Here is a 57,844-nt window from a genome sequence, read left to right on the forward strand (position 1 = left end):
TTTGAGGATGATTGAGGAGAATTGACTACTGTGCTGCAGAGTCCCCAAATGCCAGAATGCAAAGATTTTTCTCCTGAGGTTGTTCAGTTTCCATAGACAAGAACACTCTGGTTTTTGTCTAATGGGTAGATAGATATCTGGCTGTTGTGAATTGTACACAAGGGGGTTGGTTATCAGTTTGATATCCAGCCTTCCAATTAATCTGTTTTTAATCCCACATCTCACTCCCACTATATATGGTAACTAGCATTGTTAAGACCCAAGACACTCCATACTTCTGCAGAGAAACATCAGTTCCTTCCTTGGTGGTATCACTTCCATGCATATGCCAAGTTAGGGCTTCCTCTGTCATGATTCATCAATCAACATTCCTTCATTTATTTCCCATCTTCCTGAAATTTGTTGAGATCTCTTTTGCTGATGGACCTGCTCATTGTGTTTTTATACTCTTTTTATTCCTTTGCTGTCATTTTAGCAAGGTCTCAGGTGGGAGTGAAGATAAACATGTGGTAAGTCTGCCATCTTGATCTGGAAATCTACTAGTCCACTTATAACTGTTTAATTTTTCTGATAATTATTTTTATCTCTCTAAATAATATGCAGATTTTCTATTTATAAATTTATTGATCACTTTTTTTTTAGATATATTTTTATTGATTTCAGAGAGCAAGGGAGGGGGAGAGATAGAAACATCAATGATGAGAATCATTGGTCGGCTGCCTCCTGCACGCCCCCTACTTGGGATCGAGCCTGCAACCTGGGCATGTGCCCTGACTGGGAATTGAACCGTGGCCTCCTGGTTCATAGGTCAATGGCCGGGCTGGATTCAGGGTTTTGTCTCATGGTTTCTGTTCCTCGTGGCTCCTACTGCTTCATTTGGTCTATTGCTGTCTTGATATTTCATCGCTTCTGCTACCTTGTATCTCATGACACAAATGTCAGGTTTCTGAAGTTTCCTCCTTGCTTTTGCTGTTTAGTTTCTGGCACCACTTCTGCTGCACAAAAATCTAGTAGGCCATTGGCCAATCTAGAAATTAGCTGTCCTTGAGACAGATATTATCCCAACCTAACCATCAGTGGCCAGGATTGTGAGGTCACATGGTACAGAGCATAGCAACTTATGCTTAAGAAATGCTGTAAAAGGAACTGTGGGCACGGCAGGTTTGCTGGGGGTTTCCAGAAGGGGACAGTGTAATTGACAAGCTTTTTGTTTGGCCCATCCAGTATATTGATCTTTAAGGCCAATAAGTACCACCTTCAAGGCTCTAGCGGTGATGGGGGAAGGGAACTTAGATTCCAGTTCTGGCCCCAACACATCCTAGCAGTAGGACCTTGAGGAAGTTTCTTCCCCTCCAAGGGCCTCAGGAGAGGGTTGGACAAAGTCTGTAAGTTCCCTTACAGGTCCGACATCTGGGCATCTCTCTAGATTCCTGTATCAGGGGTGTAAGTCGTACCTGGGGAAGTCCTCAAAAACATCTCTTGAGGTAGGAAAGAGTCAAGAGTCCTGGCTTGGAAGAGCCTCACTGTACACAGGCAGTGCTTAGCCAAGATTTATTGAACTGGATAAATCGTAGTTGGGGAGAGGGGGTGACCACACAGCACACAGAAAACGTTTGACTAACTTGAGGGAGGAATTTCACTTACTGAGTAGTCTGGATTCAGATAAATAAGAATTACTGGGCTAGGGTAGGAATCTTGGCTATTAATGGATGTTCACTCTATCGTTTCAGTCACCCTCCACATCCAATAATCAAGTCACCAAGTCTGGTTCATCATCCCTTAACAGCTCACACCTTATCACTTCCAAACCATTCCCACTGCCCTTGTCTTTGAGTAGGCTGCCTGGTATTTTCAAGTTTCCTAACTAATTTCCTTGTCTCCTCTCCCTCACACATGCATTCATTCTTTCAAAAACTATCTACCGGGTGCCTGTTTTGGGTCAGTAACCTCAGGCCCATCCTTGTGCTCACAGCTTCTTCAGAGACAAAATAAGCAAATATCATCCACTGTGGAACTGAACAACAGGGAAACTGTGGCCATGGGAAGCTACAGCATGAGCATCCAATGGGATCCATTTCACACGGACTGGCCAGAAAGGGGTTTGCTGGTTCCCATCTGACCCAGAGTCTCCCAGCTTAAAGCCACTCCACAGCCCCTCCCCCCCTGCCTTAGGCTACAGTTCTAACCTGGCTGCACCCTAAAGTCATGTGCTGACCTTCATCTGCACTCAGGATTCTGAGGTGCCACCCCAGTTAGTGAAACTGAACTTTACAGGCTGGGTGCAGGATGCCCCAGGTGTTTCTGGTGTGCAGCCACTTTGGGAACCACACTGTCCCAGGAGATAAATCTGGACTCTGTAGCCAGGCTCTGAGGCTTCAAATCTGGTTCTTGCTTACCTCTCCAGCTTCATTTCCTGCCGCTCCTCCCCAACCCAGGAAACCTCATGCTTCAGTATTTCTGAATGGCTTTGCTGTTTCTTGCCTTCAGGTCTTTGTGCATACCATTCTCACTACCTGGGAATTCCTTCCACTTCCTCAACTGGCTAATTCCTACCAGTCCCTCAGGACTCAGCTCAGATATTATCTCCTAGATTAGAGGATGCCTTCCCTGATTCTCTAAGCTACATGCCCCTCCTTTTTCTGTGCTTCTGTCAGAACACTGATCACACTGACACTGGATGGTTAACGGCTGCTTCATGAATTGCCTCCCCAACTAGAGTGAGCTCCTCAGCAAAGACTGGACTCATGTTTGTGTGCTTGGTGTGCAACACCAGGATTCCCAGAGTGAACTGCCCAATTGAAAGTAGACACTGTGGCCCTAGCTGGTTTCGCTCAGTGGATAGAGCATCAGCCTGCGGACTGAAGGGTCCCGGGTTTGATTCCGCTCAAGGGCACATGCCCGGGTTGCAGGCTCAATCCCCAGTAGGAGGTGTGCAGGAGGCAGCTGATCAATGATTCTCATCATTGATGTTTCTAGCTCTCTCTTCCTCTCATAAAAAAAAATAATAATTTTTTTTTTCAAGTAGACACTGTCGTGGAGTACTCGCCAACTCCCCAGACCAAGGCTGCAGGGTCCAGAGTATAAGGGACACAACCTAGTGTCCTCCAATGAGCCCTAAGGATGCTCCTCAGATCCAGCTTCCTCTTGAAAACAGCTCTGCTGTCTGCTCTCCTCTGAGCACAGCCTTCACTGAGCACATTACCTTGTGATGATAGGAGGTGGTGAGGCACAACAGGAAGGCTCTAGGCAAGCACAGAGAAGAATCAAGTTGAAGTCTAGACTCTGACACTGAAACACTGAGATCTCAGACAAGTTATCTCTTCTCTGATCCTCAGAATGTAAGAACCTTTTAGCAATTTTGTTCCTGTGTTCCAGGCCCATAGCCCAAGGCATAGCATGTAATCCTTTCCACCCTGTGAGGTAGGAATGTTATCTAGATCAGCAATTTCCCCGGCTTGTCTCAAGAATTTTTAAAGCATGCAATGAATTCTTAAAACATGCAATAATCTGACTAGTCAGGGGCACTGACCTCTTTTCCCTTAGGTTGTCAAATAAAAAAATGACAACAGCCAACACAATAGCCATCCGACGTGAATGATACCTTTTTCATTTAGTCAGCTCAGCAAAAAAAAAAAAAAATCTGTTTTTTTGTGTGTCACCAAATTGTTGTATTATGTGCCACAAGATGAAAAAGGTTGAGCCCGGTCAGCGTGGCTCAGTGGTTGAGTGTTGACCTATGAACCAGATCACAGTTTGATTCTCTGTCAGGGCACATGCCTGGGTTTCGGGCTCGATCCCATAAGGAGAGTGCAGGAAGCGGCTGAACATTCTTTCTCATCACTGATGTTTCTATCTTTCTCTCTCTCTCTCTCCCCCCCTTCCTCTCTGAAATCAGTAAAAAATATACTTTTTTTAAAAAAGAAAAAGGGTTGAAAACCGCTGATCTAGATTATTACCCACACCCTACTGAAGATTTCCAGGGGCAGGACCAGAGCACAGAGCTCTAGTCTTCGGCTGTGGAGGTGCAGCAGGGAGCTACTGCTTTTGATTATAAGCCCTTCTGTGCAACCTTATTTTCCAACCTGTGTACATATTGCTTTGACTTTTAAAAAGGAAGAAGCTTCACAAGTGAGTCAAGTACAAATCTAAGGTGAATAAGCACCCTCAGTGGAGAAACCCCAAGACAGAATTGGAGGGCCCGAGTTCAAACTCTGTTATCTGGGTCACTTACCCTTCCTGGGCCTGTTTCCCCTTCTGTAAATGGGGAGAACAGCAATCGCTACCTTTAAAGGCTTGTGATAATGTGTCAGCCAGTACTTCAAATATATTTCCCTTCATCCTCCCTGCACGGCTGCAAGGTAGGCTTCTATGAGCTCCTTTCCTACAGGAGGAAACTGAGGCCCATGCAGGTGAAGGAATAGGCTCAAGCTGCCACAGCTGGGATTTGAACCTGGGTGACCCCCAAACCATGCTTATAATTATGCCAGTACTTCCCAAACTACGGCACACTGGTGGTATGGGACTTCTTTGATTGAACACAGACAAATTTGTTTTGATTATACCTTTTAATATGCATTAAAAAACAACATAACAACACATAAAACCCGTGATTTCATGATATCACTACTTAGGATGAAAACTGAAGTTCATGATGTTAAACCTAAGACAAACTGAAGAAAAATATTGAGTAAGTGGTACAGGAGGGCAATTTGGAAGTATCTATTAAAAACAAAAATATAAATAGCCTATGACTTTTTCAATTCAACTTCTAGGCATTGATCACAGGTAAATTTTCACACACACAAACACAAACACACACACACACACACACACACACACACACACACACACACACAATGCTCCTATGTATTTTGTAATATCAAAACCATAAAATAGTCTTATGACGGCGATCTATACAGTGATTACAAAGGATGGCATGAATCTATTAGCAACATGCACTGATCTCAAAAGCATTAGGCCAAGAAAGCAAATTGCAGGAAATGTCCATATATATTGTCTGCATTAAACACAATAACACTTCCAACGAATTAGTATATGTAAAAATCTTAAAGTCTAGATAGAAAGATGTACAACAAACGAACAGCAGTTAAGGGAGGGAGGGAAAATGGCGGCGAGCGAGGCTACCTTTATTTGTAATCATCTAATTTCTTAAAAAGAGTGGATTCGCGGATGACTTGAGCAATTAGAACTGACTTAACTTTTCAAAAACAACTATGCAGTATGCAGATCAGGACAGGGTGATGGTCTGGTGGTGTGTGTGAACAAATGCAGACTGACCTCGTGGCAGCGGGCTGTGCCCAGCACGGTCCCTGCAGCTAATGCATCTAGTTCCCAAAACGAACATCAATGTGTTTGGCTAGGGTGTGGCCCAGGCCACCTCTCCCTACTTCCTCACAATCAGGTTGGGGCCCAGGCACCCAGTTATTATATACGATTGAAGCTACAGATTTCCTTAGCCGTCCACGTACCAGGTAACCCCTCCCCCATCAGTGCCCAGGACTTTCCTAGTAACCAGGACATTCAGCATCTCCCAGATTTGGAGGCTCCTTCTGTTCCTAACAACTGGGATCAGAAGCCCTCAGGGATCCAGATATGAGAAGGCTGTATTCTGAGGGTTCAGCACCTAGTGGGCTCCAGGCAGGGGTAAGGCCTCCAGTGAGAAGCTTGACATCATTAAAACCTATGTGAGGTAGGTAATACTGTTAGCCCTATTTTACAGATGAGGAAACAGTGAGGCACAGAAAGGTCAAATGACTTGCCCAATGTCACACGAGTGAGTGACTAAAAAAATGGGACTAGGGCTCTCCCTCCTGGAAGCACACCTGCACTTCTTCCTCCCCACCCCCCAAGCGCATTACCATTACCTTCCTCGCTCCCAAGCGCCTAGAGCCCTTCTGTTACCTCTACTGTTGTTTCCTACACCCATTTCTTCTAGGAATTACTTTTTCTACCTCTGAATTTTAAAAAACGGGACTAGAACCTGCAACTGTCTGTCCCTAGAGCCCGGGCTTTGCTCCTAGTGCCCAGGCCCTGTTCCTAGTGCCTGACCAAATCCTACCGATTTATTAATGCCCAGTTCCAATCCGACCTTCTCCAGGAAGCCTGGAGGTGGTGGTCTCCTCAAATTCAAAGTGCCTATACATGATTCAGCTAACCACAGGAACTCCTGAACCCAACGCATCTCCTTAGGAGGGATCACATGACTCAGCTCTGCATTCCTATCAGAGAGCCTGACAAACAGCATGCTCAATGTGTTTGATAAATACACAAATAAATGAAAACACAAATGAGGGGATGCAGGCAGTCTCATGTGACTGCCTGATTCCTTCCTATGAGGTCCTGAATACCTTTGCCCAGTTCTGGGGGGCGGTCATACAAAGCTCTCTTGGAGTCAAATTCAACCTAGGTTCCTTATTATTATTATTTTTTTAAATCCTCACTGGAGAAATGAGGATATTTTTTCTGGTTGATTTTTAAAGAGTGGAAGGGAGGGGGGAGTGTGGGAGAGAGAAACATCAATGTGAGAGATACATTGATTGGTTGCCTCCCACACACACCCGGACCAGGGGCGGGGATCAAGCCTGCAACCCAGATACATGCCCTTGACCGGGAATCAAACCGAGGACCCTTTAGTGTGCAGGCTGATGCTCCAACCACTGAGCCACGCCAGCCAGGGCCAACCTAGGTTCCTTCTAAAATGAGTCTCCAATATCATATCATTATTTTGCAAATACAACCACATGTACACACACATACCCACACACAAGCAAAATGCAAGGGGTCCCACAGACCCATGATTATGGGCCGATGGAAGGCGAGGTTTGGGGGGAGGGGATAGACAATGGCCCTGTTTAGCTCAGCACCTCCTTACAGAGGCCAGGATGCTCCCTGTAGCTCAGGAGTTTTTGCTCCAGACTTAACATCACCTCTGTTCCTCTTTGTGCTCAATAGCAGCGCCTAAATCCCATGACAATAGCAAACAGGAAGAGGAGGTAAGGGAAGGTTGGAAGCCAAATATCCAGAGATTGGCAGATGGGCAGCTTAGGGATCCAGATAGGGTGGGAGGGCAGAACTGCTACTGCTCATTGGGATTGGGGTTGGCATCTGGGTACTTGGTGAGGTCAAAGGTCAAGACTTTGCTGATCACACAGTCCCCTTGCTGAAGGAGGAGAGAGAGAAAGAAAAATGAAATTGTAAGGAGAGAATTAAGAGGGGTCTAAGCATCCCAGAACTGGGGGCCTCAAGCCTTCTCTCTACATACCTGCCCAAAGCCCAAGCAGTGGTTCTCTCTGGGTGTGAGAGGCCATGCTCAGTCCCATGTGCCTCTCCCTGCCCACCTCTGCATGCTGCTGCTGTTTTTGTCTGGCTGCCTATGCCTGGCCTTTCCATTTGTCCCCAAATGCAATGGCCCTGCCCAGCTGGGCTGGGTAAGCCTCCAGGGCAGAGTTCCAACCAGCCCAGATGGCCGTTCAGGACTTGAGTCTCTGTGCTTCCCCGCCCGGCACTCCTTCGCTGTGGCCTTCCCGTCCTGCCCCGGGGAGTCAGGCAGGGAGTGGGGCTGGCTCCAGGTCCCCCCTACCTCAGGGTAGACTCCAATGAGGCTCTCGGCCTTGGTGTAGAACTCCTCCTTGAGAGAGATGACAATGGCCTGGAAGTTGCAGGTTGACTGCTCCTTGATGTAGTTGGCCACCTGTGGAAGGGACCACCAACACACAGTAGGGTTGAAGCCTTAATAATACCTTGTGTTTTCCAGTCAGTACCAGAAGCAGAGGCGGGGGTACAGGGAGATGAGATACTAAGAAGAGGCCACTGACTAGCAGGGCATGAATGACCCTGGGCCCAGCCTCCCCACACAGAAAGCAAACAGCAGGAAAAGTTAGGGCACATTCAGGAGCTGCCCCCTGAAACCCAGCCCCAGCCTAGGGATGCCCCTCTTTCCTTGCACCCACCTTGCCAATGTTGGTGTTATCCAGGGCGGCATCAATCTCATCCAGGACGAAGAAGGGGGCCGGCTTGTAGCTGGAGGAGGGGACAGGACCAATAGGTAAGCGACATGGATGGGGTGGGGGTGGGGCAGAACAGCCCCAGGGCCCATCACTCAGGCCAGATTCCCCTCCACTTCTTCAGAGATGAAAACCCAGGCCTTCATGTTCCTCGAGCCCCTAAGGCCAACAGACCAACTGAGCCCAGACCCAGTGAGCCCTCCGTAGCAACCAGCCCTGTGCTCCTGGATCCTGTAGAATCAGCAGACAAAGCCCTCCCCAGAGCCTCCAGGCTGGCTGGGGAGGTGAAGCTGCCCTAGGCTCTGGCCATACTCACCAGGCCGTCTAGAAGTCTGCCCTGCCCACCTTCAGTTTACTCTCATGTCTCCCTGCCTGCACACATGCTACAAAGTCCGCCTGCAATGCCTCCTCCCTCCCTGGCCAATTTCTACTCATTCTTTTATATATTGATTGCAGAGAGGAGGGGAGAGGGAGAGGGAGAGGGAGAGGGAGGAGAGGAAGAAGGGAGGAGAGGAAGAAGGGAGGAGAGGAGAGAGGGGAGAGGGAGAGGGGAGAAACATCAATGATGAGAGAGAATCACTGATCAGCTGCCTCCTATATGCCCCGCATTGGGGATTGAGCCCGCAACCCGAGCATGTGCCCGGACCAGGAATTGAACTGTGACCTCCTGGTTCATAGGTTGACACTCAACCACAGAGCCACACTGGCAGGGCTCTACTCATTCTTTACATTTCCTGCTCATGTGTTACCTACTTTACCTCCAAAAGCTTTCGCTGGCCAGCCCTAATCCTTCTCTACAGTAGGTGGTGCCCCTCCTCTGTGCATCCACAGCACACACCCTCACCTGGTTACAAAACCAAGCTCACTGCCTGCTTACACATCTGGCTTCCACTAAACCACAAGCTCCTTGAGGACAAAGACCATGTCTGACACATCTGTGACATTAATAGCCCCAGAGGGTCTGGTACAGAGCGGCCCTCAAGAAATGCTCACTGAATGACACTGTACAATCCAGCACTAGGTTGTGGGGGTCATATTCAAGTACAAGTGGCATTCAGGAGGGGAAGGTCAAGGTATGCTTCTCAGGTCAAAACAGGCTTCCCAGAGGAACAGGAGGAGAATGAGACACGAAGGGGTGATAGGTGACGGTCAAACTGTATTTGCATGGAAAAGACCGATTAGCCAGCAATCTTGTGAGAAACACCCTGGTGGGAGGACTGAATACATGCGGGGCTGGTGAGGGCATGCTGCTGGGATGAGGATGGTGGGGAAAATGGGCCTAGGAAACAAAGGCCAGGTGTGGTAGTAGATAGGGAAACAGGGGCGCAATTCCAATTCCACCAGGACACCGTCACCCCTGCAGATCTCTGCAGATCCTTGGGTCCCAGAGTCTCCAGTGACCTAAGTTCAGTCTCTCCACCAATTGTGCTGGCGGACACAGCCTTACCTATGAATGGCAAAGAGCAGGGCCAAAGCTGCCACAGTTTTCTCTCCGCCTGACAAGTTGTCCATGGGCCGGAAGCGTTTGCCAGGAGCCACGCAGTTGTAGTTAATGCCGTCCAAATAGGGCTCCTCAGGGTTTTCAGGGCCCAGGAATGCCTAGGGCGGAGGCAGATGGGTGAGGACTTGGGTCTGGACGGGGATCGGACAGGAAGCCTTGAGGGAAGGGCAACTGATGATGACAGGGGCTGGTTGGGTAAGGAGCTCCAGCCTACCTGGGCACTGCTGTTGCGGGACAGGGCCTTATAGATCTCATCAATGTTGGTGGCCACAGATTCAAAACAAGCATTGAAGCGGTCAAAGCGCTCCTTCTTGATCTGTTCGAATGCCTGCTTGGCCTTCTTGGCTCGCTTTCGGGCTGCCTCAAACTCTGCCACAAGGGAAAGACAGGTGACTCCTCAGTGCCCAGGCTCTGCAAGGCTGAGGACCATGTTGTCTGACAAGAATGACCTGCAAATGACAATCTACAGAGCAGCGATACCCCACAGAGGGAAATGAATGCCTGGGGAGAGTCCCAGGAAGAGGGTCCCACCACCAGCTGTATCTGGTGGACGGGCCACGTGGTGCAAAGGAAGAAACATGGGTTTGAAGCCACATAAACATGGATTCTTCCCTGGGCTCTACCAGCAACCAGCTGTGTAACCATCGCAGGTAATTCGCCCTCTCTGAACCGCAGCAGTTTTCCACTATAAAACAGGCATGATAACCCCTACTGTTTAGGCCTCTTGGGAGTTTCAAGTAAGAAAGCATGTAAAAACGGGAGGGAGCTCTTGGGATGTATAACAGGCCCTTGCCACACCTCCAGTCTCCTGTCTTCATCTCGGGCCCAAGTAAAACGGGGAAATCCTACCATCCGAGGTCTCCTGGAACTTGTCTCGGACACTTTCCAGCTTTTCCATGGCCTTCATGTTGGGGGCGGCGATACGCTGCAGCACGCTCTGCTGCTCATTCAGCTTCTGCTGCAGTGTGTTCATCTCCTGCTTGATCTCCTCCTCAGCCTGAGCATCCTGTAAACCCCAGGCTCAATGACATCAAGGAGGGCCAGGGTCCATAGCCCAGGTCCCCAGAGATGCTTGAACACATGGGGACCTGCTCCTGAGTACAGTTCAGGTTCTTCCCCAGCTCGGTTCCTCCCACAGTAACCATCCCGCCACCCCCGGAAACCACAGGCTGATGCCGCTTTCTCATCTCTAGCCCTTCCCCCCAGCCCTGTCAACTTCTCCGTCTCTCAGGAGCAGCTGGTGGGGCCCCTCTCTGGCTCTCAGCCCAGGCCATGAGCCAGCACCATCCCAGGGTGACCTAGAGACTCCCACACAGGCTGGCCGGGACTGTACAATAAATAACCAGATCACTACATCTGAGCAAATTCCACTTGCATTTGGTTTTAGGTTTTATGGATATTGCGATGCATGTCTGGGCTTGTGCCTTTCTGCCACTTTTAGTCAATAAATATTTACTGAATGCCTTTCCAGTGCCAGGCACCAGGGCCCTGACATCCTGTGAGCCTTGGTTCCTGTGCTCACAGAGCTGGCAGACTAACAGGGGAATGCATACAAGTACATGATCAGGACACTATGTGGTGATACCAAGATTCCAATCGACAGACATGTGGGGTCAGCACACAAGGTCACCTAACTCAGACTCTGCAGCTAGGGAAGGCTTCTAGGAATATGTTTAAGCTCAGGCCTGCAGGCTGAATGGTGAGGCCGGAGAGAGAATAGGCTTCTAGGCAGACGGGGGCATCATATGCAAAAACAGGGGTTTGCTCATAGTTCCTTCAAGGAATTTGAAGCAATTCAAAAGAATAGTCAACCTTAAAAATGTCACTGGGTGGAGATGGGCAGGGGGGAGGGGGGAATGGGGGAGATCTGTAATAGTGTCGACAACAATAAAAAAATTCAAAGCCCCTCCACCCCACAAAAAGGGCAATTCAACATTGCAAAAGTGGCAACTGTGTATATGTATGTTCACGCGCCTGCACGCTGCGAAAAGAGTCAAGGCTAGAGGCAGACGAGGAAGCCTGATGATGAAGGGCCTTTCAGTATTTAAGAGGTTTGGACTTTATCCAAAAGACGTGACGCTCCACCGAATGCCTTTAAGCACAGGAATGACATGACTATATATATAAATATATTTTAGAAAAGCCCTTGTGAAGATTTTTAAATACTGGTGTAAAGTGGTCTCTAGGATATGTGAAACACAAAAGGTACTCAATGCAATGCTACCTTTCATCTGAGAGAAGGAATATGAATATATTTGCATACAAATGTATTTGTCTTTCAAAAGTACAGCAGCAAAAAAAAAAAGGATAATCCAAGAGCTAATTAAAATGGTTACAGAGAGGATGAGAGGTGACGGGGACAGGAAAGGAAGCTAAACTTCTCTTCATGTGCCTTATACTATACTTTTTGTTTTAGAACCATATGAAGACTACATAATTATAAGAGAATTCAACCAAAATGTGGAAAACACTGGGTAAAAAAATTGTTGGGTAGGGTGACTAGATAGAGAAGGTGAAGGAATTAGCTAAAGAACATATACGAATACCCCATGGACACAGACAGTAGTTTGGTGAAGGCCAAGGGAGGGAGAGGCAGGGGTGGGTGGAAGTGGGTAAAGGGGAGGAGTAAGGGGGGACAGCTGCAATAATGTCAACATTAAAATTTCTCAACAAAAAAATACATTAAAAACAATTGTTGGGGAACAAGATGTTCACAAGATGCCAAAAAATCACCCTAAAGTTTTCTAACTGTGTACAAAGGTAAAAGTGTATGTTTAGTGTTGAGAGATCTGGCCATGATACCTTAACTGAGGGCCAAACTTAGCATCATGAATATGGGACATCCTGACAGTATGTGCCTCCTGGCATAACGCAATCCAAAGCACAAAGCATCACCAATGAAATGTTCTTGCCAAAAAATTACTTAACCCAAATCCGTCAAGCCTCCAGAAGAGATCAAACTCCCAACTCACAGGAAGAACAAGTTAAGCAACAATGAAAACAAACTGACATATCTATAATGTACCCCTAACACATCCATTCTTTGAGACAACACATAGAAAAAAAATAAAAGGCAACACACAGACTCTTCAAAAGATCAGTTATGGCCAAAACCGGTTTGGCTCAGTGGACAGAGCGTCGGCCTGCAGACTGAAGGGTCCCAGGTTCGATTCCGGTCAAGGGCATGTGCCTGGGTTGCGCGCACATCCCCAGTAGGAGATGTGCAGGAGGCAGCTGATCGATGTTTCTCTCTCATCGATGTTTCTAACTCTCTATCTCTCTCCCTTCCTCTCTGTAAAAAAATCAATAAAATATATTTTTTTTAAAAAAAAAGATCAGTTATGAAAAAAAAATAAAAAGGTGAGGGGAATATTCCACATTAATGGAAATTAAAGAGACAGAAGAACCAAAAGCAACATATGATTGGATCATAGTTTGGTGTGTTTAAGCTTTTATAAAAGACACTTTTGAAACACCTAGAGAAATCTGAATATGGGCAGGATATGAAATATGAAATTACTATTACTCTTCTTAGGTGTAATATGGAATTGTGGTTATGGAGGAAGATCCCTTGTTCTCAGGATGCTGAACCATTTAGAGTTGAAGTCTGCAGCTTCCTTCAAACAGTTCAGCAAAAACAGAAAAAGTGTGTAGTGTAGAGGGAAGGGAATCGAGCTGAGAGAGAAAGCACACTGAAAAATATTCATTGGTGAATTTAAGGTGAAAGGCATATGGATGATCACTATACTATCCTCTCAATTATTCTATAGGTTTGAACATTTTCAAAATTAAAGTTGGGAAAAATTAATCACAATGCAAAAAAAGAGCAATCCTTAAAAACTAAAAACTAGCCCTAACTGGTTTAGCTCAGTGGATAGAGCGTCATCCTGCGGACTGAAGGGTCCCAGGTTCGATTCTGGTCAAGGGCATGTACCTTGGTTGCGGGAACATCCCCAGTAGGGGGGTGTGCAGGAGGCAGCTGATCAATGTTTTGCTCTCATCCATGTTTCTAACTCTCTATCCCTCACCCTTCCACTCTGTAAAAATTAATAAAATAAATAAAACAAAAACAAAAACTAAAAACTAAACAAAAATACCTGACTATATATTAAGTTGGTTAAAGAGAGAATTCTTTCAAATTACTTTAAAACAGAAACACATGCCCAATGACCTATTAGCTTAACAACAAAAAAGAACCTCAAGGAAATCTTAGACAGCATTCAAAAATTAAATTGTTGCTAATAGTATCTTATTGTGATTTCCAAACTATTACAGAATAGAGTAAATATGTTACTATGTTAGTGTAGCTAGGAACCAAGATTTTTAGCAAGAGTAAATGGAGACTCAAACATAAAATCAATGATGTTGAACTGTAAGAATTATGATTTAAATTGGAAGTATGAATATAAACTCATGATACATGTTCCTTCAAAAGAAAAAAATACATTTCGTACCTCAGTCTACCAAAAAGTTCTAGAAGCACCAAGCAACCCAGCAGTTATAAGCACTCCAGTGTCCCGACAGTAGTCACTATATAATAGCATTTTCCGACTAAAAGAAGATAAGAGCTTTTCAGAGAAATGGCTAATTCAGGACACGGGGTAGGAAATGTAGAGGACGAGTCTGGAAGTACCAGGAAGCAAGGAAAATATCAAAGACTACAAGAGCTGTGTCAAAATGATTCAGAAGCCAACTTGAATGAGTTCCCGCTGGCAAAGATGCGACAACTTGATCAATAAGAATAACCACCACCAGAGTACAACATACCAAATGTGTTTAAACCTCAAAGTTCATAATGATAAGAAAACAATTTAGTGGACGTATCTTGAGATTGCCAAAGAAAGAACTCATTAGCTTATAAATGGTAATAAAGGGAAAGAATCAAGCATATATATCCTGCCTTTCCTACATGAACTGTACCTCAGGGTAACCAAACAACTAATGAGAAAAAAACTCTCTTTACAGTATTCTAGCTAATAAAGAAGAAACTGTGACCTCCTGTTTCATAGGTCGCCACTCAAGCACTGGGCACAAGAGGGAGGCAACCAATCAATGCGTCTCTCTCACATGGATGTTTCCTTCTCTCTCTGCCTCCCTCCCACCTCCCATCCACTCTCTAAAAATCAATGGAAAAAATGTAATCCACTCCCTCAGGTGGATTAAAAAGAAAATGGATAGGGCTAACAATGTCTGAACCCAGTGATCATGATTGTTTTCTTTTTTCAAACATACACAAAAATGCAGAGAATATAATGAACTCCCATGTACCTATTACCCAGCTTCAATAATCATCAACTCAGAGCAAATACTCTGCCATCTATGCCTAATTCCTTTCTATGTTCAATTATTTTAAAACAAATCTGAGACATAGCATTTCATCCATAAATACTTCAACTTGATCCCCAAAGCAGGGTTTCTGAGTCTCCACACTGCTGACATTTGGGGCCAGATGCATTGTGTCCGTAGGGGCTGTCCTAGGTATTGCAGGATGTTTCACAGCATCCCTAGATGCCAGTAGTAACCTCCGCCCCAGTTGTGACAAGTGGGTGTGAGGAATATCTTCAGACATTACCAAATGTCCCCTAGGGATGCAAAATCCACCCCACCTCCATTTTGAACCACTGTTATAAAAGACAGGACGGTTAAAAATAAAATCCAATACCATTAACTCACCTAAAAATATTAAGCAGCAATTCCTGAGCTTCAAAAATTATCTGGTCTGTGTTCAAATCGTTCTGATGGTTTCATAAAAAAATTTTTTATAGCCCTGGCTGGTATGTTCAGTGGTTAGAGCGTTGTCCCTAGCACCAAAGGGTCTCAGGTTCAATTCCTGGTCAAGGGTGCATACCTGGGTTGTAGGTTCAATCCCCAGACCTGATGGTGTGTGCAGGAGGCATCTAATTGGTGTGTCTCTCACATCAATGTTTCTTTCTCTCCCTTTCCCCCTCCTACCCTCCCTCCTTTCCACTCTCTAAAAATATCCTCAGATGAGGATTAACAAAAACAAACAAACAAAAAAAATTTTTTTTTTACAGGTTTTCAAAGCAAGTTCCAAGTAAGGTACACACATTGCAACTGGCTGACATGTCTCTTAAATCTCATTTAATCTATAAATTCCCCTTTCTCTCTTTTCTTTGCAATGGACTTAACGGAGAGCCACATAGTCCAATGGGTTGATTTGTCTGCTATAGTCGATAAAAGTTCCCCCTCTGTATTTATTTTCTTTCTTCCCATATATATGGAAAAGAACAGGTCTTTTGTCCTTTACTTTCCAGTATGGATTTGGCTGAACGCATGCCTGAGGTTTTATTTAACATGTTCCTCTGGCACCCATGTTTCTTATAATTGGTGGTTATAAAAGCTTGATCAGATCCTTGAGTTTTTGGCAAGAATATTTCATAAGAACGTTGAACAATGATCAATCTTATGACAAAGACAGCACTGACATTCAGTGTCCACTGATGCGACACGAAAGGAAGTTCACAAGCAGAGTACCACCTATGATGTATTCTTGTCAAAAATAAAAGATGAACCTGAATCCAGTTAAACCCTAGACTTAACTACCAGTTTATAGAAATACAGAGGATGGAACAACATGTTAAATAACATGATGGGACATACTCAGCCAAATTTGGAATGTAGAAAATTGTGCAGGTCCAATGACCCAGTTTCTTCCATAAATAGGAAGAAAAAAAATGTTATAGACTAGAAGAAACCAATTCTAACATATGGACCTCACTTGAATCCTGATTTAAACACACAAAAGAAAAAGATATTTATGGGATGTTCATGGAACTCTAAACATTTACTAAGTATTAGATGATATTAAAGAGTTGTGGTTATGTCTTTTTAAAGAGTCCTTCTATGAATGGAATATCTGGCATTTGATTTAAATAAAATAGGCCAACGGGGAGATGGAAGGGTATAAAAAACAAGATTGACCATATGTTGCTAATTGCTGAAGCTGAGTGATAGGTACCTAGGGGTTCATTACAGCATTCTCTGTATATTTGAGAACATCCACAATAAAAAGTTTTTAAAAAACCAATTCCCCCTGCTATAATGATGGATTGGAAAGCATCAGAAGCTATTTAGGAAGCTCCTGTAGTCCATGTGAGAGGTGAAAGTGGCCTGTGCTAGTAGGAACAGGAAAAAAAGAGGACTTAATAGCTATTTAGGAGATAGAATGGATAGGGCTTGGTAATTCACTGAATAGGCCAAGTGAGAGAGGGAATCTGGCATGAGGCTCAGATTTCTGGTTTGAACCTGTGGCTGGCTCTGAGGAGAAGGGGCAGATTTGCGGAGGAGGGCTGGCATCTGAGATACCTGTGGGACCTAGCATAAAGATGGTAGCTGAAAGAAAGATCCAGGATGAGAAAAAGCCAAATGAGAAGAGCGCCTGGGACAGAGGGCTGAGGAACCTCTGAGCTCTGTCTGTGCAGGAGCCTGTTCTTTGTGTGTGCATCAGGGCTGAGACATACACACACGGAAGGGGAAGATGAGCAGCTGGCAGGGATGGGCGCAACTTGAGGTCAGGGAGGAAGATGTGCCGGTGTATCCGTGCATATAGGGGGCGACCCTGGATCATAACTCGACCCTTCCTCTCTTGCCAGCTTGTCCCTCTTTCTGGCCCTGGTCTCCAGAGGGTCCCCAGATGAGCTGACCTACTCTTTGGACAGTGGGAAAATGTCCCCCAACCCCCGAGGCCGATCCTCACCTTCAGATCCTCACACAGGTCACCGTAGTCAATTTCGATGAGGGCCTCTCGTGCATAGATACTGGAAGTTCGCTGAGAACCACTCACAGAATCCTCCCCCTGGGAGCTACCCTGCAATGACAACAGGGAGTGGAATGGAGCAGACTGGCCAGGAGAGGGACCCTCTAGAAGGGGCTGGGGCTCCTTGGCACCTTCAATGACTGAGAAAGCCCCTTGTGGCAGGACAGCAGCTTTGAAGGCAGAAAGATCTGAGTTCAAAATTGGGCTCTATCGCAGCCTAAGGGTGTGATCTTCCTTCACAGAACCACTGGGCTTCTGTTCAAATCATTCTGTGGGATCTGAGCTCTCTCATCTCTAATGTGGAGCAATGCCTGCCTGGCAGAGATGTGGTTTAGATTAGAAGTAATCATGTCACATGATACCTTGAGCCCTGGTGCATTTCTGGTGTTCACAATATTTTGCTGAATTAAAGTGAAATGCTATTTTGGAAAAGGGGATGTAGGAGGACATGTGGGACTGAGATACCTGTCCAAGTAGAAGACAAGACCTACGCAAACCTCCTCAGTTAACGTTCCCACCCCTTGCTACCAATCCTCACTTCCAGTGGATAAAATGACTTGGCCCTTTTATCAGCTAGTGGCCCTCCCTTTCCTTTAAGCTTCGTCACCTCTGCATTGCTGATGTCTCTTACCCAACCCTCTCCTGGCCAACCTCCCTCACTGCAGCTAAGCGATCATCCGGCAGGTCCTCCACCTTCCATCTTCCTTACCTCTTGGCTAATGTCCCTCAATTGCTGCTCCTACCAATATCCATCACCTGCTGGAGCTAACAGCTCAATTCCTAAGGTTAATGAAAGATTTCATGTTCTCCTGGCTTACCTCCCTCACCACCAACTGACATACAGCTCTACCCCCAATGCAACTTCCCTGTCACACCACGCCACTACCTTTCACCTCGTCTGTCTCCACAGCCTCCCCTGCCATCCTTCCTTATGTCCCATGATCTTTCTCTCTCTCTCTCCTCCCAGGCCACTTTCACATTTTCTTCCCATCCCTGGTTAATGTTGCTCACAGCCCACTCCCAACACCAACCCTGATACTCACCTCTTCCTGACTAATATCATCCATGGTGCCCTTGGACAGTGGCAACTTGATGTCTTGCATCTTGCAGGCCTGTAGCAGGTTGTGGCGGTCACTGCGCTTCTGTTCAAGCTTGGTCTCAATGGCTGTCACCTCCTTTTGTAAATGGGTCATTTCCCTAAGAAGATCCAGGGAAAAAGGTGAGACCCAAATCCAGCAGGTTGCCTGCCATACCTACTTGCCCCAACCCCAGGCCTGAACCCACTCACTTGTTGGCGCCCCCCAGTTTCTTACGAATCTCCTCCATCTCGTGATTCTTGTCATTCACCTCTGACTTCTTGGCCAGGTGCTGATTCTTTAGATCTTGCAGCTGGGCCATGGTCTCATCTATGATCTTCATGTGTCTTTGTTCCTCCTGGTCCCAGCAGGGGGAACAGGACAAGAGGTGAAGGCTTTCCTTATCTCTCCTAGGATCTTCTCCTTCTGTCCCCACCCTTTTCACCAGTTTGTTGGAGCCTCTCTTCAATGAGTTCTGCTTTCACAAACCCTTCTCACCTCTCAAGCTTCTTTTATCTTATTCTAAATTATCTGGTTGCCCATTTTACCAGTTGCCTACTGTACAGAAGTTCAAAATACAGAAAAAGTATTTAGCGGGGATGACAAAAATCACTCATAATCCTACCAGCTAGAGATAACCAATCAATATTTTAGCCTGTTTCCTCCCAGCATTACTTACAGGACAGATCCACAAAGTTAAGGCTAGATTGTAATTAAAACTCGATATTTTTGATTTGTTATACTTGAGCATCTTTTCCACATCAAAACTACTGTTGTGAGCTATATAATAACATCAATGTTTTTTTTAAACCCACACAAACAATATGGTGGATTTTTTCTATGAGTACACATACATGAATGTTGAAGTATTCAAGTCAATCAATACCTACAGGTTTGGAAAATATACATTCCATGGAGTTAGCCCCGGGAAGAGTAAGAGGACTGGGAATGAGTGGTCAGTCACAGGGGACTATAGTCTGATTATTTAAAAGGGGAGTGTTTTGTTTTCATTTTGATCTTAAAGTCACATAGAGAGGACGTATTGACAACTTACTCTCAAATGGCTCATAAAAAGAATATGCACAGCCCAGACAGCATGGCTCAGTGGTTGAGCATCAACCTATGAACCAGGAGGTCATGGTTCGATTCCGGTCAGGGCACATGCCCAGGTTGCAGACTCAATCCCCAGTGTGGGGCGTGCAGGAGGCAGCCAATCAATGATTCTCTCTCATCATGGATGTTTCTCTCTCTCTCTCTCCCTCTCCCTTCCTCTCTGAAATAAATAAAAATAAATATATATATATATTTTTTTAAAAAGAATATGCATCCACAGAGAGAGTCTGCAAAAGCAAATATGGCAACATGTTAATGACTCTTGGTGATGGGTACCATGGGAGTTCTTTTCATGCTCTCTTTCCTTACCTTCTTGAGCTTTTCTATCTCATTTTCATCCTTTTTCACCGTTTGCTCCCACATGTGTACTTTATCCTGGTCCTCTTTCAGTTGGTTCTTTTCAAAGTCCAACTGGATGCCCAAGCGAGTCTTCTGATTCTCAAACTCCAAACTGTGGGGAGAAAGGAGAACTAGGCCCAGGTCGTAGGGATCCAGGGTCACTGCTAAATTTCAGTCACCACCCAGCTCATCCATCCACATCCACATAAAACTGTTCCCTGAAGTTGGAGAATTAAGTTTCTCAGCCAAGCTTTCTGGAAATGGCACAAGCCAGCGGAAACTGGGCCAAAATCCATTAGTCTCCCTTTAAACACTGGAGGACTCCAGACCCTCCACCCGCAACTTCCTAGATGGAAGCACAAAAAGGTCCACCTCAACCCACCAGCTATAATTCCTATTTATTAAGCTTCTGTGTACTTTACATACATTACCTCTAATCCTCTAATCAACAGCTCCACAACTAGGCATTATTATCCTCATTTTACAAATAAGGAGACTTGGGCCAAGAGGTAAAAGACCTTTGCCCAAGGCCACATAGCTAGTAAATGGCAAACGTGAGATGGAAACCCAGGTCTAGCACCAAACCCAGGCTCCTTCTCCTATGGCACTGGTGCAGTCCAGTGTGGTGGGATAAGAGGAGTGGTATCCCAACTCTGTCATTTACTAGTAGTATACTCTCGGGCAAGTTAGTTATCCTCTCCATGCCTCTGTTTCCTCTTCTGTAAAATGGAAATAATAATAGTACTTACCTCGGAGTTACTGGGAGTTAATATGTATGTCCTTAGAACCATACCTGGCACCCAGTTAAGTACTCAGTAAATTGTAGTTACCATCATTACTGCCAGGTATTCGACTCATATTGACTCGTTCCAACTACGGTCCGTACATGCACACCCCCCACGCCAAGATTCCAGAACTTCTAAGGGGTAGTAGAACTTGGGTAGCAAAAAACCATGGAGAAAATACTAGATTCCTGCTATTGCCCTCCTCACCATCTCTTCAGAACTCAAAGAATATGTAACCAGCATACAGATACTTCCAGCGGCCCCACACCCCCAATGTGGTGTCATAGATGCTGCCAGATGTCATGCTGGCAGTTTAAACCTATTAGTCACTATAATCCAAATGAAATGTAATTGACTCTATAATTTTGAGCTATGCAATTTTAAGTCCAATCTCCTAAGCATGACTCATAAAGCCCTCTGTGATCTGGCCCCCGCTGACCTCTCCACCATCCCCGCCTTCCACCTGACCCCGTTTCTATGCTGCAGACATTCAGAACTCTTTAGTTTCCAGAACAAGGCATGATTCCTCACACCTCTGAGCATGCTGTTCTCACTGCCTGGGACTTTGCTGCCCGGCTGGCTAAATCCTACTCACTCTACAGGTCTCCATTTCATCATTCCTTGTTCTGTAAAACCTTTCCCGAAGGCTGTGATCAGGTTCTTAGTTTCTATTACACTTTGTTGGATTCCTCCCTGTATAGCTGTTGAGCTAATCACATCCCACAGTTCGGAACGCATTTATGATTGCTGTCTGTGCAAGACCCTTCCTTTGTCTCCTCTGGTTCACTCCCTGATTTTCACTCCCCTTTTCTTCTTTACAGTGAGCATGCACTCCGAAGCGACAGATATATATACACACATACACAAACATATGTACATAGCCTTAAAATGCATACCCTTATAAAATGTCATTTTGTTTTTCAACTTACACAAATGCATGGTGCTGTACATTTATACAGGGCACTGCCCGTAAATCTAGTTCTTGCTTTAAACAGCTATAGAGTATTCAGGAGTCTGTAGACTCATCACATTTCACTTATACTTTCCCTCGTAATGGCTGTCTACATTGCACCAACATCCTACTACCGAATTATGACAAGATAAAGGGCCCTGAATGTGTCTCTCTGTGACCCTGTGGCAAGACTCTCTGTGATACATACCCAGGAGTGGCTTTGCTAAGTCACAGAACTGCCGGAGACTTATTTTCACTGAATACCTCTAGATTGTTTTAATTTACATTTCTCTGATTAGGAATGAGACTGAATATCACTTTGTAATTAGCCATTCAAACTTCTCTTTCCATGACATGCTAACTACATCCTCTGTCCAGTTTTCTATTGGGTCTCTTGTTTGGATTTTTCCTCTTGTTGATTTGAAGTTCCTTGACCATTTCCTCTGTATTTTGTATCTACCTAGGGTACAGTATTGATCATATTAATCTGAAGTTGCTGATCTACTTGTTTGTCTCCCCTACTACTCCATAACTCAATTCACTGAGGGCAGGGGCAGTTTCTGACTCAATTCTATATCCCTTGAGCTTGGCCTGGGGGTAGAAGAGCAATGAATATTTACTGTATGGGTTGTGGGCTACGTGAACTGCCAATTGAGGCTCAGGGGCCAGCAGATGAACTTCAAGGAGACTGTGTTATGTTCATCTGCCTTATCCCCATCTCCCAACCCCCTCCAATACCTAGCACAGGACAACTTGGCACAACATAGGTACTCAAGAAAGGTCTGCTGAACAAATGAATAAACTGAAGTGGGGAAGAGGAGAAACTGTTGTTTTGTTCTTACTATTCTTCTAACCTAGAAATTTGTTACTCCTCACCTGCATTGCCTATAAGATAATGACAATAATAAAAGCTAATATTTGCCCAGCCAGTGTGGCTCAGTGGTTGAGCATTACCTATGTATGAACCAGGTCAGTTCGATTCCTCGTCAGGGCACATGCCTGGGTTGCAGATTCGATCCCCAGTAGGGGGAGTGCAAGAGGCAGCCAATCAATGATTTTCTTTCATCATTGATGTTGTTCTCTCTCTCCCTCTCCCTTCCTCTCTGAAATCAATAAAAGTATATCTAAAAAAAACCCCCCAACACCTCAGGATTATTTTAAAACGCTAATATTTATTGCTCTTAGTAGGTGCTAAGTATGATGCTAAATACTTTATAAGGATTATTTCACCTGATCCGCCCAACAATGCCATGCATGACACAGGTGTCATTATCCCATTTTATAGATAAGGAAACGGGGGCTGAGAGAGATCAAGTCACTGTCCAACACGAGTTGTGGAGCTGGGATTTTTAACCCAGGTAAACCACACTTAAAGTTGGCCCTCTTACCCACTACACTGTGCGACAGCACCTCCCTAATGTCCCTGTTCTCTAAGGCTGACCTATAATGAACGCCCATCCAAGAGCTGCTCCCAGCCTTAGGATGGCATCTGACTTTCCAGGACATCAGGCTGGGGTCTCAGAGGCACTGCAGTCTCTACACTTACCGCTTCTTGGCGATCTCATTCTGCCTCTTCACCTTCTCTTCCTCAAACTCCCGAATGTTACGCACACCGATCTCCCGACAAAACTCTTCAAACACCTCATCCTCTACCTGACAGAAGCAAAGGAGGGCAAAGGCGCTTTGGGTCAGAGTGCTGCTTCCAGCCCCAGCCCTGCCCCGATGCACATGCTGGCATGGCTCCTCCACCAACCTGGTTCATCTTCTCCTTCAAGTCTTTCATTTCCCTCTCTCGGCTCTGGATGATCCTCTTGATATCATTGATGCGAGGCCCAAAGTTGGCTAGCTCACTCTCCAGCTTGGATTTTTCCTGCAGGAAATGGGGTTGAGAGCGTTAAAAAGAGACCAGGCTCCTTAGAGGAAGGAGCCACCTGAGTTCCCTGGCCATGGACACAAAGGGCTAGCTCTCCACACGCTGAGAGAACGTGACTTAGCACCAGTCAAAGCTCCATCGTCTCTCGAACTACCACAGAGCTTCAGAAGTTTTAGAAAACTCAGACTTTTTAATTTTAGAAAAAGGCCAAACTACTCATACACACACACCCCTTCCAGGGTGGTCTGGGGAAGCACGTCATGATCAAACACATTAACATCTAGAAGAGTACCCCACACAGGGACTGAAATGCCTATAGCTCACTATCCATTCACTTTGAGAAGAAGCTCAAATATTTATTAAATGAATGAATTCTGCTAATAACAGCCCCTAATATTTACTGAGCACTTACTGGGTGCAAAGAATCAGTCTAAGCACTTTACATGTACTAACTCACTCAATCGTCACAATGCCCCTGATAAAGCAAGTAGTGTCCTAACTACCATTTTACAGCTAATGATAAAAAAAACTTACACTGATAGGTTAAGTAACTTGCATAATGTTACACAGAGCCAAGATCTGAACCCCTGGCTGGCTGATTGCGCTATGCTTGGTTCCCTGGAGCAGCCTGGGAGAGAGGGGAGCAGGACAAGTTCCCTACCCCCAGAGAAAGCTTTAGAAAACAGGGCTGGGACCAGACCCCACCTGTAGATTCAGGGCTAGATGGCGTGTTTTGGTCTGTTCCAGGTCGCTCTGTGAGTACTTGAGTCGCATCTGCAGCCCGTGGGCCTGAGACTGCACCTGGCGCAGCTCTGCCTCTTTCCGCTTGGCCTTCATCTGCTCCTGGAGTGGACAAGAAAGAAGGGCAAGGCGGTAAGAAGGTGGCTGGCCTGAGCTTCGAGCCCCCACTCCCAGGGACAATGTTGCCAGTGGCTTACTTTCAGCTCCTCTGTCAACCTCTCCTTCTTCTCTTTCAGCTTGTCTACCGCTTTCTCATCCCAGCGCCGCGCCTTGGCCTTCAGGTCACTGGCCCCACCAGAGATCACTCCTGACTTCTGGAACAGGGTCCCATCCAGTGCCACTGTCTACACACAGAAGGGAGAACAGAGAAGCTGAACAGACGAATCTCCAATAGTAAGCCAGCCTGTCCAGCTCCAATCTGGGCAAGGGAATCCATACCTTGTGGCGCTGATGGCCTCCAAAGGCAATGCGGCGGGCATCCTCCACATTGTCACAGACAAGGGCATTGCCACAAGCGTACTGCAGGGCCTTTTTGATGTGAGGTGGCTCATAGCGAATGACATCAATCACCAGCTTGGCCCCCTTCAGCTCCCGGAGTTTCTCATCTGTAGGTTTCACCTGTAGGAAGAAGCTCAGTAGGTGGCGGAACATGGGAGGCGAGGAGGAGGGTCTTTCACACACTGTCTTGATACCAGCCTCACCTCCAGGTAGTCAAGAGGCAAGAAGGTCTCAGGCTCCCCACGCTGTTCCTTGATGTACTGAATACAGTCCCGGCCTGTCTTCTCTGAGTCCACGATGATGGCATCCATGTTCTTGCCCAAAACCTTGGTTACAGCAATCTGATACTTCTTTTGTGTGGGCTGGCAGAGGTCAATGAGGCGGCCGTACTGAGGAAGTCACAGAAGAAAAATAAGGCCTGAGACTTTGGGGAGCTGGCTCAGAAACCCCAATTGCCAGCGTGGGTAGATCAGAGTCCGTATCAGGAACATAGAAAAAGTCTACCCTGGCCCCAAAGCAAAAAGGACTTCAGGCAGTCTTATCTGAATCCAAAATCATCCTTGCTAAACCTCACTCTGACCATTTCACACATTGCTGCCACTCCAGACACTACATCAGATAACCTACATACATTATCTCAAATTCTCACAAGCACCAGCAAAAGAAACCTGTTTTCCCAGTTCATCTACCCACATTCTCTCCAAACCAGCCATGATTCCCTAAGAATTATCAGATGAAGGGAAAGATCTTCAAGGGCAAGGCCTGAGCCTACTTCACCTATATAAACTCCCTAGCAGTGTCTAGAGGAGAGATGAGGAAATATTTATCGAACCCAATTAAGCTGAACCCAGGGATGGGATTACGGATCTGAAAAAGACAGGCAAATGAGTGGGTTGGTTCATAGCAAGGGAACTCATATTGAAGCCTGCACAGAGCTACTTCTGCCCCATGGCCTCTCCCCCTTCCAAGGGTCTCTCTAGTCTCCCTGCCTCCCACAAAAGAGTGGACACAGCAAGACAAAACCTTCCGGAAGATGCAACTGGTGTGATAAAAGGAACATGAGGTTAAGAATCAGAACAAGTTGGTGTGAACTGCAGTTCTTTCACTCATAGGCTGTGCTCTTGGGCAGGTCAATTTAACCTATCAGTTCTCCAGCTGTAAAAAATGGAATTAACAGGGCTGCTGGGAAAATGATCTGATTGAGTGTGAAAGTAAGTGCTCAGGAAATGAGTTTTTTCTCTCCACTCTTACCACAGAGCCTGGATATAGACGTTTGATGCTTTCCATAATCTCTGCCTTGCGCTGTTGGCGGCTGCTCTCCTGGCGGTCGATGCGGGCATCCCCCAGCTGCTCCATCACCTGGTTCAGCTCCTTATTGATCTCATCAATACGCCGCTTGGCCATCTCCACCTCCTCTGTCAGCTCCCCCTCTAGCTTCTTCTGCTCCTCTAGAGACTGCCTATAAAGGGGATACAGGGGTTACCCTGGCTGGTCAGGAAATACTTTGGGCAGAGAGGGCCTCTGGGGGCCTCTGCCGGGGGAGGGTTAGGATAGGGAGGGTTCATAAGAACAGCCCCAGAAGTAGGAGGGAAGGCTGCAGAGCCACATACTTGCTAGTCGTGATGTACTCCTCCAGTTTCTCAATCCGCTTCTGATTCTCTTCAATCTCCCGCAGCTTTTGCTTGATCTTGGCCTGGAAGAGAGACAAATACACTCTATTACCAGGGGCTGAACAAGGTAACTCCCAAGACCATGGGGCCTGGGCTTACAGCACTTACGTGCCTGCTTATCCAAGAGCCCAACAATCCAGGACAATCTGTCATTATTGCAGGAGGCCTACTAAAAAGCAGACACACAACCTGGCTGGTGTGGCTCGGTTGAGAGTTGTCCCATGCACCAGGAGGTCACTGGTTCAATTCTCGGGCAGTGCATATGGACAGGTTGCAGGCTCGATCTCCAGTACGGGGCATGCGGGAGACAGCCCATCAGTGTTTCTCTCTCATGGATATTTCTATCTCTCTATCCCTTTCCCTTCCTCTTTCTGAAATTAATAAAAACATTCCTTTAAAAAAGCAGATACACAGACAGTGCTCGGTGTGGCTCTGGTGGGACCCTCTCTTCACCACTCAGGGAGGCTCAAACCAATGCCAGATAAAGCTTTCTGGGCCTTTCTGCACCTGTTTTGTCATCTGTGAAATGTAGGTAACCGCCACTTCAGAAATAATGTAATTAAGTGCTTAATATAGGGTAGCTATTAATATGGACGCCTACCGCCAAAAGAAGTGCTTAGCAGAATACCTGGAATGCTGTGAATTCTTGGGGTAGTAAAACAATTTTTCTTTTCTTTTTTGTTAATTTTTACGTATTGATTTTAGAGAGAGAAAGGAAGGAAGAAACACTGATTTGTTGTTCCAATCATTTATGCATTCATTGGTTGATTTTTAAAATTTTTATTTATTATTAATTTATTTGATATATTTTTATTGATTTCAAAGAGGAAGGGAGAGAGAGAGAGAAACATCAATGATGAGAGAGAATCATTGATTGGCTGCCTCCTGCATGCCCCTACTGGGAATCAAGCCCGCAACTTGGGCATGTGCCCTTGACCGGAATCGAACCCGGCCAGTCCACAGGCTGACATTCTATCCACCAAGCCAAACCGTCTAGGGCCACTAGTTGATTCTGACAAGGGATCGAACCGACAACCTTGGCATATCCAGACAATGGTCTAACAACAAGCAAGGGCCATAACACTTTTCTATTTTTGTTATTATTTCACTATCATTGTTATTAGGAAGACAGTAAGTGAAGTATACTTGATAGGAGTGTGGGCTTTAGAGCTAGACTGGCCAGGTTCATATCCTGGTTCTGCCACTTAATAATGAAGTGACCATAGGCAAATTGCCTCACCTCTGTGATATAGTTTCCTCATTTGGAAAAGCAGAAATTAAACGAGTGAATACACGTATAGTGCCCAACACACAGTAAGTGCTTGCTCGATGTTAGCTGTTGTCGTTACAATTAAGATTATCATTACTTCCTTTTCTCTGGACCACCAACCCCAATCCTGTAACATGCCCACCTCTGTCTCTACTTTCTTCCGCTCTTCCAGATCCAGCCGGTCCTGGTCAGCTTTCTGGTCTCGATTGAACTTCTCCAGCTCCTGGGCCAGAGTAGCAGCTCTCTTGCTGGCTTCTTCTTTCAACCGGTGGTATTTCTTCACCTGTGTTAGAGACAGGGAAGGAGGACACAGATGACCGGTCAGTCCATGTCAGCCCGGCAATCTCCCCATCCTCCCGCTCAGCCCTCCCAGAGCTTACCTGATTCTCCTCCAGGGTCAAGTCTCTGCCCTGACTCTGACTCTCCTCTTCCATCCGTTCCTCAAACTCCTGCCGGGCTTTTTCCACCGAGAGCATCTCCTTTTCCAGCTCATCCATGTCACCTTTACGCTTCTTGTAATGCTTCTGAGCATTCTGTAGGGACTTCTTGGCTGCTTCCAGCTTCTTGATTTTGTGGGAGGTATTCTCCTTGGCTTTGATGTATTGAGGCCGCTTCTGGTTCAATTCTGAATCCTTTTCCCTTTTGCCAGAGGGGAGGGGGAAAACCAGTCACCACTGTTGGAGGAGGGTTCCTAGGTTTTTTACCCAAAGAAAGGGATGCCTGAACCCCCACACACAGCCAGCCCCAGGGAACTGCCTAAGAATAATGACCTGATGCTCCACAGATCCTCAAACAGGGGCTGATTATTCCCTGGGACCTTCTGCCTCGCATTCCAGGCCCTCCATAAGGTTAAAGCTGCTACCCTGGCCTCAACCAGCCAGGCCAGAACCCTCATAACAACTCTTAGAATATTCTGTGTTAGCCATCCCTCATCTGAACTGGCCTTTTAAAATCCTGTCCCTGCGCCCTGGCTGGTTTTGCTCAGTGGATACAGTGTCGGCCTGTGGACTGAAAGGTTCTGGGTTCAATTCCGGTCAAGGACACATGCCTGGGTTGCGGGCTCGATCCCCAGTAGGGGGTGTGCAGGAGGCAGCCAGTCAATGATTCTCTCATCATTGATGTTTCCATATCTCTCTCCTTTCCTCTCTGAAATCAATGGAAATATATTTAAAAAAAAAAGTGTCCTGCCCCTGCCCTAGCCAGTTTGGCTCAGTGTGTAGAGCATCAGCCTGCTACCGAAGGGACCCGGGTTCGATTCCAGTCAAAGGGACGCATCTCAGTTGCAGGCTCCTCCCCGGCCCGGGCCCTAGTCAGGGCACATGCAGGAGGCAACAAATCGATGTGTCTCTCTCACATCGATATTTCTCTGTCTTGCCCTCTCCCTTCCACTCTAGTGCCTGGGATTCTCATTGCTTCCTCGCACTTGGCAAGTCATCACCCTTTCAAGTTCTCCCTCTTCTGAGCACCTATCTACCCAGAGCCTGAGTATTTAAATACTCTATTTGTCTAAAATGCAAGTCAAGCCCTATCTGGTTCGGATCAATGGATAGAGAATCAGCCTGTGGAGTGAAGGGTCCCAGGTTCGATTCTGGTCAAGGGTACATGCCTGGGTTGCGGGCTTAATCTCACTGTGGGGTGTGCAGGAGGCAGCCGATCAATGATTTCTCTCATCACTGATGTTCCTACCTCTCTCAACCTTCCTCTCTGAAATCAATAAAAATATATATTTAAAAAAACAATTTAAAAAAATAAAAATTAAAAATAAAATGCAAGTCAAGAGGAAAATAGAGAAACTAGTATGGATGCTGAACTCCAGGCTGAGAGGAGCCCTAGGAAACAGGACAGCCTCTTGGTTTCCCATGAATTGACGCCCAGGCCTGTCTCTTACTTGATCTCCTTCTCAATCTGCTGCTGCTCCCGCATCATTTTGCCCAGCTCCTTCTTCTTCTCCTTCAGCTCATCCTCTACCTTGTCCATACGCTTCTTGTCCTTCTCGATCTCCTTATTCTTAGAGGCCAGCTCCTTATTGAGCTTCTCGATTTCCACTTCATTGTGATACAGCTTAAAGAGCTGCAGCTGGACCTGAGCTCGCACCACCTCGTCCTTCAGGCGCTGGTAGCGGTCAGCCTGTGCAAATAGAGGCATGGAGTCAGGGGGTGCATCAGGAAGGCACTGGCTCCCCATCCTCTCTCAGAGCCTTGAGGCAGCCTGGCCACCTACCTCTTCTTTCTCTTGTTTGGCCTCCTTGCGTTCAGCTGCGATGTTTTTCTTGCGATGGTAATTAAATTGTGTGTCCTCTTCAGCTTTTACCATTTCCTTCTTTCGCTTGTCATACTCCTGGGCCAGCTCTCCAGAGCGACTGATCTCTTCAAATAGCGCTGTCCTCTCTTTAGGGTTCTTCATGGCAATGGATTCCACAGCACCCTAGTAAAGGTCAAAACACTCTCCCCACTTAGACCCTAGCCAGCCAGTTCCTCCGACCTACTCCCACCACTCAACCTTTCAGAAGAAGGTCACTGAGCCTCCTCCCCACACTGGGTGCCGCATTTCACACTGGGCTCTGAGGACACATTCCTGGCCTTTTGAGGTGCATGGGAAGCAGAAGCAAAGCCAACACCATGTATTAAATGCAGCAACAGAAGCAGCACAGAAAAGGACTAAATGAAGCCTGGGGGTAGGACTGTCTACAGGGAAAGGTTTCCCAAAGGTGACATCTAAGCTGAGTTTGGAAGATGTGGAAGAACTAACCAAGAAAGTGGGAGAGACGAGGTTGTTCCGTGTAGAGAAAAATTAACGTGCAAAGGCCTACAGTCCAAAGAAAGCAGGTGAATTTGGGGAACTGCAAATGGTTTCATTAGTCTGGAGTGCAGGGGTGGAGGGAAGAGCATTGGCAGATGAGGCCAGTGAGGTAGGCAGGAACCAAAGGATGGTGTTTCCTGAATGGCAGGAGTTTGGATTTCATGCTCAGGCAGTGGTTCTCAAACTTTAGCGTGTACAATCCTAACCTGGAGGGCTTGGTAAAACACACACTGCTGGGCTCTACCCCCATAGTCTCCGAGTCTGTAGGTCTAGGGTGAAGCCTGAAAATGTGCATTTCTAATATGCCCAGTGATGCTGATCTGAAGACTACAAGGGCAAGACTGGAGTGAGGAAGCTGCTCTATTAGTTCAGGGCAGAGAGGAAGCCAGAGATGAAGCAGGCCCAAGGGTTGGCAAAAAGCAGAGAGCCAATAATTGTTAAAAAAGCCCACCTGGAAGACGAGGAAGTTACGAGCTTTGATGAGAATGCCCAACTTCTCTAATTCCTCACTGTACTCGTGTAGCTGGACCACTTTGTTGTTGATCTTGTACTCAGAGGAACCCCCTACAAGACAAGTTGGCCAAGGGTCAGGTTTTCCTCTCCAGCCAACTAGTCTAGCCACGTCCAGGACCCAAGGAGAGGCCCTGGTCAGCCTAACTCACCAACAATAACACGGGCAAAGGTGCGGTCCTCAGCACCCTCCTCAGAGTAGACCATGCTGACAAAGGCCCGGTTGGCAGCTGGCTTGCCCACAGGAGCTCCATGGATCAGATCCCTCAGGGTCTTTACTCGCAGGTTGCTGGTTTTTTCGCCCAATACAAAACTGATGGCATCCATGAGATTTGACTTACCTAAGGGCGGAGGGGACAACAAAGAGGAGGGGAAGTCAGGAAGAAGGGGAGAGGAAAAGGAATTAAGGAGATATTGAGAGGAACAGGAATATTCCCTAAGCACTCACTTCTCAGACTCAGGAGGAGAAAATATTGCTCATAAAGACAGCCCAACCAAAGCTCTGGGTCAAAAGCTTAGAAAAACGGTCCCTCTGCAGTTGCTGCTTATAGCAGCCAAAACCTAGAACCCTATCTAAGGAAAAGGTATATTTACAGAATAGATTGTTCTACAACCTTTAAATGTGTTTTGTTTTTTTGTTTTTTACTGACTTTAGAGAGAGGAAGGGAGAGGAAGAGAGGAAAAAAACAAGTGTGAAAGAGAAACATCGATTGACTGCCTCCTGCATGCCCCCTACTGGGGATTGAGCCTGCAACCCGGGTATGTGCCCTGACCGGGAATCGAACCCACAACCCTTTGGTGCATGGGATGACGCCTCAACCAATGCTCCAACCAATTGAGCCACACCGGCCAGGGCTATTCTACAACCTTTAATAACATGGGAAAATGCCCACAATAGGAAAAACAAGCAAGATACAAAACTCAATATATGCCCTAGCCGGTTTTGGCTCGGTGGCAAGAGCATCAGCCTATGGACTAAAAGTCACGAGTTCAATTCCCAGTCAGAGCACATACCCAGGTTGTGGGCTTGATCTTGGTCAGGGCAAGATGTTTCCCTCTCTCTCCCCTTCCTCTTTCTCTAAAATCAATAAAAACACATCCTTGAGTGAGGATTTTTAAAAATAATAATAAAATAAAAATAAAAGTGGTTGCGATAGCAAATTTTTGTGTGTGTATTTTGCCACAGTTTTTTTAAAGGCATTATTCTATTGTGATACAATATGAAGGGCACAGCATCTAGGAAGTTATTTTCCCAAAAATATTTAACCTGAATTTAAACAAGTCTTTAGACCTCCCTTCAGGGTGACAGGAAATACAGCAGTTAGAGGAACATGGTAAATGACACCATGAGGAAACCTTAAGACAAACAGAATGTGGAACATTCTACAAGACAACTGGCCTGGGATTTTCAGAGTCAATGTCAAAAAGAAAGGTTAGGAGAACCATTCCAGAACACTAGAGATAACTGAGACATAAGCAAAGGCAGTACATGAACTCTGATTGGATTTTGTCCCCCCTCAAAACCCCCAAAAGACATTTTTGGGAGCAATTAGGGAAGCCTGAATATGAACTGGGTGATTGACGACATGAGGAAATTAACTTTCTTAGGTGTGATAATGGTATATTGGTAACACAGGAGAATGGTTTTAGGAGATGAATGCTGAATCCCTTAGAGGTGAATGTCATTAAGTCTACAATTTACTTGCAAATGATTAAGCAAAACATACATGTATGTCTGAAAATTTTCATAATAAAAACTTGGGGAGAGGGAAAGGCACAAGAAAAAAACCACATGAAAATGCAAACAGTTTAACAGTAGTCACTTCTGGAAAGGAAAGTAGGTAACAGGTCAGGGAAGAAATGGAATTTTCTTTTTATTGTATATCCCCTGGGATTTTTTTGAATTTTATACCATGTGCATTTATTAGCTATTCAAGTAAATATGATTAACATTACGAGTGGTTATCTCTTCAGTAGAGAAGTCACAGTTTTTATTTTCTTCAGTTTAGACTCAGAAAAAAATATTTTAAAAAAATTTAGACTGGGGTTAGGGGGTAGGGAACAGTTTAATCTCTGTAAATTATATCTCAAGGTTCTCCCCAAACATGTTACGTGACTGAACTGAGGATCTGATTTCTAACACCTATCTACGATCCAGCTATAAAAACGATCCAGCTATAAAAACGGTAGCCCGGGTCCTTCCAAGGAGGCAGTTTGAGACAGCGATTAAGAGCTTGGGTTCTAGGCAGGTGTGGCTCAGTAGGCTGGGCATTATCCCATGCACCAGGAGGTCACTGATTCCATTCCCCATCAAGGGCACATGCCAGAGTTGAAGGCTTGATCCCCAGTAGGGAGTGTGCAGGAGGCAGGCAATTGATGTTACATTCTCACATGGATGTTTTTCTCTCCCTCTCCTTTTCTCTCTCTAAAAAATCAATAAACTGTTTTTTTAATGTTTTGGGGGATGGGTGTGGGCTGGAGGGGGCCAATGGGGGGAAAGGGGAGACATCTGTAATACTTTCAACAATAGAGGAAGGTGGGGGGTGGGAAGAGATTAACCAAAGAATTTATATGCATATATGCATAACCCATGGACACAATAGTGTGGTGAAGGCCTGGGGGGGTGGGGGAGGGAGGGGCAGGCTAAAAAAGGGGTCAATGGGGGGGAAATGGGGGCATCTGTAATAAAGATAATTTTTTACAAAGACAGCAAAGAATCATATTTGGTTCAACATTCAACAATTAAGTTGTTAACAAGTTTTTAAATCTATATAAAGAGTTTCAAAAAAAATAAAGATTTAAAAAAAAAAAAGCTTGGGTTCTAGTCCAATAGATTAAGTTGTATTTAGTTTCACTATTTCTTAGCTGACCTCACCTGGAAAATGTGAGAAACCATGACTCGTGGGCAAAACATCTAAAACAATCCTTGGCATATAGTCCTCCATTGGAGTGGCAGGAGCACAGGCTTGGACAAGCATAGGTTCTAGCCCTGGCTCTGGGAATCAGTGTGCAAGCGATTGCAACTCTTAGTGCCTCAGCCTCTTCATACACAAAGCATAGATAATGGGCTCTCCCTCTTAGGGTCATTGTGAGAATGTCAATGTAAAAGGGCCCCATAAATAAAGTACTCAACCCACAGTAGGTGCTCAATAAATGGCAGTCCCATTCTAACAAGCCTGACTCAGCAAGGTCTCCCTCATCACAGCAGGACTAACACACCATGCAGACCAGGAGTCAGCCTATTAGACACTCATTTGTAACCTTAGGGCCTCTCCCATGCTCTCCCCAGACTTAAGGACATCTCACAAAGGCCGGCCTACTCACAATCATTCAATATTATAAACATTTTTATAACATGCATTATGAGCTGAACAGTGACAAAACGTTTTAAGAAATGTGTTCTTTGAAACACTCCTAGACCAGTAACAAAGATACAAAAACATACCATGAATACAAGATAGGAGAAAAATGTTAATGTGTAGCAAGTGCCTACTGTGTGCCAGAGAAGAGCAATTCACTGAGGGGATCAAGGAATGCCTCATGGAGTTGGGCATTGAAGAAAGAGGGTAAGAGGGGAGGTCAGGCCTTTTCAGAACAGCCGGGTATACAAATCTACCGACCCATGTTGAGGGGACCAAATGACAAGAGGTGCCTCTTGCCTCCTTTCCAAATTCTAAGAAACTGGAGCGGAACCCCAAGCATTAGCCCTCTAAGCCAGTCAGTGGTTCTCAAGAGGTTGGTAGGGGGAGTGATTTTGCAACCCCCAGGGGGCATTTAGTAATGTCCGGAGACATTCTTTGTTGTCCCATCTCGGGGTGCGGGGGTGCTACTGTCATCCAGAGGGTAGAAGCCAAGGATACCACTAAACAGCCTGAAATGCACAGGGCCAAGCCCACAGCAAAGAATCACCTCGCTGGAAATGTCAACAGTGCAGCTGTTGAGAAACCCTGCTCTCCACTGAGAGCCAAACAGGCAAGACTCCAAGGGAGGTCCACAGTTAGAGCTACTTCAATAAAGGCAGCCACCTCAGACTAGTGAATGATTTAGCTAGAGCAACTCCAGGCTGGAGTAGCACAGCAGGATTCCAAACAAACTCTTGAGAGGGTAGATGGGTGAAACACACAGTGTATCATTTAGAGATGGGAAGTTAAGATATGAAATAGTGGCCTGACCTGACTACCCTTTCTTTTTTCACCGTTTTACTGAAATATAACTGACATAACATGTTACTCGTTTCAGGTGTACAATAAAATGATTCCATATTTGTACATATTGCAAAATGACCACCACAGTAAGTTTAGCTGACATCCATCACCTCGCATGATTACAATTTTTTTGTTGTGATGAGAACGTTTGAGATCTACTCTCTTAGCAACTTTTAAATATACAATACAGTATTGTTAACTACAGACGCCACCCAGCCACCCAAGTCGCTCGATAACATCTACCGGTCTGGACTCATTTCCGGCACAGCGCTTATCGCAGCTGCAAAAGATCCTATTTTCTCTTTCTGGATTACGTAACTTTCCAGGGAACATGGCTTAGTCTATTCTGCGCTATTTCCGCAGCATCCTGATAACTCCTTATAAAACAGTAAGCACTCGGTTAATTTGGTGAGCTTGAATAAGTTCTGACTTTTTAGCGGTTTCAGTGCTAGCACAGGGGCGAGAACGAGGCATATCCACCTCTGAGCTGGGGAGGGCGGCCGGGGATGGAGGATGGAGACCCCAAGCACTCTGGAGACGCCAGCGCTGGGTCTCAAATTCAAAATTGCCCGCCTCCGAAAGAGAGCACACAAAAAAAGGGGGGCGAAATCGGAGCGTACCAATGTGAGGCGGGACGGGTTAAATGTACCGCTTGGGACCGGAGACCACGGGAGGGGTACCAGCAGTCCCACACCTTCCAGAGGGTTCATACAAGGAGGGGATCCAGCTGCCAGCGGACTTGGACCACTTTTGGCGGGAGGGGGGCAGAGGAAAGGGGCGCATACCGGGCGGAGCGTACCACTCGGGCTGGAGTGGGGGGCGCGTAAAGAGCGGGCAACTGACACCTAGGGAAGAGGTTCAAGTCAGAGCCCCCGAGCCGGGACAGCGGCTTTGGGCCGTACCCCCGAAGGAGGGGCGAGGAACCTGTTACAGTTCGCAACATTTCAGGTGGCATGGGCTGGGTTGTACTATGATACTGGAGAGGGGTCCAGGGCGGGATGTGTGCAGGGCCGTAGCAGGGTAATCTCACCAGAGCCATTGGGTCCGATGATGGCGGTAAACCTCTGAAATGGTCCGATAATCTGTCGCCCCTTGTACGACTTAAAGTTCTCAATCTCAATCAGTTTCAGGAAACCCATGACGGCGGCGGCGCCGGCGGCGGTACGAATGGCCGCGCCGTACGCCAGGAACTGGAGTAGCCTGCGCGGGAAACACCGCGGTGCAAGCCGGGCGGAGAGCAAACCTCGCGAGCATGAGTCCAGGCCAAACGGGATTTCCGGCTTCCGGCGCTGGCCGGAACCGGGGAGGAGGGCTTTCCGGCTGGCGTGAAAGTTTTGTTGACCCGTTGCCAGGGTGCGAGCTTACGACAAGCGTTTAGGGCCCGCCCCCTTCCCTGTTGCTCGGCAACAGAGTCGCCGCAACAAACCAAATCGCATCGGAGAAAGCAGACGCGAGGGGTCGGAAGTCAAACTTGCTGAGACGAGTCAGAAATCACAGTAGGGTTATGCCCTCCGGGGCAGGAGGAAGGTGGGAGATCGGCTGTGGCTGCCGCCTGCCCGGTTACAAAGCTCAAACAAGGACAGGGTCGGGAAGGACTGTACGGGAAGGAGGGGCCAGCGGGAGGATTCGGTGCTCTATGACTCAGACCTTGCTGTGGGCGGAGGCGGAGGGGGATGAAGTTCGAGGTTGGACGAGGTGTGGAGGGAAATGGGGTGTAAAGGGAGATAAGGGTACTCAAGCGACAGGGATACGGGCTGTCCAGAGGTTCTACCCTATCCCATCTCCCTCCCCCCCGCCCCCTGGGTTCTTCCAAGCAGAGTTCACAGACTGACGCTGTAGCCCAAGAGCAGACGTGGATCTGAGCCACTTGTTGGCACCTGAAGCAGGACCCCAAGTAGGAGCTTCAAAGTTGGGAGTCCTTGCTGAGAAAGGTATTTTGTATGAACCCTTTATCCTTCTCTTCTCCCCACTTCCTATCTTCCTCTTCATGACTCATCTCTATCCTATGCCCTCCTCTCCATCCCCTTCTGCCCCATCCTTTGCTTCCCCCTTCTTTCGCTGCCCCCCAACTCTAACCTCTCTGTCCTTTCCCCCTCTCTATTCCGCATCTTTTATATCCCTCTCTTCCATCCCTTCATCTTCCTATCACCTTAAACCTACTCATTACTAAGGCCATGGCCTTAGCAGTCCAAGAAGCTTAAAATATCTATGGATTCTTCCCTTCAGTGACTCATTCCATATGTCACCACAATGTAAGTATTGTGGTGACATATGGAATGAGTAGGCTGGGGTTAGTCCTGAGGCTGAGAAGAGTCTTAGTCTTAGGACAGGTGCAAGAAAGTGAGAAAGTTTGGTTGATAGAATCTAGAAGAGGAGCCATAAATGAAGTTCAACTTGGAGAAACAGTCATCATCAGGCTGAGGGAATAAAATGATCAAAGGACAGCAATCTGACAGGAAATGGAGCTTGGGGGCAAATCAAATTGAATCCCTACCTCTCATACCATATACAAAATATAATTCCAAATAGGTTAAAAACTTAAATGAGAAAGGCAAAACTTTAGAAATTTTAGAAGAATATATGGGAGAATATCTTTATGACCTCAGGGGATTTCTTAAATAATAAAAACTTTAAATAATAATAATAAAATGAAAAGACCAGCCACAAATTAGAGATGTTTGCCACATATAAATTAACAAATGATTGTTGTATAGAATACATAAGGAACTCATAAAATTAATAAGAAAAGAGCAAACAACCTGATTATTTAAAAAATGAGCCCTGACCGGTTTGGCTCAGTGCATAGAATGTCAGCCTGCAGACTGAAGGGTCCCAGGTTCGATTCCGGTCAAGGGCATGTACCTTGGTTGCGGGCACATCCCCAGTGGGGGGTGTGCAGGAGGCAGTTGATCAATGTTTATCTCTCATCGATGTTTCTAACTATCCCTCTCCCTTCCTCTCTGTAAAAATTCAATAAAATATATATTTTTTAAAAATGAACAAAAGAGGACATATGTAATACTTTCAACAATAATTATTTAAAAATAAAGTTTAAAAAAATAAAAAAACAAACAAAAGCTATGAATGGGCACTTCAGAGAAGAGTAAATAAAAATGACCAAAATACACATGAAAAGAGGTACAACCTCATTAGCAATAAGGAAAATTCCAATCAAAATCAATTATAATTTTATAAGCACAAATGGGAAAAAATTATAAAGCTTGCAATACCAAGTGTTGGTGAAGATGTGGAGTGCCTACGTTTTTATACACTGTAGTTTTTTGGTTTTTTTAATTATTCCAGAAAGGAAGGGAGAGAGGGAAAGAGAGAGAGAGAGAAGGAAAGAAACAACAACGATGAGAGAGAATCATTGATCAGTTGCCTTCTGCACACCCCACACTGGGATAGAGCCCAAAACCTGGGTATGTGCCCTGACTGGGAATGGAACCATGACCTCCTGGTTCATAGGTTGACGCTCAACCACTGAGCCACACCGACCAGGCTATACTGTAGTTTTTATACACTGTTGGTACAATCTCCTCAGAAAACAAGTTAGCATTATCTTGAAAGTTAAATATACTTTAAGTGCTGGGATCCAGCACTTCCACTTCTAGGTATATGCTACAGAAACCTTCCCACTTGTATATATAAGTCTCTTGTAATCTACAGATTCCTCCGCCTCTTTTTCTCTTGCAACTAAAAATAAACGGGTTATTTGGGCCACAGAGTCCTTGTCTTTATTGAAACCACTGCAATCAGGCTTTCATCCCCACAACTCTACCAAAAATGTTCTTGTCATGGTCATCAGCAATCCTCATTTTATTAAGTACACACAGTTCTCAGTTCTCCTCTTAACCCATTATCCGTCATTCATTCTCTCCTCCCAAAAGCACTTTCTTCACTTGGCTTCTCTGACACCACACTCCTGGGTTTTCTTCCACCTCACTCGCTATTCCTCCTTAGCCTATAGTGCTGGCTCCTCTTCTCCCTGTCTCCCCTAGGACATTCTTATCCATCTACACTCACTATTCCCTTAGAGGTCTCCTATTGCCTTATAGCTGTAGACTCCCTTATATCAGTCAGGATAAGCTAAATTATGCTGAGGTTACAAACAACCCCAAAATCTCAAAAGCTTATAAAGACCAACATTTATTGAGTGTTGACCTATGAACCAGGAGGCCACGGTTCAATTGCCAGTCAGGGCATATGCCCGGGTTGTGGGTTCGATCCCCAAAAGGGGGAGCATGCAGGAGGCAGCCGATCAATGATTCTCTCTCATCATTGATATTTCTATATCTCTCTGCCTCTCCCTTGCTCTCTGAAATCAATAAAAAAATATTTAAAAAAACAAAAAAATTATTTCTCACTCCTGCTTCTTGGGTTGGCTGCATCTCTGCTCTATGTCACCACTCCAGGACCCAGGCTGAAGGAGCAGCCCTTACCAGTCTCATAGCAGAGAGTGAAGAGAAAAAGTGGCTATCACCTAATGGCTCTTAGTTCTGCTTGGCAATGACATATGTCAATTCTCTCACTGGAAAGGGCAAAGCAAATCATGTGGCTAAACTTGAGGGCAATGAGATAAAGATGTATAATCCTTCTGTAGGCCCAAATCCTTGAAGTTATTCTTTTTTAAAATACGTTTTTATTGGTTTTAGAGAGAGGAAGGGAGATAGGGAGAGAGACATTAATAAGCTGCCTACTTCATGCCCCCTACTAGGGACCAAACCCAAAACCCAGGCATGTGCCCTGACCAGGAATCGAACCAGCGACCTCTTGGTGCATAGGACGACGCTCAGTCCACTGAGCAACACCAGCCAGGCTTGAAGTTATTCTTGACACTGCTCTCACACCTCACATCCAATCCATCAGAAAGTCTTATCAGTTCTGCCTTCAGAATATATCCAGAATGTGACCACTTCTCACCACCTCTGCTATTCCCAACCTGGTGTGAGTCACCATCATCTCTTGCCTAGACGACTGCTATAGCCTCCTGTCTGGTCTTCTGGCTTGTAGCCTTGCCTCCCCTAATCCCAGTCTATTGTTAACACAGCAACCAGAGTTGTCCTTTAAAAATCAAAAGCAAAACATATCACTTCCACTGCTCAAATCCCTCCAATGGCTGCCTGTTTCAGAGTAAAAGCCACAGCCTTCCAATGGTCTGCAAAGTCCTACATGCTCTAGCCCCTGCATTATCTCTCTAATGACATTTCCTACCTACCTTTCCTTTGCTCACACAGTTGCCTCCTGCTGTTGCCTTGAATGTGTGTCCATCTTTTTTTAAGTATATTTTTTTATTGATTTCAGAGAGGAAAGGGAGAGGGAGAGAGAGATGGAAACATCCATGATGAGAGAGAATCATTGATCAGCTGCCTCTTGCACAGTCCCCCCTTTCCCCCACACACACACTGTGGATACAGCCCACAAATTGGGGGCTGGGGGAGAGAGGGAGAGAAACATCATATGCCTTGACCGGGATTTGAACTGTGGCCTCCTGGTTCATAGATAGATGCTCAACCACTGAGCCACACCGGTTGGGCAAATGTGTGTCCATCTTAAGGCCTTCACACTTGCTGTTCCCTCTGTCTGAAGTGTTCTCTTCCTAGATAGCTGCATAGATGACTCCTTCAACTTCTTCAAATATTCAATCAAATATTACCTTCTTAGTTATGTGTCCCCTGATGTCCATATTTAAAATTGAAACACCCCCTTCTATTTCCTTGGCACTTTCGTTGCCCCTTATCGTGCTCTATATTTTTTCCCATAGCACTTATCATCATCTTACAAACTGGTTAATGTACTCTTTGTTGTATTGTGTGTCTGGCCCCACTAGAAAATAACCTCCACAAGGACTCAGCGTTTTATCACTTATGCTCCTTGATGTCTCCCAATGCTTAGAAGAGTGACAGTGAGCACTTCACAAGTATTTGTTAAATGATAGAATGAACTAGAGTGGAAAAAAGCAAGATGTAAAATAATACATTCTTCATGATATTCTATAAAGTCCCAAGATGAGAAAATGTTTTAAAATGTTGTTCGGGGAATGGTACACACAGTGTATGAATGCATATTAGTAAGGGAGTGGTAACATTTGGGACAATGGTTATATCTCAGGGTAAGAACAAGGGAGAAGAGATACAAGATACTTAATATTGATCATGTTCTATTTCCTAAATTGGAGAGTTGGTTCATGGGTCTCTATTTTATCATGCTTCCTAACTTACATACAGGTTATATATATTCTCCTGTGTGTATCTAATATTTCACAGTTACAAAATGGTTGTGTTTTTTGTGTTTTTTTAAATCCTCACCCGAGGATTTTTTTTTTTTCTCATTTATTTTAAGAGAGAGGGAAAGACAGAGAGAAACACTGATGTGAGAGAAACACATCGATTGGTTGCCTCCTGCATGAGCCCTGACCAGAGTCCAGGCTGGGTAGGAGCCTGCAACCTAGGTACATGCTCTTAGCTGGAATTGAACCCGGGACCCTTTGGTCTGCAGGCCGACGCTCTATCCACGGAGCCAAATTGGCCAGGGCTGGTTGTGTGTTTTTTAATCCTCATCCGAGGATATTTTTTCCATTGATTTTGAAAGAGAGTGGAAGGGAGATAGATAGATGATAGAGATAGAGATAGAGATAGAGATAGAGATAGAGATAGAGATAGAGATAGAGATAGAGATAGAGACATCAATGTGAGAGAAACATCAATGGGAAACTCACCAATTGATTGCCTCCTGCATGCACCCCTACAGGAGCAAGGAGCAAATCTGCAACCCAGGTATGCGCCCTTGACTAGGAATCCAACCAGCAACCATTAGGTCCGAGGGCCAGTGCTCCAACCACTGAACAAATAGGCCAGGGCACAATGTTTTTTTAAGATGGGAACTAGCTGTAGGAAAGGTATTCCAAACAAAACTGTGGATAAAGGCCCTGCAGTGGGAACAGTTGTGTTGTTAGAGGACTCACTCACTTTTGCACCTGGGGCGCTGTAAGCAGGGGTGCTGCTGGCATGAGATGAGCTGGAGGGGTGTGCAGGAAGCGGATCTTGGAAGCTCACGTCTAGGAGTTTGGATCTGATTCTAAGTGCAGTGAGAAGGCAAGTGGAGTGTTTTAAGCAGGTGAGAAACACGGTAAAATTTTTAAAAATGTAAGGTATGAATATTTCAAGCTTTAGATTCCAATCTACTTCAAAAACCCCAAATCTGATTTCTTGCCTCAGATTAGCTGAGCTCTCTGTGTTAGGATGATTTCCTAATGGCCGAAGGGCTCTGTGCCCTTAGAAACACATTTTGTCAGTCTTAGCGCAGACTGCCTGAGGGACATGATAAGAGTTATGTTTGCGCAATGTTTTGAGCTGTGGCTTTGGCTGGCTACGTGCCCAAAATGGGCTGCCCTAAGTATGAAGGGACACAGGCAATTTTAAGCCCTGTAGCTTTTCATTTGACTGCAGAATAATAAAAATAAATAAAAGGGTAATGGTGGTGCCATTTGCTGAAATGAGGAAAACGGAATAAAGCATAAAGTGGAAGGGAGAGTGTTGTAAGTTTGAGGCTTAGAAAGGGGAGCAGGGAGTAGGTCATGGAGACACTCTTCTAAATCCAGCAGGTGGGGGTAGACTGGCACCAGATTGTGAGGCCTGAATTCAGGTGGCCCCAGCAGAGATGGGGGATACGAATATGAAATATAACAGGAAGTAAAATCAGTAGGAATCACTAACCAACCTGTGAGATACTATGGGGAGCAAGGAATGGGGGTGGGGTCTAGCACTGATGGGGCATCCTACCTCACCCTTTCTCCAGATGTTTCCTTACAGCCTGCCACTAGATCCCAAGGAGGTGGCAGCCATTGAGGCTAGACGAAATCGCGAGATGGAGCGACAGAAACGATTCCTTGATGTGCGCACCCGAACCATAGGGGTGAGTGGGCAGTGGGACTTTCTTGGGACCCAGAGCCACCTCACTTTTGCCCCTGGAGAGGAACATAGCAGTGCCTGTTACCCCCTCCCTGAATTTTAAAAAATATGTTTTTTGGGGTTTTGTTTTGTTTTGAATATATTTTCATTGATTTCAGAGAGAAAGGGAGAGGTAGAGAAAGATAGAAACATCAATGATGAGAGAGAATCATGGATCTGCTGCCTCCTGCACGCCCTGTACTGGGGATCGAGCCTGAAACCCGGGCATGTGCCTGACCGGGAATGGAACCATGACCTCCTGGTTCATGGGTCAACACTCAACCACTGAGCACACTGGTCGGGGCCCCTCCCTCATTTGAGCAGGCCCTGGGGATGGAAAGGAAGGAGAGGGAGAGAAAGCACCCACTTGTAGGCACAGGAAGGGCCTGGGAAGGTGGTTGGGGTTGCAGGGGAAGAAGAGCTGTGACAGCTGATTCTTCTCCAGTCAGCTCTGGGCCAACAGGCCTGGTTTTTGAAAGACAACTATCATGGAACCAAAAGAAGTCCAAAGGATATTGGTACTGCATATGCCTAAACTCTGTCTAGAAGGCTACATAAGAGACTGTTAGCCAGGCTGAAGGGCAGAGATGGGAGGGACACATTCTTCACTAAACTGTATTCCCCTTTGCACAGTTTTGAAACAGTTTAAATGAATGAATTACAATCAAAATAAAGAGAAAACATTGGTAGTTTAAGAAAAAATAGATTAGGGGGTGGGTGAAGGGAGGATGCCGCATGTATTGTGGAAAAGACCCCACACCTTCACTCAAGGCCAGGTCTGCTGTGTACTACGTGTGTAGTTTTGGATGAGTCCCAGGTCTTTGAGCTCTAAGCTCCTCCTCGGAGGCTAAAGGAAATGTTGAGGTATTAACTTAGGGTGGCAGCCCTGTCAACCAGAGCAGAGTGCCTGACCCAAGTAAGTGGTTGGCTGAGGCTTGAGTGGTGTGACTAAGATCCTGTTGGCCAGCACTTCCTAGGGCCTGCTTTGTGCCAAGCAGTGGGTTGCACAGGAGCGACACAAAGCTGAGGCCTAATCTCGGCCCTTAATGGACTCACAGTCTGGGGGAGGAAATCACCAAGAGAGGCCAACTTCAATATAATGCAGACAGTGGGTCTGAGATCCTGTGGGAGTACACCTGCTGGAGGGGTCAGGAAAGTGAAGCCTGTGCTGAAGGGATGAATAGGTTTCCATAAAGAACAGATGAAAAGTGTTCTAAGTGGCCAGAGCAAAAGCTGTCTATGCAAAACGGACTAAGATGTGCAGGAAACTGGAAGCGTGGAGCTCCTGAGGGTGGGACAGAGGAGAGGGTACCGAGATGAGGTTGGAGAACGAGCAGGAGCTAGATTATCGAGGGGCTTCTGAACCATGCTGAGATGGCGGAACACTATTTTTTTGAAATATGTTTTTATTGATTTCAGAGAGGAAGGGAGAGGGAGAGAGAGACAGAAACATCAATGACGAGAGAGAATTACTGATCAGCTGCCTCTGGCACGCCGCCTTCTGGGGATTGAGCCTGCAACCCAGGCATGCGCCCTGACCAGGAATTGAACCGTGACCTCCTGGTTCATAGGACAATGTTCAACCACTGAGCCATGCTGGCCGGGCTATAGGTGCAACACTATTATCCAGTAGGTATTAGGAATCTATAGGAGGATTTTTAAACAGGATTACTGAGCAGAGTAAGGCCTGCTGCTGGGCCTCTGCCACAATTTAGCTAATTTCTTTGGGATCAGGTGGATGTTGGAACCCTGAACAGCCAGGTAGAAGAGCGGAAGCTTCGGGAGATCAGAGAGCGGTGCAAGGAAGAAGCTTACGGTAAAAGCCCAAGGCCAGAGGCCTGCCAAGGAGGAGAATGAATGGGACTGAGTGGACTAAGTAAGGCAGTTCTGCCTCCAAGTGGGGCCTTGAGGCCTGGGGGTGATGGAACAAACCGGGTGGGCCTTGGGGGCAGGGGCCATGCTGAGTGGGCTCTGTCCCTCCCGTGGGGCTTCCTCCATGTCCCTGCCCACCACCCCCAGGTACCGCCCAGGTCCACTATGATATGGTAGCACAGATGCTAGAAAAGGAAGACGCAGAACGGACACGTCGCCTGGCCAAAAAAGTCCAAGAGTTTCGCGAGCAGAAACAACAGCTCAAGAATAAGTGTGAATTTAACCTTTGGGGTCCAGACCAACTCTGGAAGGGGTTTCAAGCCCTTCACGCTAACAATGATGCCCACTATAGCCCATCCAGCCTACAGTGCTTCTCTGGGGAGGACCCAGGCAGGGCCGCGACCATAAGAATGCAGCAGGAGCAGTTGAGGCACAACCTGGATAAGCAGATACAGGAGCAACAGCAAGCCAGGGCTGATGAAAGGCGTACCGGTAAGTAGCTGGGCCCTCCAGGCTGAGACCTGAGGCCTGGTAGGAAAAAGTCCCAAGTCGGGGACAGCACCCAGGAGACCAGAACTGGAGGTGGTGGGGAGGAGGTGGGGCACGGGGGCGGAGAGAAGGTCCAATTACCCCTAGGACTGCTGCTGAAAGATTGATCAGACCTCAAGCTCCCTGACTTTCTTCAGTAACTGACAGTATAGCCATTGGTCCTCATCAGCCTAGCATTTCTTTTTTTTTTAAATATATATTTGTAAATAAATATATATTTGTAGTGATTTCAGAAAGGAAGGGAGAGGGAGAGAGAGAGAAATATCAATGATGAGAGAGAATCATTGATTGGCTGTCTCCTGCACACACCACACTGGGGATCAAGCCCGCAACCCTCATGTGCCCTGACTGGGAATCGAACATGACTTCCTGGTTCATAGGTCGATGCTCAACCACTGAGCCACGCCAGCTGGACAATCCTAGCATTTCATTACCTGGAGGCAGCACAGTAAAGAGAAGACAGACCTAATAGCTCTGCCAATTACTAGCTGGTTTGGGCAAATGAATTTTCCTCTCTGTGCTTCAGCTTCCTTGTCTTTAAAATGGGAATGAATCCATGGCACAGAGCTCACGTGAGGATGAAATGAGATTCTGTGTGTGCAGCACAATCTGCAGCACTGGGTCTGTGAATGGTCTGGTTTAGGATTCACACACAGTTTAGTATCAGTGCAGTCCAGGGTTGAGAGTTCGGAGGAAGAGAGAACACCAAACTAAGGCATTGTGACTTTATTGTGTAGGCAGTGGGTCATCACTTAAGGGTTTTAAGTCAGTGCTCAATGACTAGTAGCTACCATTACTATAACATTATCTGTGGCCACGTCGTCCTCTTCCATTCGAGTAAGCCTTTCCAGGGCAAGGACCATCTCTTATTTACTCATACTGCTCACCTTTCAGTTACCCCTATTATACAGCATTCTGTTCTGTTGTACCACTTGCAGATGTAACTAACTCTGAAAGTATTTGTGGATGTCAGTCTTCTCCCCAAAATGTTGGCTCACTAAAGATGATCCATATGTCTCATGTGCACACCTGTATGCCAGTTGCCTAGTACAGGGCCTACCACTGTGTAGGGAGCTCAATAAATCGTTGCTGAATGATCAGTTGAAGACCAAAGTAAACAAGACAGGCACCCTCCAGAAGCCCACAGAACTATGCCTTCAAGAAAATCAGTTTAGCCCTGGCCGGTGTGCTCCGTGGTTAGAGTGTCGGCCCACGCACCAAAGGGTCACAGGTTCAATTCCCAGTCAAGGATGCGTGTACCTGGGCTGTGGGTTTGCTCCCCGCTCTGGTTACCTTCTAGTGAGGAGAGAAACGGGCAATAGGCAAAAATAATTTTAAATGTAGAATATATTGGATGGTGACAAATCCTAGGGAGAAAAATCAGGGAAGGGAAATAAATGTTGGAGGTAGGCAGGTTGTCATTTTAGGTAGGAGAGAGAGGGAAGACCTCATTGAAGCAGTAACATTTGAGCAAAGACTGAGGGAAGCAAGAAAGCTGAGCCAAGAGTAACATCTTTTGCAAAACCACGAGGCAGGAGTGTCTGGCATGCTCTAGAAGCTGTAAGACCAGTGTGGTAGGTTTAAGTGTTAATACCTTTGCTCAGGTTATGCCAGTGGCCTGAAATGCCCTTTGCTTCTTGGCTAATATGCAACCTGTATTTCAAGGATCACCTCCTCCTGGGAGCCGTCCTCTCACCCACTGTCTAAAGTTCCCATAAACCCAGTCAGTGTGACTCAGTGGTTGAGGGTCAACCCATGAACCAAGAGGTCATGGTTTGATTCCCAATCAGGGCACATGCCCGGGTTTCGGGCTCGATCCCCAATAGGGGGTGTGTAGGAGGTGGCTGATTGATGGTGTTTCTCTCTCATCTATGTTTCTATCTCTCTGTCCCTTTCCCTTCCTCTCTCTCTAAAAATCAATTTGGTGTCCTCAGAACCCAACACATGACTCTTAGACTGAGGCTCAGAGAGATGGAGTGATCTCCCCAAGATCACACAGCTCAGAAGCAACAGCAGAGCTGGCACTGGGATCCAGGTCCACTGGAGGCACCTTTCAGTTAGGCACTTGAAAAATCCTTGTTACTGCTGCTTTGGCTATCCTTAGCCTGACAGAGTAGCTCACTCTACATGCCTCCAATTAGGATATTACCCGCACTCCGAAACATGCATACACACACACACACACACACACACACACACACACACACACACACCAATTATGCTTGTTGAACAAATGGCTGAATGAGCAAACCCAGAATGAAGCAGGCCAGTACAGGGCCCTGGTCAAATTTCTCTGTATAGATGAGCTCCGTGAGAAGCTGCGCATAGCTGTGGAAGCTCGGGCCGTCCAGCTGGCCAAGCTGGAGGAGTCTTGCCGCATAGCCATGAAGTATGCCATGGCCAATACCCACAAAGCCCAGGTATGGCCTGAGCCATCCAGCGCTCTGAGCCCTCCCTATCCCCCTGAACAAAGTCCTGGGGAGTCTTAGCCACAGCTTCTCCTCACAATTATTCTCAAATCAACACCATCCCTCTCATCTACCTGAGGACTTCCCCCTTTATCCTAGGGGACTCTTAGGGCAGAAGATGCCATTCCCCACCTTGACTCAGGCTGACTTGAGAACAGAACACTGCCCCCTGCCTTCCCCAGCTGCTCAGCCTAAAGGTTTCCAGAGGGCAGGGAAGTTCTCTGTCCATTCCACCCCTTCCCCCACCTTAGGTCATTCAAGGGCCATGCAATACCTCTGTTCCTTCTGCCCTTGAGATGGAGAATAGGGCCATGTCTCCCCTTCCCCTGTGACTGAAAGTTCCCTGAGGTTGGGTACTGAAATTCTCCCATTTGGGGATCCCACCAGGCAGCTGAGGTGGCTGAGCGACGGCTGCAAGAATATCGGCGTGAACAGGAGGCCAATTTGAAAGACATCCATGCCCAGATCAAGGGTGACCTAGTGAATGAGACACCCCAGATCACCCCACAACCTGTGATGGCCAACCCTGCCTCCCGGATCCTGCCCTATGGCGGGAAGGGGAAGGGCGTGATTCCAGAGAATCAAACCAGCATCAAGAAAGCCCAGGCAGCACAATGGCGTGAAAAGGAGGTGCAGCGCCGGGCCGAACAAGCACGGGATGCCGAATGGGAAAGACAGGCCGCATGCCTGGCCCAAGCATCCATGGAGCTAGAAGAACAGGAGAGGCAACTATGTGCTGAATTCCGAAGGGGGCTGGGCTCCTTCAACCAGCAGCTGGCTTACGACCACAAAGCCCAGTAAGTTCTAGGGGGTGGCAGCAGGGATGACTGCCAAGGGGTAGGGAGGAATGGTGAACGCCAGAAAGACAGGGAAAGGGGAAAACCCATTGGTTGAGGCCTCTGCAATTCTTTCACAGGCAGAATTACCTGAACTCAGTGATCTACACCGGTCAAGCTGCGGTCCCATATAACCTCCAGTTCAACACCAGTGGCCGCTGAGTTCAAGATGGTCATTTCTTCCTTCCCCCTCCCCCATGAAGCCCATAGAAGCTAGCAGTTTGAGGAAAATGCTGCAGATCCCCTTCCATTTCCCAGAGGAAGATAGCAGAGCCAGTACCCCTACCTGTGAGCGTAGGTAATAAAGTTGTTCACTAAAATCAAGGCCACGTGTTAGAATAGGACCCGAAGGTGTGAGGCACTGCTTTTCCCATGTCACCCCTGGGATCTGTGCATCTGTCAGTCTTCACCCATTCACCTTTTCCCCCATGTCAGTTCCCCCAGCACACAGCACTGCCCACTTCCTGTAAGAAATAGACTTTATTAGGCACAGAAGGTGATTAGTGGGCAGAGTTACAAAATGGCTACCAGGCTTCCTCCCAAGCTGGAGTATAGTATGCCAGGGGAAGGATGGGTGGAAGAGAGTGTGTTTCGTCTGCCCCCTCCCTTCAAGGCTGCATGCGGATGGCCCCATCCAGCCGGATGACCTCTCCATTGATGAATGGGTTCTCGATGATGGACTGTACCAGATGAGCATACTCAGCAGGGTGGCCCAGTCGGCTGGGGAAGGGCACCTGGCTGGCCAGGAAGTTGCGCACTTTCTCTGGGAGGCTGGTCAGCAGTGGGGTGCCAAACAGACCTAGACAAGACAGAGTCAGAGGCCCGCCCTTGCTTTCATGTTTACCCTGTCCCCCCCTCTCCCTAGCCCTACTTGTAGTGCTTCCCTATGCCCAGGGATGGACGATGGCTGCTGCTGCTTTGCTTCTCCTCTCAATTGCCCATGGATCCCACCCAATCCCAGATGTGGCAGGGAGGGGATAGGTTTACCTGGAGCAATGGTTATCACCCGGATGCCCATGGGAGCCAAATCCCGAGCAATGGGCAGTGTCATGCCCACTATGCCCCCCTTGGAAGCAGAGTATGCAGCTTGTCCAACCTGGAGAAAGAGTGAAGGTCATAGGTGGGAGGGCCCCCAACAGGTCACTGAGGAGGCACAAGCCTTGCCCCTGCTCACACACCTGGCCCTCATAGGCAGCCACGCTGGCAGTGTTGATGATGATCCCACGTTGGCCTTCCTGGTCTGGTTCATTCTGGCCCATCTCACCAGCCACAAGGCGGATCACATTGAAGGTTCCTATGAGATTCACCTAGAGCAGTGGTCGGCAAACTCATTAGTCAACAGAGCCAAATATCAACAGTACAACGATTGAAATTTCTTTTGAGAGCCAAATTTTTTAAACCTAAACTATATAGGTGGGTACATTGTTATTAACTTAATTAGGGTACTCCTAAGGCTTAGGAAGAGCCACACTCAAGGGGCCAAAGAGCCACATGTGGCTCGCGAGCCGCAGTTTGCCGACCACTGGCCTAGAGGACCAGTAGAGACATGGTTAGAACCTGAGGCAGAGGCAGGCTTTTGTCCCTTAAAAGCTTTGGGAGCACCCACAGCCCAAGACATCTTATTCCTACCCCTAGACTCTAGGGCCTAGAGAATCTCCAAGGCCTCACATTGATAACTCGTTGGAAGTCCTCCAAGGTATGGGCCTGGTTCCTCTTTACGTTGTATGTCTTGAGGGCCACCGCAATGCCTGCACAATTGACTGCCACATCCACACGGCCAAACTTTTCTTTTGCTAAAGCCAGAGCTGCTTGCACGTCCTTCTCTGAGGTCACCTTCAGGAGGAGAAGTGGAGGAGGGACTCATCACCCAGCACACACACTCCCCACTAAACCTATGGGAGGGGCAGCAGAATTATATAAGCAAGGGAAAGGCCAAGAGAAAAGTGGAGAAAGCTGAAAATGTCAGATACTACAAAGAAGTGTTTCAAAACGTTTTTTTAAATCTATGCCCTTTTGAGAATTTCACATATGAGTGGAGATTCTCAATTGCTGTGAATCAGAGCACTGTTTTGAGAATTAGAGATATGAAGACAGACTAGCTTTCTTGTGCCCCAACCTAAGATGATTGCATCAAGCTTTACTGTCTGTAGTTTTTTTTCATGAAAAGTTTTCCAACTTTGTAAATACAAAATTACAGGGCACTATGAGTTTTTCAAACTATACATATCCCCTCCAGGAGATCATGACATGTCCAATCCCCATCCCCACTGTTGTGAAGGGAAAAGGAGATGGGTTGCCCTGGCCAGTGTGGCTCAGTTGGTTGGGTGTGGTAGGGTGCAGCAAAAGGTGGACAGTTCGATTCCTGGTCAGGGCACATGCCTGGGTGGCCCACTCAATCCCAGGTAGGAGGCAGCTGATGGACGTTTCACTCTCACATGGATGTTTCTCTGTCTCTCTCCCTCTCCCTTCCTCTTTCTCTAAAAATCAATAAAACTGTTTAGTTTTGTTTTTAAGAAAAGGAGACGGGCCCACCCTTCACACAGACAGCAGCCTATGGGAGGGAGGGACCCATGGGTCCCCAGGTTGGTGCCTTGGGGGGGGGGGTAAAGTGACCTCACTTACGTCGGTTGGGGCAAAGGCACAGCTCTTTCCTAACTTCTTGGCCTGCTCCTCCCCATTCGAGGTGGGCATGTCCAGAAGCACAGCACTGGCCCCCTGCCCCACAAGTCGCTCCGCTGTGGCCAGTCCTAGGCCTGAGGCGCCTCCGGTTATTACGGCGACCAGGCCCTGTGAAGAGGTACCGTCAACGGTTACGCTGTGCAGACCCTTTCATCTGCCCGTTCTCCAGGTGTGCCCCTCTCCTTACCGACAACTCTACGCTTCTCATCCCGAGAGAGTCCACCCAGGCACCCCACATACACGTGCTGCGGAGAGTTGACCTTCACCTCCCGAGCCCCACCGCCGCAATACCGGGCCTAGAATCGCGTGACCATTTTCCCGGCACCGATCTCTTCCCTCTACTTCCACGGCCGCCAAAGTCCCAGCAGGTTCAGCGGGGCAAGCCGCAGGGGCGAGGACCCGGATACCTTCACGCTCCGACACGCCGCAGCCATCTTTCCCACGCCTCTCCCCCACCGGCTGCCGGCGCTCCTCCAATGGCGAAGTGGGCGGGGCCGGAAAGTGGGCGGGGCCGGCTGCCGGCGCTCCTCCAATGGCGAAGTGGGCGGGGCCGGCTGCCGGCGCTCCTCCAACGGACAACTGGGCGGGGCCGACGGAGCAGGCGGAGCCGGCTGCCGGCGCTCCTCCAATGGCGGAGGGGGCGGGGGCGGTGGAGGGGGCGGGGCGTCCGGGAGTGTGCTGACTGCTCTGGTCTCTTGCCGAGAGGGTTAGGACATGGCAAAGTGCCTTCAAAGAGTTGTGTCACCTGGGGAAAGAACCCAAGAGCAGCAGCACAATGCCACACCCTCCGCCCAACTCTCTAGCTGGCCCAGGGCCAGACAGCCAGCTCCGCGGGAGGCGGGGAGCAGCAGGAGATTGCGAGTCCCTTACTTCTCAGAAAAATCCTTCATTCAAGTATAAACGTTGCTGAGAGACTCTTACATGCTCGGCTTTAAGCGGGGATACCCAGAGGAATAATAAAGGGTTCATGCCTTCCAGGAGAGCACAATTCAGTTGGAAAAGAGATACTTACAGTACAAACACAAAGGAAGGTAAGAGAACCAGATTCTGGAACACAGACATGAATAACTGAAGATGGAGATTCTGAGAGCCATATAGATAGGAATATGTTGAAGAGATCTCGGGGAACAGAGATGCCAGGCCAGATCACAGAGATAGATAGGGGTGTGGAGAGCCACTAAGAGACACAGTAGCTAGAAGAGACATTAGGAGACAGAGCTGCTGAGAAACACAAGTCCAGAGGGGCATAAATACAGAAGCAAAAACATCTTTCACCAGTTCAACCTTTCCTACTGTCCTCTGTATCCAAGGTATTTTGAACCCCAAAGCCCAGATCACACACTGCAAATTGGATTTCAATCAGAGGCTGTCATTTAAGACCCAGGTGAATGCATAAACAAGTGGAATAACAAATCGATATTTCTCTCTCTCTTTTCCTCTCTCTATAAAATCAATAAATAAATTTTTAAAAATTTTAAAGAAATACATATGTTGCCCTAACTGCTTTGGCTCAGTGGACAGATCGTTGGCCTGTGGACTGAAAGGTCCCAGGTTCGATTCTGGTCAAGGGCATGTACCTCAGTTGCGGGCACATCCCCAGTAGGAGGTGTGCAGGAGGCAGCTGATCGATGCTTCTCTCTCATCGATGTTTCTAACTCTCTATCCCTCTCCCTTCCTCTCTGTTAAAAAGCAATAAAATATATTTTTAAAAAATAAAAGAAATACATATTTTATATGTGCTTCTTTATTTTTTTTGTATATTAGCTCTTTATTATATAGGATGTTATCATCATCCCAGAAATTAACTTTTTTATTGATTAAGTTATTACATATGTGTCCTTATCCCCATGTTACCCCCTATCCCCCCATTCATGCCCTCTCCCCCCTGGTGTCTGTGTCCATTGGTTAGGCCTATATGCTTGCATACAGATCCTTGGTTGATCTCTCTCCCTTACCCTCACTCTCCCCTACCTTCCCTCTGAGGTTTGATGGTCTGATCAACGCTTCTCTGTCTCTGGATCTGTTTTTCTTCATCAGTTTATGTTGTTCATTATATTCCACAAATGAGTGAGATCATGTGGTATTTATCTTTCTCTGACTTATTTCGCTTAGCATAATGCTCTCCAGGTCCGTCCATGCTGTTGCAAATGGTAAGAACTCCTTCTCTTTTTTATCACAGCATAGTATTCCATTGTGTAGATGTACCACAGTTTTCTAATCCACTCATCTACTGATGGGCACTTAGGCTGTTTCCAAATCTTAGCTATGGTGAATTGTGCTGCTTACATGTGCTTCTTTATGAATACATTAAACACAAAGCTCCATCAACAGATTTAGTGGCTACCATGATTTCAAAATAATGTTATTTTGAGAGATCTGCAACAACCATGGTAAGGTATGAAAATCTGATTTCCATTGGTGACAAAGCCACAGGTACTGCTATAGTAATGTAGCTTGTTACACCCTTAGAAGGACCGAAAGACAGAAGGACATGCTACATTTCTGTTAGTGATAGTAAAAATAAAGATGCCTTCCCCTCCCATCCAAATCCATGGGCTCCTTAAATTTTCTCTACAGACTCCAAAGGGGCTGTGGACCCTTGGTTAAGAACTCCTGTTTAGAGCAAATGGAGGCCATTAGGGGAATGTTTCCTCTCTTGTCACTTCCAACATTCTTTCTAGCCACACTATCCTTTTCTTGGGTCTCAGAGAAGAGAGGTCTTGTTTGGGACTTCCCTTCCCACTGGGCCTGGGTCCTAGCCCCTCCCATTTCCTTGGGGATTTGTGCCATTGAGCATGCCCAGTCTTTATTATTCAAACTTCTGTCTCAAGATCATTAGAAAATCAGGAACAGATGAACTCAGTTGATATCCATCAGTTTGGGTGCATGAGGACCAGAACCAGCAACATCCAGTATTACCTTACAACCCCCCAGGGGCTATTAGGCATACCAGGAGATGAGAGAAAAACAAAGGTGGTCTTCATTCCTGGGAGATAAAAACTACAACAAGATAAGCCTTTTAACCCCTGTGGGGGCTAAAGTTACCCCTGCAAAGACGGAGTTGTACTGGATCTGGCTGGCTCTGAGGTGACTTTGGCAACTATAAAGGGACTCAAATGATGAGTATGGAGAGGACCCAAATGTGTGCTTGTAATTTCCGAGTGAGTTGGGGCACAATTGTTTAAAAAATATGTTTTTATTGATTTTAGAGGAGGGGGGAAGAAGGGAGAGTGAGAGAAACATCGATGTGAGAGAGTAACATCGATTAACCAGCTACTTCTTGTATGCACCCTGACCAGGGATTGAGTCCACAACCTGGACATGTGCCCTGACCGGGAATCGAACCAGCGACCTTTTGGTGCATGGGACGACGCTCAACCACCTGAGCCACACCGGCCAGGACAGCTGGGGTACAATTTGAATGAATGTTTTAAACTCTGAAGCAGTGTGCAGGACATGAGGATGACCTGCGAGCCTCTGAGAGTGTGCTGAGGACACATGCTAGTTGAGTGTCTACCACTTGACTTAATAGGACTGACATCTGAATGAGCCCGAGTGAGCCAGCCTAAGGTTATGATGACTTTAGCATGGCCCAAATCAGTGGCATTGTTCAGCCTCTGTGTAATTAGAACTTTTTAGTTGCATAAGACATGGTTGATTAGTTCCTCCTCCTAGACACCCCCCCTTGTCTTCCATGATACCTCACTTTCCTGGTTCCTCCTACTTCCCTGACTCTTCTTTCTAGGACTCCTCCCTGGGTTCCTTTTCTTCTGCCCCCTCACTGAGGAGCTCAGTAATCTCCTGGTTTCAATACTGCCTCTCTGCTGAAGATTTCTCCATCTCTACCTCCAGCTCACCTCTCCATTAACGTCAGGATGAGATAGCCCATCATTTGCTAGCCCTCACACCAGGTGGCTCTTCAGCACCTCCAACACAAGTCTTTTTTTTTTTTTAAATATATTTTACTGTTTTTTTTACAGAGAGGAAGGGAGAGAGATAGAGAGTCAGAAACATCGATGAGAGAGAAACATCGATCAGCCGCCTCCTGCACATCTCCTACTGGGGATGTGCCCGCAACCCAGGTACATGCCCTTGACCGGAATCGAACCCGGGACCCTTCAGTCCGCAGGCTGACGCTCTATCCACTGAGCCAAACCGGTTTTGGCTCCAACACAAGTCTTAAATTAAATTCAATCATTTCGCCGTAAACTTGTTCTATCTCAGTAGCAATACTACCTTAACAGACACCAAAGCTAGACCCTGGGGCTAATGCCTTTTTCACTCCATCTAATCAATTGTCAAATCCTGTCGATTTAAGTCCTACATACTCCCTGTATCTGGCACTTCCTCTTTCCCATCTTCATGTTATCAACACCCAAAATTTCTTGTATTATTGCACCTGGTCAAATCCCACTGCTGTCCCTCTTAAAAGGAACTTCCAAGAAGCCAGTAGAAGTCTCTTTCTAAAACTCAAATGTTATGTTACCCTCCTTGCTTTAAACCCTTTCAGTGGTCTCCCCTCGCCTGCAGGGCTCTCCATAATCCACAACTGCTGGCTTCCTGACTTCAGCCTGTATAACACTGTACTCTCCAGCAACAATGCATGGTAGTGCTGCCAGATGATTTTTAAATTAAATTTTAATTTCAGATAAACAACAAATAATTGTTAGTATCAGTATCTCCCATGCAATATTTGGGACATACTATTATGGAAATTGTTATTAACTAAAATTATTGGTTATTTATTTAAATTCACATTGAAGTGGGCATCCTGTATTTTTAAAAAAATATTTTTATTGCCAAAACCGGTTTGGCTCAGTGGAGGAGCGTCGGCCTGCGGACTGAGAGGTCCCGGGTTCGATTCCGGTCAAGGGCATGTACCTGGGTTGCGGGCATATCCCCAGTAGGAGATGTGCAGGAGGCAGCTGACCGATGTTTCTCTCTCATCAATGTTTCTAACTCTCTATCTCTGTCCCTTCCTCTCTGTAAAAAATCAATAAAATATTTTAAAAAAATATTTTTATTGATTTTTGGAGAGGGAGAGGGAGAGGGGGAAAGAGAGAGAAACATCAATTGACTGCTTCCTGCTCTCCCCCTGGGGATGGAGCCAGAAACTCAGGCATGTGCCCTGACAGGTAATCCAACAGACAACCTCTCTGTTCTTGGGACAACGCTCAGCCAACTGAGCCACCCGGCCAGGTGGCAACTCCACTGCACAGATTTTCCTTAGGACCATGAGATGCCCCCCTCAACACACACACACACACACACACACACACACACACACACACACACACTCACACTCACACAGCTCTTTATGTCCACCTTTGAACCAATACTTACCTCTGAGAGATCAGGGGTCTGTTCTGATCTCTGTATCCATGGTAAGCATACAGGGCCCTGGGCAGAACAGATGGCAGTGTCTGCTGAGTGAATGAATGCATATGTGTGACATCGCACTAACCCTGAATCATTCGGTGGGCTCAGTCAGTATTGTGATTACTGCAGTGTCAGCCTTCACAGCCTCGGGAGAATTACCTCAAGGTTTACACATTCACCCAGCAGGAAAGCTAGAAAGCTGGGAGCAGCCTGCAGGCTTAGTGAAGCCATTATAGGGCCAGTTGGGGTGTTTGTTTGTTTTTGGAGGGAGGGAAGGAATGGGAGGGAGAGGATGGTATCTGACAATATGGAGGTAGAAGAAGGGAAAGAGGCCCGGAGCCAGGGAGGCTGTGGGGGAGGAAGAGAAGGGGATGTGGGCAGCCGAGGAAGGCAGCAAGCAGGTAGGAATGCCGGGGAGGGACCAGAGCTGGTACAGAGCGAGGAGTGACAGCAGCCGCAGGGAGGGGACAGGAGCGGGAGGAGGGAGGCTCAGGCACTGCAGACAGAACCATTCTTCTCCTTCCGGGACACCGGACCTTAGCCCTTCTGAGGCTCTTGCTCTCCAGCCCCGGATTAGACTAGTTTCTCTAACCATTCCCTCGGCCCCCAAATCCGGAGGACTAGGGAGAGATTCTGAGAATCCTTCACCTCCCCGCCCACCCGGGTCGAATTAGGAAAGACTTGGAACAGAATAAATGGGGGGGGGGGGTATGAGTCAGCCTGAACCTCCTGCGAGTGCGATCGGGCAGCACCTAGAAGTGGGGGCCAGCGGGGTGGGGGTGGGGGGCCCCTTCCGGGTGCTAGGCTTTAGAGGCAGTGTCTGGAATAAATCTTGAGCACACACCCCCTGAAGGAGAGGCTGTGGGACCTGGGTCACGTCCTATGGGTCGCCCAGCCTCAGTTTTCTCCGCCTTGAAGTGAGAATGAGAGTGTGTTCTGTGCGCCATAAAAGGCGGTGCGTCCTAGTGCTGTGGCCTCC

The 57,844-nt window shown here is 46.8% G+C and overlaps 3 protein-coding genes across 9 annotated transcripts; 1 reads left to right on the forward strand and 2 right to left on the reverse strand.

The window, feature by feature from the left end:
- Nucleotides 1-6,571: 6,571 nt before the first annotated feature.
- Nucleotides 6,572-36,343, reverse strand: SMC1A (structural maintenance of chromosomes 1A). 4 transcript variants are annotated; one of them, XM_036304408.1, is made up of 25 exons: nucleotides 36,164-36,343; nucleotides 31,081-31,269; nucleotides 30,870-30,982; nucleotides 29,840-30,043; nucleotides 29,508-29,746; nucleotides 28,000-28,258; nucleotides 27,762-27,902; nucleotides 26,290-26,372; nucleotides 25,931-26,138; nucleotides 24,883-25,068; nucleotides 24,620-24,799; nucleotides 24,379-24,525; nucleotides 24,146-24,283; nucleotides 23,321-23,437; nucleotides 23,114-23,220; nucleotides 19,801-19,942; nucleotides 18,591-18,736; nucleotides 18,346-18,499; nucleotides 17,243-17,353; nucleotides 10,375-10,531; nucleotides 9,740-9,894; nucleotides 9,472-9,623; nucleotides 7,971-8,040; nucleotides 7,601-7,711; nucleotides 6,572-7,180 (listed from the first exon to the last, which is right to left on the reverse strand). In XM_036304408.1, the coding sequence occupies exons 1-25, from the start codon at nucleotides 36,270-36,272 to the stop codon at nucleotides 7,097-7,099; spliced, it is 3,702 nt and encodes a 1,233-aa protein (XP_036160301.1). In that variant the 5' UTR covers nucleotides 36,273-36,343; the 3' UTR covers nucleotides 6,572-7,096. The 4 variants fall into 4 exon arrangements, with proteins under 4 accessions (XP_036160301.1, XP_036160302.1, XP_036160303.1 ...); XM_036304409.1 differs by lacking the exon at nucleotides 17,243-17,353; XM_036304410.1 differs by lacking the exon at nucleotides 30,870-30,982 and having other exon boundaries at nucleotides 36,164-36,316.
- A 197-nt stretch (nucleotides 36,344-36,540) lies between these two features.
- RIBC1 (RIB43A domain with coiled-coils 1) lies at nucleotides 36,541-49,128 on the forward strand. Of its 2 annotated transcripts, XM_036304412.1 has the most exons (8): nucleotides 36,541-36,660; nucleotides 36,951-37,064; nucleotides 42,931-43,047; nucleotides 44,817-44,898; nucleotides 45,102-45,446; nucleotides 47,805-47,923; nucleotides 48,359-48,768; nucleotides 48,888-49,128. In XM_036304412.1, the coding sequence occupies exons 3-8, from the start codon at nucleotides 42,931-42,933 to the stop codon at nucleotides 48,967-48,969; spliced, it is 1,155 nt and encodes a 384-aa protein (XP_036160305.1). In that variant the 5' UTR covers nucleotides 36,541-36,660; nucleotides 36,951-37,064; the 3' UTR covers nucleotides 48,970-49,128. The 2 variants fall into 2 exon arrangements, with proteins under 2 accessions (XP_036160305.1, XP_036160306.1); XM_036304413.1 differs by lacking the exons at nucleotides 47,805-47,923; nucleotides 48,888-49,128 and having other exon boundaries at nucleotides 48,359-48,502.
- A 140-nt stretch (nucleotides 49,129-49,268) lies between these two features.
- HSD17B10 (hydroxysteroid 17-beta dehydrogenase 10) lies at nucleotides 49,269-52,005 on the reverse strand. 3 transcript variants are annotated; one of them, XM_036304416.1, is made up of 6 exons: nucleotides 51,894-52,005; nucleotides 51,430-51,594; nucleotides 50,476-50,640; nucleotides 49,986-50,114; nucleotides 49,795-49,903; nucleotides 49,269-49,606 (listed from the first exon to the last, which is right to left on the reverse strand). In XM_036304416.1, exons 1-6 carry the CDS (start codon nucleotides 51,918-51,920, stop codon nucleotides 49,416-49,418), a joined length of 786 nt encoding a protein of 261 aa, XP_036160309.1. In that variant the 5' UTR covers nucleotides 51,921-52,005; the 3' UTR covers nucleotides 49,269-49,415. The 3 variants fall into 3 exon arrangements, with proteins under 3 accessions (XP_036160309.1, XP_036160308.1, XP_036160310.1); XM_036304415.1 differs by having other exon boundaries at nucleotides 51,674-51,955; XM_036304417.1 differs by having other exon boundaries at nucleotides 51,753-51,954.
- Between the last annotated feature and the right edge of the window lie 5,839 nt (nucleotides 52,006-57,844).

This window comes from Myotis myotis, unplaced genomic scaffold (assembly GCF_014108235.1).
Source record: "Myotis myotis isolate mMyoMyo1 unplaced genomic scaffold, mMyoMyo1.p scaffold_m19_p_4, whole genome shotgun sequence".
Taxonomy (NCBI): domain Eukaryota; kingdom Metazoa; phylum Chordata; class Mammalia; order Chiroptera; family Vespertilionidae; genus Myotis; species Myotis myotis.

Bases quoted from the DNA above. Each gene is read 5' to 3' on its own strand.
- SMC1A (XM_036304408.1), bottom strand. From the start codon at position 36,272: ATGGGTTTCCTGAAACTGATTGAGATTGAGAACTTTAAGTCGTACAAG. The intron at 27,903-27,999 runs GTAAGCTCTGGG...TCTCTAACACAG, and splicing joins TGACCCTGGAGGAGAATCAG to GTGAAGAAATACCACCGGTT. The intron at 8,041-9,471 runs GTAAGGCTGTGT...CCCCTCCTCCAG, and splicing joins CTGCTCTTTGCCATTCATAG to CTACAAGCCGGCCCCCTTCT.
- RIBC1 (XM_036304412.1), top strand. From the start codon at position 42,931: ATGTTTCCTTACAGCCTGCCACTAGATCCCAAGGAGGTGGCAGCCATT. The intron at 44,899-45,101 runs GTAAAAGCCCAA...CACCACCCCCAG, and splicing joins GTGCAAGGAAGAAGCTTACG to GTACCGCCCAGGTCCACTAT. The intron at 48,769-48,887 runs GTAAGTTCTAGG...ATTCTTTCACAG, and splicing joins GCTTACGACCACAAAGCCCA to GCAGAATTACCTGAACTCAG.
- HSD17B10 (XM_036304415.1), bottom strand. From the start codon at position 51,724: ATGTGGGGTGCCTGGGTGGACTCTCTCGGGATGAGAAGCGTAGAGTTG. The intron at 51,595-51,673 runs GTAAGGAGAGGG...ACCTCTTCACAG, and splicing joins TGAGAAGCGTAGAGTTGTCG to GGCCTGGTCGCCGTAATAAC. The intron at 50,641-51,429 runs GTAAGTGAGGTC...CTCCTCCTGAAG, and splicing joins GTGCCTTTGCCCCAACCGAC to GTGACCTCAGAGAAGGACGT.